The sequence below is a fragment of the Cryptomeria japonica genome, chromosome 6, assembly GCF_030272615.1.
Source record: "Cryptomeria japonica chromosome 6, Sugi_1.0, whole genome shotgun sequence".
Lineage (NCBI taxonomy): Eukaryota > Viridiplantae > Streptophyta > Pinopsida > Cupressales > Cupressaceae > Cryptomeria > Cryptomeria japonica.
The window spans coordinates 661,884,581-661,956,669 of NC_081410.1; the positions used below are offsets into that span (position 1 = coordinate 661,884,581).

The following is a 72,089-nucleotide window of genomic DNA, read 5'->3' on the forward strand; positions in this document are numbered from 1 at the left end:
AGATAGGATAGTGGAAACTAAGACTTTGTGCTTAGTTTTTATTTTCTCATCCCAAGGGAAGTGATGGAAAACTTTGGGCTTTCATGGAAACTTCACTTCCTTTTGTTTAAGCATTCTTGTTGTTTCTTTAAACCATTGTTCTAATTTTCAAAACTGCTATTTCTTTTCTAGGAAGGGAAAAGAATATAATCTTTTCTGAAAAAAGAGAAAAGGTTGTTGTCCCATCCAAATTAGATTAAGTGTTTAGTTAATAATAGTAGAAAAGGGGGAGCCTTCCCTAAATTAGGAGAGTTTTACACTCAGACATTATGGTTGAAACCACAATTTTGTACATCTTCCTAGGTGTACAAAATTTTCAACCAACACCCAGCATGGCTAAAAGAAAGATTAGCAAAGGAAGTCATAGTGGTAGAAGAAGTGTTGACAACTTCTTGAATAGAGCTCAAGAGACATTTAAAAAGAAGGCCACCAAGTTGTCCAAAATTACAAAGGATAATATGGGATCTCGAGTGATACAAATTGCCACTCCAAGAGTAGACAAGCCTGAAGATAAGATCACAACAAAAGAGTATGACTTGGAGACTATTGACTTAGGTCCTCCCACCATTGAGCAAGCAATGGAAGATTTTAATGACATGGTGAAGATAGTTCATGATATGTTGAAGCTCAAAAGAACTAATAAGGCAAAATGATCCTTCAAACATGCCACCTCTGTTGCTTCCTCTAGACTCAGTTGATATTTTAGAAGAAATGAGGATTTCAACTCATGTGATAAGGAATTGGATAAATAAGTCTTTCAAAAGGGCAAATGCATTCATGAAAAACTAGTGTGGATATCTGATAAGGCTTTAGGCGTTCTTGACAAAACTCACATCCTCATGGCAGCCTATCATGTTTTCACTTTCACTAAAGATTACACCATGCCAAGATTGCAAGCATTGATGAGATTACCCAAGCAGACTTTGGTGAATGGAGTGTTGAATGAAGGAGAATCATACAACTTCTAGCATTGGTATAACAGATAACTTGCTCCAAATAAGGAAAATCATGTTTGAAGATATCAGCAGTGGCTGCACTCAAGTAGAAAATGCAACAAGTGTGATACATGACAAAATTGTGGCAGTAGCTGAAATCATACTTGGAAAATAGATGAATGAAGGAATAAATATAGATGTTGATCAGCTGCTTGAGAGATTAAAGTTCATTTTCTTTGGGATAGCAGGTCCACCTTTAGAGAGACAATTAGAGGAGATATAGTCATTCATGACACTTGTTGGAAAAACTAAGGATTTTGGGCCAGAATGGGAGAAGATCTTTGTTACTGCCGTAGAAGAAGTGAGCTTCATGGAGGATCAATTGAAAGTCATGCCTAATGCTCCAATGAGCGAGGTTGAAAGCACAGTGTCTAGATTCGTTGAATTTGCATCAAAAGAAAAGGATAAGGAGAACAAACTTCTAGAAGAAAGTTTTATGATCACATGTGGCATCTTTTTTCTCATTGGAAGATTTTTCCTTGAAGTTTTGTGCCAAATGGATGCCATACTCCCATTGGCTGATTTTTAATAATTTGCAATAAGTTAGGTATTTGTTGTAACAAACCCTAATTAGGGTTTAGGTGGCAAGATCTTGGCCCTTGATTTTGATTTAATTTGGGCCACTCATTGTATTTGAGAGCACTATATAAGCTCCACTCATTTCATTTGTAAGGGATCGATTAGAAGAGTTTTGAAGAATTGTTGCTTTGATGTTGCCAAGAATAATAAAATCATTGAAGTGTTGGTGACTTATTGTGTTTTGGAGCATTTGCTTGTTTCTTCATCTTTTTAAGAGAACTTAAAACTTAAAAAAAAAAAAAAAAAAGATAGAGTAGGATTTTCTTAAGTATTTAGATGAATGAAAGACTTGTGTGCATGATTGATGGCGAAGCTCCTTTTGTTCATACTACTAATATTTCATTGATTGTGCAGTATCTTGTGTAGTCAATTGAACTCTTTTTAGCCAATCTTGTGTAGTCAATTGAACTCGTTTAGCCAATCTTAACTTCAATTACTAGTTCTTCATTGATATGCATTAAATTGATGGTGTCTATGTTTGTAGTGGTGATTTGAAAATCATTAGCTATCCTTAGAAGATTGCACTAGCTTTATGAAGATGTTCTTCACATGTTTAAGCAAAGTTTAGTTGAGCCTCACTTGAAGTTGTCCATCATTCTTGCATTGCTAGTGTTAGTCTAGCGCTTCTAAACCCTTACCCCCTTTTTACATTTTTTTTATCAAGCGATCATTAGTAGTAGTAGAAAAGAACTTCATTGCAATATCATTCGTAAGAATAGCATTCTTTGTGATTAAGAATTTTCATCTCTAAAAGAACAATTACGTATGTCCTCTTGGAGGAGAAGCCAACACATCAACCATTGAAGCTATCCAACATGTCAAGACCTAACATTGTTAACCTTGGAGTCAAATGATCCTTGCATTCAGCATTTGAGAAGTCTTTGTTCAAGAGAGGATAGAGTATTCAATAATTTATTCTGTGTTCAAGGTGTCATAAAACACACGTCAACGGGACCATAATAAGAGCATTAAACTCTCAATACCTAACATCCACCTTAACAGAAGCATCAAGAAGTCCCATCATGCCTCAAGTATGAATTAAATGATCAATAGATTTTGGGAAGATATTCACAATCATATCCGTCATTGGATACTACTATATGGAGATGATATATTCCTAGATTTTCTCTCATAAAATAAGCATGGATCTTCATATGCTTGGATCCACAATGCTCCATTGGATTCTCATCAACATTTTGGAGAAAACTGTCTTGATGGTTTAGTTGTAAATATTTAGAGAAAACTGACTTAACGGTATAATCATAAATATTTTGGAGAAAATATTTATAGAAGACCATCATTACAGACATTTGGGGCAATCCAAACTCAAGAAAATTTGCGATCCAACATGCTTCCTTAGCTGCTTCAAGTTCTTCACAAAACTCTACTTCCATGGCAGACATGGTGAGACAATATTGTTTATTTAGAGATCCAGGAGACAAGACCTATATCGGGACTGAACACGTATCCATATGTAGATCTCATTGTGTTCTTGTGTTATGATATTTGCCATAATCTGAACCATGGAACCTAATCAAACAAATATTTTCTCCACATGCAGAACTGATGCCCAAATGAAAAGTGATGTTTCAGTACCATAGAATCCTCTTCATAGCATTCTAATGATGCTTACGAATTTCATTCTTAAATCTGGAAGAAATATCAATTGTATGTACAATGCCTAGATAAATTTGAGGCAAGCAGAAGAGTTTTCTTATGAGCTTCTAGTTTAAAGAAGAATCTACCAAAAGTGGTGTGCAGTTCTCTAACTTGACACTTAATTGATATAGAGTAGCATAAGGCTTGCATTCTTCCATCCCAGAATTCTTCAGCAGTTTCTTGACATTTCTACTGTAAAACTAGAATCTTTTACTCCATCTGCATTATGTATAAACCATTGAAAATAAGAAAGATAAGATATATTATACCCAAAAAATTTATAATCACCTACTTTATATCTTGGAAGAGAGAACCAATACAACAAAAAATTCTGAGTACTCACATGCTTAGTATCAAAAAGAGAGAACCGCTACTGCTTGTGACTATCAAGTTATCAATGTAAAGAGCAATGATCAAGCTACTATATAGGTGTTGGTATCTACCATGCATCTCCCAAATCCACATTGAATAAAAAAGTGATCAATTACAATGTAGTATCTTAGACAAGATAGTTTCATCATCCCATTCCTCTAGCATTTTGTGAATTTCTTTGAGCTCTTTGGTAATAGCCCCTAAGGAATCTAGAAGAGAGCGGTGAAGGAAGGCAATTAGATGAACTTGTTGATTGGTGTTTAGGGCCATAGGAATACTAAGGAATCTTGTAAGTGTGTGTTTGCATTGTAGGGAGAGAGACTATGGCTAGAGGAGATTAGTAGGGATGCTTAGGTTGTTCAAATGTGCAGGGTTGACCACAAACCTGGTAAAGGTAGGAGTGAGATGGAATAGTTATTCTTCTTTAAAGTCCAAATCAACATAACTTAATATGTGTGCAGATAGAGATGGCCTTGAGGGGTTTCTGAGAGAAGGGGACCTATGCTTAGAATTTGAAATCAAAGTAGCTTTCCTAAGATGAGTGAGATTTAGTTCTTGGAGCTGATCATTGCCTTGTTTATAATTTCTGTAGGGAAAAGTCTTTGTTGAAACCTATGTCTTCCTCCTCCAAGTTGCTTGGCTACTTATGCTGCTTCCCAATGAGAGTTCCCTTCATGGTAGATACTTTGATTTTGAACTGGATTGCAGATTTTATGTTTTTTCTACTCCTTATATACACTTAGGGATTAATATCAGTTGTGGGATGAGGAGGCACTCTGTAACTATAAATAAGTCTCTTTCTTTCCCTGTGAGGGATTCCCAGAGTTTCGACAGTAGATAAATTCAATTTCCAGAGGGCAGAAATGATAGCAACATCTTTATTAATCTGCCACAAAATATCAGAAATGCGGCACTTGGAACTGAATGTTGCAGAAATAATGTCTTTATGCAAAAGAAAGGCCTAATTTGGAGAATTACTTCTATTTAAGTAGTTTTAAAAAATCATATTTGTAATTAGAGCAGTAATTCTATTTCTGAGAGCAAGAGTGTATGACACACAGAAGTCAGGGAGAGGTCCAAGGATAAGGAGAACTTAAGAGTTATCAAGTGGAGAATGGTGTGAGAGCTTGGAGACCAGTCCAGACAGCTATGGAAAAAAAAATTACGTGATTCATGTGCATAAAATTTGGGGAATAGAATTATCCATGGAAAAGGTATTGATTTCTTGGCCACAATTGATGGATACACATACTGATATGATTAAAGATATGCAGTGATTGACTACTGAAGCGAGTAATTTGGCTGATATTATTCAAAGAATTTCTGAGAGATTTGCAAAAGAGGCTGAAGTAGAGGAAAATGTTGAAATGTAGCATGACCCGCCACTAAACCAGACTAAAGAGAAGAAAAAGAGAAAGAAATTGCATCTTCTAAAGCTACCTACCTTTCAAATTAGAAGGTAAGATAAAAATGAAATGTTATGGGGGTGAAATAGATGCTAAATATTGAATTCATGGCTTAAATATTTAGAAATTTATTTTGATATTTATGGTATGATAATAAACAAAAGATCTTTTTGCAATTTTGAAAATTAGTAGTCATGCATTTTGAAAATTAGTTGTCATGCATTAATGTGGCAGCATAAATTTAACTTTTCAAAGGTAATAAGTTTCCACACGTCACCAAGAAGAGTGACTTCAATGACTTGTTGAAAGTCAATTTTCTCACACAAAAATAAATGGGAGAGTAAGGTGAAATGCATGAAGGTATATGAGAACCAAGGCTAAAGTGTACAAGTACACAACTGCATTTATGAGGTAAGATCTCATGGTGAGTGCTGCAGTAAGTGACCCTGATTTTCTTATTAAATACTCAAAAGGTTTGAACACATACTTGAGGAGGAAATATACCTTCTGGAGATCAAGGAAATAAAGGAACTCAACATGCAACATAAAGGAAACATATTATGGATTTGCCTAAAGGGTTAAGTTAAACCAGCAAGAGAGCTATCTCACAAAGAGTCCAACAAATTGATCCTTGTAGGCACCCATTAAGGATGAAGTTGGGTTGAACTGTAGGAAAGTTTGGTAGAATAGATAGATCCCATTCCTTGGCCTCAAGTCAAAGGAGGTCAATCAATCGTGCAATGAATGCCAATGGATTATTTTGTTCTCCACATAAAAGAACATAATGGAATCGCATTAACATTGGTTAAGTAACCTTTAAACACATAAAATGGAAAAAAACAACAAGAATGATTGACATATGATTCTTTTATTTGCAAATGTTTCTTTTTTACCTAAAACATTTCACGTTGCTTTCCTAATTGTTCATATTGTGACACGTCTCAAGATATATGGAATTGGACTCACCAACATTTTCTAACAAACCAAATGTCTCTCATGAACGATGGGATATTGGTAGTTGGTTGAATCTTAGACAACATTTCCTTGATTAATTATTGAGGCCTTTGCTGGGAAATAAAAACAGGTTTACATAAACAATAAAGGAACCAAGCTGAAAATAAAAGCATGTTTACAAAAGGGGCCAAAACAGCACCCAAAAAGTATAAAAACCCCAAAAAACATGCATATCAACCAAAAAAATTGATTAAACTGCCAAAAACAACTATCGATAGGCAAACGACCTAAGTTAGGTTCACTCTACTCAATTTCTCCCTAGCCACCAACACTACTAGTTGTATCAAGTATCAACACATTACACTTAAAAGTCCATAACAACCACCTTATTGATACCACCTTTCCTAGCCTTCAAAACTAAGCCCAAACATATTTCTTCTAGAGTAGGAAACTTGAAACTATGAAACACTTCCAGCCTTCTATTACCTCATTGCAACTAACCTTCCACCCAAGAGTGCAATGTGAAAGTGCTAGACACCTCCAAGCATCTCTTAGAATGAGTAATCAACAAATTATTGACAACTACATTCAAATCCAAGTTAATTTCTTGATCTCTTTTAACTTCTTATACAACTCTTCTTTGCACAACAGATTCAAGTATCCCATTAGAGTCAAATATTTCAAACTTTCAACCTTACCAGCCAACAAAAAAGTCGCTTCATTAGACACCACAAGTCTAACAAATGAAAGGGAAGAAAAATGCACGAAATTCATAAACAAAGCTCCACAAAGGGCACCACCATTGATAGTTGTGATAAGAAATCCTTCCTAATGGAGGTTTTAGAGTCTATTGAACTAAATTCACCATAACCAATTGGACCCAAAACATCCTTAATGAAGTCAAGAGTTGCTTGCCTCATGACAATTATAATTGGAAGAAAGGTGCTTATTAGAAACCCTCCCCCTTAAATATGGGCCCATAGGATTTTGTGAATGGTTTCTTTGAGTCATGCCAAGAAAACAACCACCAGATCAATGAAAGCTACAACCTACCCAGCCAAGGAATCCAAAACCAACACTTGCGAGTTCCAAAAGGAAAGTAGAGAAATGAAAGCCACACAACACCAAAAGCGAGTGCAGCATGCTATAAAAATAGTCTTTCAAGCATAGACTTCAAGTACATATGTGCTAAGGAATATACACAATAATCATTAAATGATACCCTCCAAGGCTTCAAAGCAAGCTCCCTCAAATGTCACTAATCATAATTAAGAATCAAAATCTTGTATATCCATCTAGGGAGGAGAGAACATGCAAAAACCAGTCAGCATTTGGCCAAAAAAGCACAACTTTAGGCAATCAAGGGAGCTTAAAATTTAGTAACTTGTCCACCCCTTTCCTCAACCTCACTTGATGCTTAAAAAGGGTGAAAATGGCTTTTTGATTTATACCCAAATTGGCTTCAAAACAACTACCATATTGATTTCCCTATATCAATGTTCAAAGCACAACTTTTCAAAGGATTTACTCAATGAATTTGCCTCCAAAACACAATTATTTCTCCATTTTGGGCATTGAGTTGACTGCAACCCTTAAAATAACATTCATTGAGTCACCTTCCACAACTAACCTTTTCAATCCAAGAGAAGAATCCAACACAATGCACAATATTGCAGCTTCCCATATTGCCTTGTAATATGTTTGAATGCTTAGAAACAAGCAACATTCACTCACAAAATGATTTTTTGAATCTCAAATCAACACACTCACCCAAGCTTACCCTAAGAGGCTCCATCAAAGTTAAGTTTGAGAAAATCCAATGAATATTTCATCCAAACCAATTTCTCCTAAGCTAATTGTTTCTTTTTTAACCCTTTAATAGGATGATTCTTTGAGAATGTTTTAAAGTCTATAGTGCAAATCAAAATTGAGCATATTCAAGCAACTAGATGAGTTATTTCAAGTAAATTCATATTATTACTGTTTATTAATGAGAAAAGAGGAATACTCATTGGATTACGGTCTAGTGGTTAAGGCATGAAAGCCTTTGCATGGTGTATAAGGGGGAAGAATCAATTTGTCCTTTTAGTGAAATTAAAAAATGTGTATTGGTTGAATCAATTAGCCATTTTTTTGAGTGAATAATGATAAGAAACACCACTATTTTAATTTTATAGCATGTTAATGTTTTCATAAAAATTGGCCATGGTGAATTTCATATTTGCCAATTTTCCTTGAAAATAAACAACACTGAACCATATCTCTTTATAGGGCAATAGTTTTGTTTTCAAGATGTGTGTTCAAACTACCTTTATATATGAACATTAATTTAGGATTACACTTAAATTTCCTTTCGAATAAAGGAAAATTTGTTTGTTAAATTGCTTGTTTTTCAATGCTCATAGAACATATAAGGAAAATTTAGGATTACACTTAAATTTCCTTTTGAATAAAGGAAAATTTGTTTGTTAAATTGCTTGTTTTTAAATGCTCATAGAACATATATATCTTGATATTAACACCATCTTTACAGTACTCCAATTTGTAAATTAGGAATAGTTGAAATGAAAAGATAGGGGAAGTCAACCAACCTTGTCTTGTCCTCTACAAATGAATACTTTTAGATGTTGTCTAATTTTAATTTTATGTAGTCACCAAGGGCACAACCATTAGGTTTTGATATTGGTCATTTTGGTGAGAAACACCTCATCTTTACAGTACTCCAATTTGTAAATTAGGAATAGTTGAAATGAAAAGATAGGGGAAGTCAACCAACCTTGTCTTGTCCTCTACAAATGAATACTTTTAGATGTTGTCTAATTTTAATTTTATGTAGTCACCAAGGGCACAACCATTAGGTTTTGATATTGGTCATTTTGGTGAGAAACACCTCATCTTATTGCTAGACCAGGACAGGACAAATTTCTCACTATAGTTTCTTAATGCCTTTGTTTATATATAAATAGCATTTGTTAGGTTTATTGAGCTTATAAATGTTGGTTTTGAAGCCACATTGCATATTTCCATTTAAGATATTCCCCATAGGAACTTAGAAGGGAACTTGTTTCCATTTACCTTATATGTTTTTCTTTGATTGATAATTTCCCTTTTGATAAGGAGCTATTAATTCTAGGATGTCACACTTCTCAAGCACACATAATTCTACTTGTTGAAGCTTGAACCTAGGTTATTTGCACGGGGGTACTCCCTCTCAACTACTACTACCCATTGCTTAAACTTTTTCCCCTCAAGTTTAACCTCACAACCATGCTAAGGAGTTAATTGAGGTACATCCAAAATATCTATCTAGAAGAATCTACTTTCTTATACAATAGATCACATCCTAATGATAATTCACATTACTTTCTTAAACTTTAAGTAAAGTAGGATATGCATGCCCCATATTATCATAGCAAATTCAAAGTGATGGCCCTCCTATTAAGAGTATGGGGTAATCTCGTATGATACAAGGTTCCTTTGAATATAGATAGGATGCCTAGCATTGTGTACCTTAAAATGGCTTTCCCTTCCTTTCATTATGCTTGCTTGCTCATCCTCCCCTCTTTTACTATATGGCTTAAATTCTTGTTTAAATATCCCTTTTCATACAATCTTATATAAATATGACTTTCGCCTTAAGTTAGATACACTTAAAAAATGTGTATTTGAATTGCTTGTTCCACAACTTAAAAATCTTCATATCTATGTCCAATAATTCATTGATTGGAAAGCTTGGTCGGTGATAACATATATAGTCCAATATATGGTGATCCTTATGCCAATGGAGGTGATGCCACAATGGAATTGGACCTCCCCTAACATACTAGTTGATTGGTCATGGATGATTATGTTTGTTTGTCCTACCCTCTCCTCTTTTGTGATTTAAAAACCTCATTCCTACAATCTTCTAAAAAACACCTTTCCCTTGAGGTCAAATATGCCTAGAAAAATGTGTTAGAATTAGTGTTATAAGACTTGGACTTTCCTTGGACTAAGGCAAGCTAATTGTTGACTTGAACTTGGACTTAGTACCAAAATTTGGTAAAGACTCGACAAACTAAAAAAACATTTTTTTTAGAGATTTTAAAGGGTTTAAAATTTGTTTCATGCACCCTTTAATAAATTTACCTTAAAGACACGATAACATCATCAAATGGAAGCTACTTTGATCACATACACAAGTATACATCAATTACATAAATATAAATGTAAATTTTAGCTAAAGGAAATAACACATTTAGATATAAAAATATTGTCAAATGTATATAAAAAACATGCAATATGAAATCAATGGCATCAAAACAAATATCAAAACTAAAAATATAAGTTTATGGCTTAGAGGAACCTACATTACTCATCCCAATTCCCAACATCACAGCAAGTCATGCTCTGACATCTAAGATAGGTCTTGGATGATGATGTAGCCATGATATTTTCTTCTATCTTAGTGACTACTATGTATATTCAAGTGAGGAACTTAATATTAATGCTTTCTTGAACCCTTCAAGATTGCATGTTTTGTTGTCAAGCTTATTAACAAAGAGGAATACTTAAGTAAAAAAGATAAATGGTTATGTTTTTGTTTGACCTTAGCTAAGATACTAATAGAAGGGATAGTTCTATGAGTTGTATGTGCAGGGAATGATTGATACATTTTTGCATTATGAAAATGGCATTTCTTGCCAACTATGACTTAACTTATATTCAATAGTAAAATGATTGTAGCATGCAAACTTTGCCTATGTCAGTCCTTGTATACTAAACAATTTTTACAATGCATGAAACAAGATAATTCAATCCTTGTATATTAAACAATTTGTCCAGTGTACAAAACATGATAATCCTTGATTCTGGCTTCAACTATGAAGATGTAGAGATTTGCAACAGGGGATATATATTTTGTAGATTTCATGATCATGTTTCATCATTGACCTATTGCTTGCTTAGACTTATAGTTTGATAGGGGTTTGGGGGAAACACCCTGATGGGGTTGAGCAACAACAACCCTCGCAAGTGTTTGAGGGTAGCACCCCTTGCGAGGGTCTGGAAGTAGTGCCCCTAGCAAGGTTGAGGTGCAACACCCCTCATAGGTGTTTGGGGGTAGCACCCCTTGCGGGAGTCTGGGGGTAGTGCCTTCAATGTGTTCAAGGTGAAACGCCCCTCGCAAGCTCTTGAGGCAGTACCCTTTCTAATACAAGGCAAGGTTGAGGTTTGGAGCTCCTACCACCAAGCCCAAATCAAGACCTTCGAAACCACATAAAACTTCATGGAACACACCATTTTCATAGTTTTTGGATATCCTAAATGGGCATTGTCATAAACCAAATAAGTATTGAAAGGTTGTAATTTAAAAAAAAAATTAAGTAAAATGTTAGGTTAATGCTCTATATTTTTTTTTTTTTAAAAACTTCTATTTCCCCAATCCTGGCTGAGTCTGGCCTATAAGACTCGTTGGGTCTAGCAAGTCTAGAAGACCTAATGAGTCTCCAAAATATGCATGGGACTCAAGGATTGAGTCCCTAGGACTCATTTGGCATAGCTCAACTTGGGACTTGTTGAGCCTAGGCTAGTCCTGTAACTTGGTTAGAATTGCTTCTATGACTAAACAATCTTCATATCTACATCCAAAAATTAATCTCTTATTGGGTTAAAAGACCAATTGTCTTAGAATTCCCCCTACATTTAAAAAATTGTAATATTTAGACATTGAAAAATGAAATCCCTATTGAGTTGAAGTCTCAATCCATGATATTGTTTAGAGTCAAATATACCATGATCCTATGTTGATAAAGTTGATCCTAGGATGGAAGGGGTCCTCCCACTAATGAAATGGTTGGTTAGTTGTAGATGAGTATGGTTGCTTTGCCTCTTTTGTGGATTAAGAAAATTAAAAAATGATTCTACTTCATACAAGTTTCTAAAAAAGTGCCCTTTCCTCAAGTTGGATATGTCTAAAAATGTGTATTGAAATTGCTTTTATAATTATAAAATCCTCATATCTACATCCAAAAATTAATCCCAAACTAGTTCAAAGACTTGATCTATGGCAACATAAATATTCCAATGTAGTAATCCTTATGTCAATAAGGATACCAAAATGGAAGTGGTCCTTCTACTAAGGAAATGGTTGATGGTTATGATTGAGTATGTATACTTGCTTGGTCTCCCCTCTCCTATTATATGACTTATAGAAAGAATGCCTAAAATTGTCTTTCCTTTGAATTGGATATGACTATAAAATGTATGCTGAAAATTCTTCTACAGCTAAAAAATTCTCATGTGTGTGTAAACTAATCCCACATTGATTAGGCTTTGTCCATAAAGTCTAATATACTATTACTCTCACACCAATGGGGGTGATGCCACAATGGAGGTAGCATTCCTACCAACGTAGTTGTTGCTTGGCTATGGATGAGTATGTTTTCTTGCTCACCCAACCCTGTTTCCCCTTTTCCTCTTTTATGGCTTACAAATAAAATAGAAATCCCCATGAAACAAGTTTGTATAAATTATATTTTTTATTCAAGTTGGATATGCTTAAAAATGTACATATTGGAATCCAAAAAATGTCACCCTCTCATATGGCTTAAAATTTTAAAAAAATTCCTTCCATACAAGCTTATAAAAAATGTCTTTCCTCTTCAATCATTTACACTTAAAATGTGCGTCCTGGAACCTGAAAGATACTTGTTATACAAGCTATGGGAAGTTAGATATGTCAAAAAAATATGTATCTTGAAATCCAAAAGCTCCCCTTATACAAGTTTCTAATTTCTTTTGGGCTTCATAACTGCTTTCCACAAAATGCCTTCTTGTCGGCACCCATTTGATACAACTTAGCTTATCTACTCCAAGATACTTGTTTTCTAGGAAATGAAAAACCCTTCTATACTTTCTTTGTTTTTCGTCTACAAAATGCTTTGTAATGGATCCATTATTTCTTCCAACTATTATGGCTTGGACACTTTACTTGACACAATATCTTTTTGAATAATGGAGCCAAGTTTTTGGCAAAGTTCTCCTAGGTATGGCATGCTTTTAGATTGATTTTTTTATTTTTACTTGGAAAGATATAAATTCTACTATTTTGCTTATTTTGTTGTCAACACTAACTTTGCTAGTCACTCCAAATCACTAGTGATTTTAATTTGCTCATGTAGATTTAAGTTCAAGCCAATAAAGTAGTATTGGAGGTCCAATATATTCAAACCTTGGCCATTGAGGGAATGCCCATTGCATTGTGGCCAGGGTTCTTTCTTCTTTGTCATCTCATACCATATCCCTCTAACATGATCCATGGTGCAACTACTTCGAGTCCTCACTCTGCTATCCACACAACTGTTGGGGAGTGTCCACCCCTTTGCTACCATTATTCACTAGGCAACATTCTTGTTAGACCCCACCTCTACCTTTGTTGCCTAGGCACTAGGGTGAGTAGTCTCATCTTCATTTTATCCTCATGCATCCTTTCATTGGTGTGGGTTGGCCCTTGCAAACTAGGGGAAACTCCCTTGTTGTCGCTTGCTATATTTTTGTTGACGTTTCTACAAAACCAACCATATGATGATTCTACAGAAGAAGAAATGTTGTTCATACCAATCAGGACCCTGTGGATGATGGTAATGATCTATTAGGTGGAGGGTGGGATAACCGCGGTGGATAAGATCCCTCCTCTGGCATTGGAGTCACCCTTTCTACATTATTGTAAGGGTTTCTTTTATGTTTGTTGAATTGATGACTTGCCATTTGCTTCCTATGTGGATCTATGTTCTCATTGTTTTTTGTGGTTTTTTTCTTTTTGGTTTCATTTGCTTCTATTGTTTCTCAACTTTTCTACTTTAAGAGCATGATTCCATACCATGTATTTGAAAGATTATGATTATATGTTTTAACTAATACTTTTAATAAACAATCTATTTTATAAAAAAACATAAAAAATAATAAATAAAAAATAAATTCCTCCCAAATCAGATATACCCAAAAATGTGCTCTTAAAATAAAAATAAAATCTTTCTATAATATATATATATTTTAAATGTCTCTCCCCAAATGAAACACACATAAAATCTGTAGATCTTAAAATTTCGTTAACTACTTAAAAATCCTCAAATCACATCTTAACTAGGGCCCTTGAATTCTTTACTTCTCATGGAGCCGTTCAAGTTCCTCAATCTCCTCTATCATGTACGATGCTGATTTTCCTCTTCCAATATAAGAAAATAAAATAGAAAAAGTAACGTTCAAATTTGTTCCACACAATTTCTCTCACGCTTAAAATAATGCTGGAGGAGCGTACAAATGCACAAATCTCCATAGAAAATGGGTCCTAATACCTATGATTTCCCGTCGCTAAATTTGGAGAGCCTAAGGAACTTCAATTTCCAATCCACTTATAATTAGAAAAGCAATATGGAGATAGGCAGGGGCTTGCTGTCCTTCAAAACTAATTAAACCATATTTTGAACATTTGGTTGGACAGAAGAAACTCTATTCCCCAGAAAGCATTGGTACGCATCTTTTTCTATTAGTTCTGTCGTTTTTCCGTTTTTATCAAAAAAGAAAAGACCTCTTGAAGTTTTTGACACTTGGTCTTCCGGTGCTAATTATTAAGTTTCTTGGAGGGTTTTCAGGTTGCTGGTTTGCCGTCTGTTTACAGAGATTTTTACAGTAAATTCGCAGACTTTGTTGCTGGAAAACTGAAGTGGCAAAACCAGATTTTAACAAGATGGGACGCCCTCCACCTCAGGGCGGATCTCAATATTTCCGTTTTACACAGAATGAGGTACTTGCCATTTCTTGACAATCCTATCGAATTTCAATATTTCTGTTAGTTGATTTTTCCTTTTTTTGGGGGATCACTGTCTCTATTATTGAATCTCCATTTCTGGGTATATTGTGAGAATGAACACAAGTGGATTAGGAGTTCGGGTTAATGCTCTAAGTTTTAATTTGTGGTTTTCAATATATGTAACAGATACATGTATGCTTTTTTATTTTCTAAAAATTTCAATAAAATTGCAACTTGTTTTTTCAATAAAATTGCATCTTTTGTTTAATGTTGAAGAAAGTTTTTAAGTCACTTAAATCAAGACACAAATTTGGTACATGTGATCTCCCTCGTGGAAGATCATAAGAGGATTGTTTTCAATAGACTGTTTATATTGCTTAAATTTTGCATTCCTAAGCCTTTACCAAATGATCAAGATTAGTAATAAATTTAAACGTTGCCATTATACCTACAGTGAAGTGCATGAAGGATTAAAGTGTAGCATCAAATGAGCAACAGGGCTACAAGGAAAATTTTGACCTAAGGAAGCTATGGTCAATATCTTGGGCCTTTATCCCTAAAGGCATAGAGTTGAAACATCTTTCCTGAAATAAGTAATTTAAAATTTTTCCTCTAACATACATTAGCCAAATTCAGATATTTTGAACACTCTTATTACAAAACCTGGGTTGCATATTGCTTTTCACAGGGAATGAAGAACAAACAGTGTCATTGTATAATATATTTCTTGGCAAACATCATCCAGCTATCCTCTAAAAGAGACTATCTTGATTGATAAGATGAGATGTAAATTAATTAGCAAATTCAGCTTGCAACCATGCCCAAAATACCCAATTCCCTTTTTTAGAAAACAAGCCATATATGCAATAGCCGAATTCAGATTTTGAACCCTCCTATTACAAAACTTGGGTTCCATCTTGCCATTCATAGTGAATGAAGAATAAACAGTGTCATTGTATGATATATTTGTTTGCAACTTTTTTCAATCATCCAGCTATCTTCTAAAAGTGACTATCTTGCTTGACAAGATGAGATATAAATTTATAAGCAAATTTAGCTTGTAACCATGTCCAAAATACCCAATTCCTTTGGAAGCTAGATCTCTTTAGAAAACAAGCCATATTGATTCCTTCTCCATTTGTTGTTCAAGAGATGATAGATCCAATGTTTTTTAATCTAGATAGTAATCTACTCATTCACATTCCATGAGATCTGATCAGACATACATGCTTAACTTCCTTTCTACGGCTGGAGGATCATCAATCTCAGATGTTATAAGGGTTTCTAAAGATGTTCTTAAAACTCCCAGGGTCATCCAACCAGACCTTCTCCCATGGATATTGTCAAACTTTGTGTTGGCTCTTTTAAAGTGATTAAGAGGGGGATGATCCTTAACTTCTTAATTCAGATTAGAAATGGCTTTTGCATCCAATCGGGGCCTTCATCAACCCTAATATTCCATGGCAATGAGTCTTTCTTTCTCATGATTATTTGTAATCCTTGTAATAGGTACCATTATTGTCTTGACATGTTTATGTTTTTCCTTTTTTGGACTCACTTCCTTGTCAGCCAGACTCTTATATTAGTGTGATTTTAGTTTATTTTTAACTTTTAGCCTCATGGAACTTCTTGTTACTTATTGATATTATTTGTACAGGCTGTACTTTCGTGTCCCGTGGACTTAATTTGGTCATTTGTGGACATTGATACAATTTCTTTCCACTAATCATCCAGGATTCCCCAAGAAAATGTCATTGCCAGGTAGGAGGAGCAGTGAAAAGGAAATTGAGTAGCCTGTAACCTTCATCTAAAGTCAAAACCCTTTAGCTGTTGAGTACTTCCAGAAAATATAATCAGTTGTCTCCTCTTAACAAAATGCAAAAAGCATCTGCAATGCAGCAATACTCACCTGATTCAACTGTGCTTTGATAGCTAAACCTGATAAATTACTAGCCAAGGTGCTTGAAGGAGGTTCCTTAATTCAATATAGCTTGATGACTTTGTTGCCATCGTACCCCTGGTGTGCTTGACTTGCCACCACTTGTTTAACTGGAGGAAAATAGCATCAGAGATAATTAGCACACTTTAGAGCAGAAACAAATTGCTTACTTCATTCCAAACTCTTGGATCATACATCAACCAGAACTTTACTGCAAGATATCAAATTACTTTGGAGTTTCAGTGCAACATAGATCCTAGCTAGAAAAAATAAAGTGAAAGAATTACTAGGACAGGCAAGTCAAGAATTCTTAATGACTGATTTGCAAGCTTATTGCAAACTGCATCCAGATAAGGCATGCCAAGATGTAATAAGCACCCTCAATTTGTTTTTTTGAAAATATGTTAGCTTCAACTGTAAATGAAGTGCATAACAACTTTTACTTTCTGATCACCTAGACCTCGGAAAGGGCAAGGTGAGAGCATACAATGTTCCAGATTACAAACAACTGAAAGGAAAGCATCAAGGGGCAATCCAACTAATACCACTTACTCAGAGGGATGCATATGCATTACTAGAAATTAAAATTGAGTCTTTGTAATGCCCCCTATTTATAGGCTGTCAATTCCCAAAGGGAAACATACATTACTACCTACCATGTTACAGTAGTTACGAATTAATTGTTGGTGTTGGAAATAAGCCACACCCGGACCGATGATGGACTGGTCCAAGAGGGGCCAGTAGCTCAGTGGTAGAGCACTCCAGCAGCATTGGAAGGTCCTAGGTTCGAGTCCTAGCTGGTCCATGTCTCAACATGGTATCAGAGCCAGGTCCAGGCTAGGAGCCCCAAGCACACGAGAGGTGTGGCTTAAGGGGGGGTGTTGGTGTTGGAAATAAGCCACACCCGGACCGATGATGGACTGGTCCAAGAGGGGCCAGTAGCTCAGTGGTAGAGCCCTCCAGCAGCGTTGGAAGGTCCTAGGTTCGAGTCCTAGCTGGTCCATGTCTCAACATTAATGACTAGGATTGCTCATAGTACAGTTAGGCATTGTCCTTATTCAGGCCTAATCTTAATTCCCTTCTAATTTCTAATCCAGGATGGTAGACTTGCTTGTCTAGGGCGTGATGATACCATCTCCCTAATGCAACCCAGATTACCGGAACCTCAGTCCATTAACCCTTGGGGCCTGCAGCCCAGATTTCGGATCATAAGTTCTTTCACCCTTGGGGCTCCGCCTCTCCCTAACAGCATCACAGCACTCCTCAGGAAAAAGGAATCAGAACTGTTTAAGGCATAGGTCTGTAAATAGACCAATATCTTGTTGTACTATGTCAATGTTTTAATACTTAAAGATTTCAGACATATCTGATATTTATCTTATTATTATTATCTAACAGTCCTGAAACACTAATTCAACAACTTAGATGCTTATTGTAATTATAAAAGGAACAAGAGTATTATTGTTCAGATCAGAACAACACATCAGTCTCTGTCCAAGGCAGAAAGTCTCAGTTGTTTGTACTCCAATGGAATCTCCAGTCGGTTTCAGATTCAAGCCTGATTCTTAGTTGATATCTTTGCATACTATGAGCATATATATATATTCATACATAAATGAAATTAGACATAATTGATACATATTGCAGTCTATATTAATATTACTACTAAATTCTGCATAAGGACATTATCAGGCTTCATATATTAAGCATATCCCCATGCATACCACCAAGAACAAGATGTTACAGCCTGTAACTTAACAACAGTTCTGATCTGATCTGATCTGATCGATGGTGATGTCATTGGATGCTTTGATTCCTTTCCTTTATATCTCTCAATGTGAGGGAGAGGTCACACCTCTTCATCATGTATGCCCTTTGGCAAGAGACACGCCCTTTCACCATTAGCACCCTTTGAAAGAGTGCAACTCTTCATTATTTCTGCCCTTTGAAAGGGACACAACCTTTCACAATCAGATCTGCACTTCTTATTTAAATCAGATCTGCACTTCTGATTCTCCAAATTATCGCTCCTCAAATGAGGTTCTCTTCTCCCTTTTATATCTCATGTTTGAGGGAGTCACAACTTTTCATTTCATGTCTTTTGACCATTCATTAATTGAATTAAATTTTAATTTTATTTAATTATATTCTTTTATATTTTAATTTAATCTTTAATATTTTAATTTTATTATTATTATTTATTATTAAATCCTTTTTCAAAGTGGGGACATTACAGTCTTCCACTTGTCCAATGGTGAGCAAAGGGCACATCTGCTTATTCAGTGAGAAAGCTTATACAACAATGTAAGGTAAAGCAAGCTCGTTCCACTTTTCAGCGGTGGGGGATTACAACAAACCACTTATTTAGTGGGGTATGTATCGGCAATATCAAAACAACTCACTGGCGGTATTACCATTCAGTGTTACAAAATGAAGTGCATAGAAAAAAGAGCTTTTGGTGGTATAACCATCCAAAACCATCCAAAACATTGCAATGTTAGTCCATAAGCAATATTATCGCTGATTAATTGCTGATAAATGAAAACATTGCTGATAGAAGTGCTGATATGAGAAATAAGTTGCTGAATCACAGCCCATAGGTACCCCAGATCATGAATAAACCTCTCAGCTTGTAAATAACAACAATATACCTCAATGTTTGATGGATATTTACTGGTGCCGGTCTGTAATACATTGGAAATGGTGCTGCAGTAGGTCTGGACAGCAAATAAGTGCTCATAATTCTACACCACTTCACACCAAACACACCTAACACAATTACAAATTGAAATAGTTCCCCAAAACAGCATTAAATTCCATCATAGCTTGTTAGAACTTAAAGGTGTGATATTGGAAATTAATATCAGACTGGTACAAGTCTACTATGGGCTCTCGTACAACAAGTACAGCCCCTTATCATTCTCAAAAACCCTCGTATAAAGGCCAAATCCCATCACCAAAACACTTGATAAGGCTACATAAGATCGGCATTGCCAAACTCCAAGGATTAAACTCTAAAAACCCAACGCTTAACTCAAGAAGACTTATGCCTTAGCTTGTAGGTGTAGGGCTTGGACCTGAATGGTATATCCAACAATCTTCTAGTATTTATGCCTTCTTCAATGGGAATGACTGGAAAGAATATGTTAGTAATAATCTCGATTTAGCAACAGGAAATGTAGTGAGTTTGCCCTTAATACCTGCAGCAGTTGGTACAAGAAAACAAGCTGGAAGGTACAGCTTGGATAGTATGAAAGGTATGGCCAGTTGGGGAAATCTTCAATCACCCCTTATCTTTACAAAATAAACTTTGCCAAACTTGATTAGATCAACAACTTAGAAGACATCAAATGTATCAATGACTAGAACCCAAAAAAATTCAAGCGTCATTTTGAACAATGGTGATTTTTGAATGAAATCACACTAGTCTAGCTAGGGATTATCCTTCAAACTTGAAACTAAAAATCTTGAGAGGGTTTTTGTCTTTTGGAGAGTGCGGAAGAACACAAGTTCAATCCGGTAGCATAACAATATCATTCATCAGCATATGCAAAAATAAGCCACAGTATTTTCTTATGCAGCTTTTGGAGAGAAAGTATTTAATTTAAAACTATAAAATAGCTCACTTTCTCACCAAAATGACCTTTTAAAAGATTAATCATCAGTTTAATAATATAATATTAGAAACTTAAGTGAATAATTAAAATATTTCACCTAAGTTGTGGAAAGCATTCCAACGACATTAGAATCCAACTCTGACCACACCATGATGAAACTGAAGAAGTGGGATGATGTTAAGAGCTAATTAGATGACTTACTAAAAATAGACGCTCTCTCCAAGAAGTCTGGAGAACACTTTAAATGTCAGAAGGCACTCCAAGAAGTGTCATGACACTCCACACTGACCATTGAACTCATTGCCATTAATAATTTTTTTGAAATGTCAAACCTGCATCCTCCAAAAACTTTGGAGTCCCCTTTCCCTTATCAATTAGCCTACTAAACTGAAGAGATAGGCTGTCACCGAGTTGAATAGGCTTGAGAAGGGGACATTACAATTCTCTCTCCCTAGAATTGCTTGTCCTCAAGCAATTGCAAGTCTAGATGCTGCAAATCTGCTCACTCTCTGAAGTAGCATCTTCCAAGGTAAGTTTTTCCATTTAACCAAATATTCTTTGATGGTCCTCTTCCTAAATTATGCTCCCGAAAATCAGTCATTGCTTCTGGAACCAAAACAATTTTCCCTTCATTCAAAGGTAGCAACTCAAAAGAGGGAATAACATGTCCAAGTGCCTTCTTGAGGTGTACACATGGAAGACATTATGCACCTTGCTATTCTCAGGTAGCTCTAACTCATAAGCCACTTCTTCAATCCTCTTGGAGATCCTAAGTGGGCTTCTCTAATCCACTCTTCTTGAGAGTAGATTGCCTGTAGGGCTGCAACCTCAAGTAAACTATATTTACAACTTCAAATGCACACTCTATATGGTAGCCGATTTGTATACAACTTTTGCTGATTTTGTTTATATCTTGACTCTGTTACAACAAATCCTTACCTTGGGGCACTCCACTATCACCAAACAATAAGCCAACGAATTTAGGAGCTTCATACCCATAAATAGAGACATCTTAACAAACATGTGATAAGTAGAGTTATAATAGTACTCATCCAAATGAAGCTATCTTACACAAGCTTTTTGCTGCTTTGAAATATGATTTTTGAGATAACCTTATACCCACTTTTTAGCAATCTATGTTTTCCCATCAGTTTGTGGGTGATAACTAGTGTTAGGAGTGAATTTAGTCTCACTCAATCTGCATGCAATCTGAACACTTCTCTAAAGAACAAATCAATCACATTGCAGAAATAACAAAGTGCACAAATTTGGTCAATCTGTCAACAACAACAAAGATACAATCTTTTCCTTGCACTTTGGGAAGACCAGTAATGAAGTCCATTGAGATACTTACTCATTTTTGATTGGGAGTGGGCAAGGGCTACATCAAATATAGCAGAAAATTGTTCTCATTTTTGTTCGTTGTCATTTTTTAACATATTTAAGGACTTCATCCTTAAGACCTTTCCATGAAAATCTTTTTTGAATGTGCTTGTAAGTCTTGAAGAATCCTTGGTGACTAGCCAAGGGGGCATAATGGAAAGCTCTCAAAATCTTTAGTTTGAGCCTTGATTCAAGTACTAGGAGGATTCTTTGTTTGTAGAAGATAAGTTCACTCACCACTTTGTACCTTTCATCTTTCAAAGCACCCTCCAAAATACTAGTGGTAAATGGGTTTTTGGCATGCTCTGCAAGAATTTGCCCTTTCCCATCAGCAATGATATCCATCATGGAACTCAAATGTGACCTTCTTGACAAAGCATCAGCCACAATGTTCTTCTTTCCTTTGACATATTCAATGTCAAAATCATAAACTTTTAGCCTACTAACCCATTTTTGTTGTCTGTCATTAAGATCTTTCTTATTAAGGAAATACTTGAGGCTATTATGATCAGTTTTAACAATAAACTTACCACCAACCAACATTGTCTGAACTTGGCCAAAGCATGCATATAGCAAGCATTTCCTTATCATGAGTCGAATAGCTTTTTTCTCCCGTTCTCAACTTCCTTCTTTCAAAGGCAATTGGGTATTCAATGTTTCCCCCTTGCTTATGTGTCACTTTCTCCTTTTTTTAAAATTTTGAAATGGCTTCCAAAGGAAAATGAGGGTCGGGGGGGACATTACCTGCAACATAGCTTCATTCCATATTGCTTGTTTGTCAATATTCATTTAATCGATCCAAGAGGGCTATGCGAATTAATCTTTTCTGCTAAATAAGAATAGCATATAAACATATTGCCTTCAAGCACAAGCTTCAGGGTAATGTTAGTTTTTTAAAAATTAAAAAATTATCACAGCAATTATAAATGACATGGAAGTTCTATTTGAGGATATTATGTCATAATTTCTGCATTTTTTCTGTATAAAACAAGGATCTGGCATGTGATAATACAAATTTGTATTGCAGGAGAGGCTAAGGGTAATGTTGGACTGATAATACAATTAACCATCATAACATTACAGTCAAGAGAGGGGTGTGCATATGTTTAAGTTTTAAGTGTTTTTTTGAGGAGTAGAGAGTGGGTTTGGAAAAGTAACTTTCATATACCATTATTTTTTAATCTTACTTTGGACTTCTTGTGACATGCATTCCGTTGAACTGAATTAACTTGCACCAACTGCAAATAGTTATTGGACCAAAATGATATTTTGTCATTCAATTAAATATTGGACTGATTATAGTTTTTATGATAATTTATTGGGATTTAATTGGATAGTTTTTGAGTCAATCTGTATCAACCTAAATTATCTTAAAGATTGGCTCAAAAAGTGACAAAAACTATGCAGTTGAATCCTTATAAACTATCATATAGTTTGATATAGTGCAAAACATCTATTAAAGTAATTTTGTAATGTTTCTATAATGGATCTCTCCTTCTCATAGTTAGTTCTTATTTAGAATGTTTTCTTTTGTGTTTCTATTCTCAATCGTTTCCGTCATGGAAAGATCCTCTTGTAATCTCTATTTGAGTAGCCTTCATCTCCATTATAAAATACCGAATAACAAAATATCATTTCATGGTATCAAAGCTCGGGTCATAGGATCGACTTTCTCGGTCGCGCTACAGGGGATTGTTGGAAGGTCTGTGCCCTTCATCCCCTTGGTTGTTTAGTGCTGCCCTCGAGGATTCACGACATGGCTTAACTGCCTACCATTGTCTGCTTATCTCTGGTGTTTGTATTGAGCGTTAATAGGTCGATCTTTTGTCGCAACGGCAAACCTTGGATAACAAATGGTATCAAAGCTTAGGTTATTTTTTGGCAACACAAAAAATCATGGAAGGGTTTTTCTCTCTTTTTCCACAAAAATCAGAGAGTTTTTATTCTTGTTTACTACTCATGATGGCCGCGACTAAAGTTTTTGAATAGACCAGGGGATTTTGTATGATTTTCTCCTCAAAAATCGTAGATGGGTTTTTGATTTTTTTCCTAAAATAATCGTGATGGTTTTTTTGCACAAGTTTTGAGAAGCTAATCTCAATGTCTCTGGATAAAGGGAGGGATGGCTTTGTTACCCAACATCACGTTGGAAGGATTGTGGTAGAAGGATTATGGTAAACTTAGTCATATCCAGAAGTTCTGCAGAGCTAGGGAGGGTCTCAACAGCAGGCTCATATTGCAGAATGCAGAGCGTTTTAAGGAGAATGGGGCAGCCTTCTATGCATTCATCGCCAAATGACTTGCAGATTATGTTAAGTTTTCTGTAGGGTAATTAGTAGAATGACCATTAAGGGAGGGTATTAAAGTAATTTTGGAATGTTGAGGATCTTTCCTTTTCGTAGTTAGTTCTTATTTAGAATGTATTTTTTTGTGTTTCTATTCTCGATTGTTTCTGTTATGGAAAGATCCTCTTGTAATCTCTATTTGAGGAGCCTCTGTCTCCTTTGTAAAATACCGAATAATAAATTATTATTTCAACATCCACCTAAATATTGGATTGCTGTCAAGTTATGGTTTGTATTATTCAATTTTTCATGTATTAACTTTTAAAGAACTTGGCCTTTTTCTTTTGCTTGTGGATTTCTATATCGTACTGTGTTCTACTTATTAATAATTATGTTATCATTCTTTTTGTGTCATTTTTTGAGATAGACTGAACAGATGGAAAAAGTCTTAGAAGAACTCAAGGGTGCATCTCCTAAGGATGTGGTGGAATCCCTTGTCAAAAAGTTCAAGTAAGTTTTGTTTTGGTTTGAAGAGATGCTTTAAGATCTTTAATTATATATGCACTCTAGAATAAGAATCAAAGTCTTTGAATTCAATCCCATTAGAAACAAATTATTATCAAGTTTTTGGGTCGAAATGCTTTGGAGGTTGCACAGGTCATAAATTCTTTCTTGTGAATGTTCGTAAAGAATTGATCTTAATGAATTCATAGAACTAAGTAGGCTTGTCTATGCTCCTAGAGGGATTATTTTGTAATTGCATCATCTTATTGAATGAATCATACTCATTGCTTTGCATGAAATACAGTGCTACACCAGAGCGAGCTGGAAAAGTTCTTGTACAAACAAAGCAGGTTGTTATGTGGCACTCTTTCCAGTTTGAGGTTTATTTTGATATATCTTGCATCGTTGTATGTTTAAACCTTATGTTGCGATACATAACACATATAATATTCACTGATGATTCAATTAAAAATGTGATTCAGATACTGCGCTGGTTCAGCAACAAGCGCCAGCGGTGTAAAGGCAAATGTACAATGGTATCAACTACATCAAATACAGAACCCTTGCCTCTTAATGACCATCCTGCAAAGAGTGCCATTGCAAACTCCGATGAAGTTCCTTCAGGTGAATTTCTAGGCTATTTTATTTGGCATATTCTTCCCTGTTTATGCATGCATTGCTTTCTTAGTGCTATATTGCAGAAGAATATTTATTAGTCAATATACAGAAATTAAATTTCTATGTAAGGAGAAGTCCTCACGTTGTGCACATGAATCAATGGCATTTAAATATGTATCATGATTTTTTGGTTATGATTAGTGCTACTAGGTATACATTTTCGATGAGCAAACAATTATTGAACCATGACTATCTATATGATAGCTTGGCAGCTCAAGTATGGCTCAAGGATCATTTAGTTTACAAAGAGCTCAAGATGTGTTTGCCAACCTTGACAATTGGGTTTGTAAATCCGACTTCAAAACCATCACATTCTGGTCTTTCAAGCTGATAATGAAGGAGGCCATGACCCTTTTCAATAAAATCTTTGGGCTACCACCATGGAACATGCGACTTTCACCATGGAAAAAGACCAAGTGCCCAACTGGGGTGAATTGACAGTCACCATTGTTAAGCTTAAGTTCCAGGCAACACAAGAAGGCAAAGATTTCTTAAGGCCTCTTATTTGATTGATGTCATCTATTTGTAGTTGTCTTTAAATGATTGAATAGATCTATGTATGTCAATTTATGTGAATGTAAATGAATTTAAATTTGAGTATGCACACATTTGTGGTTGCTTACAACTATGAAATATCTTTAGGTGGCATCTACGTCTTCACGTTTTGCACCTATAATACATTGCATTGTGTTATGTTGAATATAATAAATGGTTTTTGAAATAAACTAAGATATGTAGAAAATTATAAGCCCAATGTGAGTCATAACAAAATCATCTCTTTTCTTCATCTCTCTATCTCATCTTTTTACCCTTTTTTTTAAAAAATGCTCTAAGTTAGTCTGGTTTAGAAATAATATGCATAATTTCTAACATTCAAGACAGCAAGAGATTTTAATTAACAAATTAACTTAGTTCCAAAATTTAGGTTCCTTGTGAGTGATTACTACAGCTAAATCTAGTTGCACTATTTTTTTAGATTATTTAATGGAGATTCTATAAGGGGCCCTGCCCCTTGAATTATGAGGGTTTGTTCATGGGTATATCACTTCAATTAATGCTCTCTTTGTGAGGGTCACCACCTCAGTTACGTTTTAAACTACATATATGCATGTACCTTTCAAGGTTAACACCTGGTGGATAGATTTTTGTACTCTAGTTATGTTTGTTGCCTGTTTCTAGAGCTTATTTTTATTTATTTATTTTGGGGGAAGGGGGCTGGCTCATGCTATTACAAGTGGATGTACTTGTCAAATCTTACTGACCTACTTCTAGTCAATGGTGCACATTTGCAAGTTTTTCCTTCTTACCTGCTGTTCTGGTCATGTGTGACCTCCAATGATCTCTTAGTCTTTGGCTTTATTTGGCCCTGCAGCCTTTGATGATTGCCAAGAGCATGCTCACATACCCACCACTAATTTTCTTGTGTTAAAGCTTTATAGCTAATGTTATTTAATAATTAGAAGCTTTATTCCAAGAAAACTTACATACAATTTAAAGGTGCTTCTTCCTTTTATGCATGCTTAGATGTAAACTTAAAAGCCTTAAACATCTTTTGGTAGTACTTGCTGTCGAGTAATTAAGCATTAAGGTAAATTGTGTTAGCGTCGGCAGTTAACTCGTCGGTTGTCGACAGTGGGCTGGGTCCTCCCTACACCTCTGTCTTGAAGGCCCATCCGTGAAGGTATCTCCTCCTTGCCACTAGTGGGCAAAACCAGCTCTGCAGGATGCTCCACCAACTCGACTACCTCTACCTGCGTAGGATGCTCCCCCAAATCAACTACCTCAGCCTATGTAGGATGGCGAGGTGTAGCAGGTGGTGGCCCTACCGGAACTATGGGTGTGGCGGCATACCGATCCAACCATGTGTCTGTGTCCTCCCCTACTTCCCCACTGTCCTTTGCCTGCCCCATGCCTTCCGTCCCTATTTCCTGTTCTGTGACAAGTGAGCGCACTGGAATACAAGGAGTGGTGGTCACTGCAGGTGTTTGCTTATAGGACAAGGATGCCTCTGCATTGTAGCAAACTTTGGTGAGATAGATGGAGCAGGTTGTGCGGGATGGCTATTACCGACTTCGGGAGGCTCAGATCTAGGCAGATAGAGCTGCGGAGTTGGCCGCTCTCATCCTGTTGTTGGAGACGGAGTTGGCCCAACAGCAGGCCCAAGCTTGCCGTGCGGAGGAGGTTCTGGACACGGTGAAGAGAGAATTGAGCTCGGTGAGAGTTGCACTGGCGGCTGAGTCAGAGATGAGGACCACAGCAGAGACCCGCATTAGTAGCCTTGCGACAGAGTTGGAGGCGAAGCAAAAGGAGCTCATGGAGGCTATATTCAAGGTCAAGCGGTCACGGGAGCACCTGTTGGTGGCCGAGGGGGACCTTGCTTATCGCACTGATCAGGTGATGCGGTTGTGGGCGCAGTTGGCTTTGACATTAGCAGCCCCTTTTTCTTCAGGGACGCCCTCTTGCCCTCCCCAGTCATTTGTTGTTTTGGGTTTCAGTTTTGCTTGTACATCATTCCCATGTTGGTTGTATGTCGTCCGGAGACGACATTTCTTTTTGGGGGGGATGATGTTGTTGGGTAATTAAGCATTAAGGTAAATTGTGTTAGCGTCGGTTGTCGACAGTTGGCACCGGGTAAATGACCAGACTCCTTTATATTGTATCTGTTTCTAGTCTTTGGGATATCATTGGAGTCGAACATATTGCTATGAATCAATAGAACACTTGTGAGTTCCATATATTCTGTGTACTTTTGTCATTTATGCAATGTCTTAACCTGACACCCTATGGGGAAAACACCACATCACTCGATTTTACTTGTCACGTTAGTAGTCTGTACAGTATGGATGCCATGCCAGCAGGGGAGGCAAAGTTTTTCCAATAGCTAGACGATCGTCAATTTTAAGATCGTGAAATGTTGACGTCAACCTACATCAGCAAATTTTGAAATTTTTTGAACCTCTCTCATTTGGCTTTTTGATTTCGCAGTCAAACTTTAGAGGGCCATAACTTGTTCGTTTTTGCTCCTTTTTTGGTGCATTTTTTTTTTATTTGGGCTATTTTTCGTGCTTTTCGTAGTGGTGGAGGAATTTTCTGATTTTTTCACAATTTGCATTTTTTGATGACTGTACCTCTCTAATCCTCAATTTTGCAACTTTAGAGGCTTCGTTTGGGGTCATATGACCTCCTTTTTTGGTGCCGTTTTTTTTGAAAGTGCATAATTTTTCGTCTACTTTTATAATCTGCCATTAGTTTGCAATGATTTTGAGTAGAAATTGTACTTTCAGTATTTGGTCATTTTTGGCGTATTTTGTACTTGTATTTTGCTTGGATCTCAGTTTAGATTACTTGCAGTATTTGGTGGAGTCTCTTATAGCCTATTTGAGGCAGTTGTAAGTTGAAATCAGAAATTCCACTTTGCCTTGTTTTGCAAGTGGCCCATTGTACACGCACTAAGTATAAAGCGCCATATCATCATTTTGGGGGGGGGGGTTCTTGATTGAGTAATTTGGGGGGGTGTCTTGTGTGATTGTTCCTCTCTCTATCTTGTGCTTTTTCATTTTGGTGCTATGGGTTCTCCTAAATTTTCATTTTTAACTCCTCATAATTATGCTTCATGGAAGATTAAGGCATGGAGTAAACTAATGGAAAAAGGGCTCATTCATTATGAAAATGGAACAATTACAGCACCACTTGATCCTAAGGCTAATCCTAATGCTCAAGTTGAATGGCTCACTAAAAATTCTATGGCACTTGGAACATTAAGAAAGTATGTATCAGATGACCTCATTTTTCACATTGAGAAGTGTACAACAATCAAAGAGGCTTGGGATATTTATGATAAATTGTATGGTCAAGTTGATGAGAAGTGTACAACAATCAAAGAGGCTCGGGACCTTGTTTATCGCACTGATTAGGTGATGCGGTTGCGGGCACAGTTGGCTTCGACATCAGCAGCCCCTTTTTCTTTAGGGATGCCCTCTTGCCCTCCCCAGTGATTTGTTGTTTTGGGTTTCAGTTTTGCTTGTACATCATTGCCATTTTAGTTGTATGTCGTCCGGAGATGTAATGTCCCCTTCTCAGGCATAATGTTTCAGTTGACCGATGGCCTATTTCGGAGACCCGTAGGCTACTCAATGGGTGAAATTAGGGTTTCCAGTTTTGGAGGTTGTTGTTGCTCGTGAATTAGAGTTTGGATCGCGGATTCTTTCTGGGTTTTTAGAGGGCTTTGCAGTGGTATGTCCGGCTTTGTGTTCTGAGCACTTTTTGGAATTTACTATATTTAGTAAATTCTATTTTTGGCAGTGGTCCTGATTTTTTCAGCACAGTTGGTTCTCTTCTTCAGTTGGTTCAATTGGCTTCGTCACTTTTGGCCTTGGGATGTTTTTGGAGAGATAAGTTCATTTTATTTAAATAATGTTATGTTTTAATGTTATATTTTAAAGTTGACCCCTTGGCCTAGCTTCATCACTTCAAGTTGTTTTAAAAGGTGGTCTTCAAGGGTGGATGCATCATGGAAGGGATTTAATATTTCTTAAGGTCTAATATCTTGCTTATGAAAAGGGGTGCCAACTTTATGAAGAGAAGTGAATTAAAATAAGGTTAATTAAAGCTTTTAAAAGTGGCGCCATCTCTTGGAGGAAAAGGGCGCACTTTCTAGAAGCCTCTTGAGATTCCTTGTTAAGCTTATAAATGGAGGCCTCTTCCCTTCATTTGGGCATCTTATGTCTATTATAATGTTACTTTGCCGGAATGGTATTGGGGTTGCTTCGAGGAATGAATGCCTCCTAGCCTTGGCATTGCTTCTTGCTTGAAAGATAGCAACTAGTGGTGATTTAGTGTAGTTGTGAGAGTTTGTAGTGAGGATTGTATTGTAGCTTGAGTTGTGTTGGAAGTTCAGTTATTTGCATTTCGTTTCATTTTCAGGAGTTGCGGTTAGCAAGGCAGATTTGTAGTTTCACTTGTATATTTCAAAACAAAAACATATTCATTCTGGGTATTGCATATTTCCTCTTGTTTTGGATGGGCACTCCTTTGTGCAAATTTGCAGATTCTAATATGAAGTGTTTTATTTTATAGAGAAGAATCGCCATTCTTGCCTGGCATCACTGCTGGGAATTGCCTTGGGGTTCGTGTTAAATAATCTGTTGGGCTAATGTCTGATTTCTTGGTATTGGTTTGGTCGCCTCCTTCATAGGAAGCCTTTGCTTTTGGTTTTGGGTCATTCGGACTAGTATTGAGAGAGTAATGAGCATTTTAGTGATTCCATGGTGTTGCTGATTAAGCATTTCAAGTGCAGGTCTGTCATAAATCAGAATATTAAGATTGATCCTTGAGAAAAATTTCTTGGACTTATCATTTTTGTTAAGCCTGGAAGAGTCTTCTAAATTGTTGCAGCATTGTATAGTCTTAATCTTATGATCTTGGCAAGCATTCACTATCAAATTGTAAGCTGAACAGTAGTACTGGCAGCATTTCTTCTCATTTTCATTTCACGCTTGTTATTTACATTTAATTCCATTTCTAAGTTCTTAGCATCTCCGCCATATGGTAGCTCCATTCCCACCCTGGGTTTGAAAGCACATGCTTGGTGTCGAGTTTTCCTTTCAGCAGTTGTAATTGTAAAGATCCCCTGACCATATGTTAGTCCATCTTGGGCACATTCTTGGTTAGAGTTGCTTTCAGCATGCACTAAGATCCTCTGACCATATGTTAGTCCATTTTGGGCACATTCTTGGTTAGAGTCACATTCAGAATGCTTTAAGACCCTCTGACCATATGCTCACGCCTTGCCCAACCCGGGATCTTGGTGTACATTCTTGGTTAGATTTGTATTCCGCATCGTTTTGGTTTAAGTGCTAACCCTAATGGATGTGTGTTGCTTTACTTTTTGTAATTGAAAAATTAAAAAAATTGGTCTGGGATATTTCAGGAGCCGACATTTCTTTTTGGGGGGGATGATGTTGTCGAGTAATTAAGCATTAAGGTAAATTGTGTTAGCGTCGGTTGTTGACAGTTGGCACTGGGTAAATGACCAGACTCCTTTATATTGTATCTGTTTCTAGTCTTTGGGATATCATTGGAGTCGAACATATTGCTATGAATCAATAGAACACTTGTGAGTTCCATATATTCTGTGTACTTTTGTCATTTATGCAATGTCTTAACCTGACACCCTACGGGGAAAACACCACATCACCCGGTTGTACTTGTCATGTCAGTAGTCTGTACAGTATGGATGCCATGCCAGCAGGGGAGGCAAAGTTTTTCCAATAGCTAGACAATCGTCAATTTTAAGATCGTGAAATGTTGACGTCAACCTACATTAGCAAATTTTGAAATTTTTTGAACTTCTCTCATTTGGCTTTTTGATTTCACAGTCAAACTTTAGAGGGCCATAACTTGTTCGTTTTTGCTCCTTTTTTGGTGCATTTTTTTTTTATTTGGGCTATTTTTCGTGCTCTTTGTAGTGGTGGAGGAATTTTCTGATTTTTTCACAATTTGCATTTTTTGATGACTGTACCTCTCTAATCCTCAATTTTGCAACTTTAGAGGCTTCGTTTGGGGTCATATGACCTCCTTTTCAGGTGCCGTTTTTTTTTTTAAGTGCATAATTTTTCGTCTACTTTTATAATCTACCATTAGTTTGTAGTGATTTTGAGTAGAAATTGTACTTTCAGTATTTGGTCATTTTTGGCCTATTTTGTACTTGTATTTTGCTTGGATCTCAGTTTAGATCACTTGCAGTATTTGGTGGAGTCTCTTATAGCCTATTTGAGGCAGTTGTAAGTTGAAATCAGAAATTCTACTTTGCCTTGTTTTGCAAGTGGCCCATTGTACACGCACTAAGTATAAAGTGCCATATCATCATTTTGGTGCTATGGGTTCTCCTAAATTTTCATTTTTAACTCCTCATAATTATGCTTCATGGAAGATTAAGGCATGGAGTAAACTAATGGAAAAATGACTCATTCATTATGTAAATGGAACAATTACAACACCACTTGATCCTAAGGCTGATCCTAATGCTCAAGTTGAATGGCTCACTAAAAATTCTATGGCACTTGGAACATTAAGAAAGTATGTATCAGATGACCTCATTTTTCACATTGAGAAGTGTACAACAATCAAAGAGGCTTGGGATATTTATGATAAATTGTATGGTCAAGTTGATGAGATTTTGATAGTGAACTCACAACATTGGATCCCAAGGATTTTGATACAATACAAGATTATGTCATAAAAGCAAATGAGCTAAGAGCAAAGCTAAAGGATTGTGGCATTGACAAAAATGATGCTCAATTGGTTTACAACTTGTTGGACAAGCTTCCATCAGAGTATGCAGCCTTTGTATCTAGTTTTCACACCCATAGGTTAGCTCAAGGTTCCTCATACACTTCTCCCTCTTTTGATGCATTCACGGAGATGTTGATACTTGAGCAATCTAAGTTGACTAAGATGGGGATTCTCAAATCTTCAAAGTCACAAGCATTGGTGGCTAACAAAGAGAATCAAAGCAATCAAGGAAAAGGCAAGAACCAAAAGCAACCTAAGTCTACTCCACAACAAGATGGAGCACAATCCTCCTCTCCACAACAAGGTGATTCTACATCCTCACCTAAGAGGAAATCAAATAAGGACAATCTTTTTGTGCATATTGCAAGAAGTCAGGACATGATGAACATCGTTGTTACAAGAAGGATATTGATGAGTTGAAGCATCTTCTTGAGAAGAACAAAATCAACCTACCTTCTAGAATGTCTACATCGGCTTCTTCTTCCAAAGAAAAGGATAAAGGAAAGGATCACTCTTTTGGGATAGATAAAGGAAAGGGACAAGCTCTTTGTGCTACTACAAGTCATGATTCAGGGAGATGGCTTCTAGATTCAAGGACTTCTCATCATATGGCATCTTCGCAGTCTATGTTCTCTTCATTTGAGCCTTGCACCATGCCACAGATTTTGATGGGCAATCATACATACATGGATGTGATTAGGAAAGGATCTATTGCCATTGGGGATAACTCCTTCATTGATGTGTTGTGTGTACCCCATTTGACAAACAATCTTCTTTCCATCTATCAAATCACACATGGGGCAACGAGGAAAACTGTGGAGTTCACACCTGATTCAGTTATCATTAGAGACTTGGAGAGTAGAGCTATCATTGCGACTGGGGTGGTTGATCATGCATCTCGATTGTACTCCTTTTCACATTTTGGTCCTATTGATGAGGTTGATTCTTCACATGATGATTCAGATTTTGAGGAGAACTTTGGGTACTTGAACTTGGGGATTCTCACATGTGACCCCGTTCTTGAGCCTTGCATTACATCTCCTCCTCTTGATATCACATCACCTATTGCACCTGAGATGCAGCTAGTGCGACAGTTTTGCCTTCTTGTGATTCAGTGCAGCAGGATATTACTTGTCTTCCAGCTTTAGTTGATTGGGATGACTTTTTGACAAACATTGCAGGTTTCTTTGTGGACTCCTACATTGCAGATTTGGGAGACATCATTGATGATAGTCATCTTCTCTTTGATGAAGATGATCCTTCTTTCTATTGTTGCGAGGGAACACTCTGACCCTCTTGTGCATTCTCTCCATGATCATTCTTTCGAGGTTGACATGATTGTGGATTCTTATGTACAATAGTTGGAGGAGGTCTCTTTATCCTTAGAGGAGACATGCCAGTCTTTGGCTATTGTTCTACATTCATCTCCACTAGATCTTGGAGTGCCTTTTTCAGCAGTGTGGAGCAGTTCACCACCTTTGGAGGGGGTCACTTTCAGCATCGACATGGGGACACTTGAGCAGTTTTCAGAGATTCCATTCATCATGAGTTTTTTCCCTACATCTTCCCTTCATGATTGGGGAGACTTCATGGATACACCTTTGGTTTTGTTTCTTCCCAAGGGGAGGAATGTTGTTCGACGTTCGTGGAGCAGTTTCTTCATTCATCTTCGAGCTTCTACCATTGGTGCAGATTCTACATTGAGAGGGGTCTACCTAGTCTCTCGTCTTCTCTCATATGGGGGGGACTTTTTCCTCACATGGGGTTTTGTCCTTCTCATACTTCTTTGAGAGTTTCCATTGTATATAGTTTTCATCTCTCTTTTGGGGGAGGGTTTTTTCCTATCGCGTTTTTCTCCCTTTCCCCGCTTTATGAGAGATTGCATTGGTTTGTGTGCATTTGCATTTGTACATGGGTAGCTATCATGGCCTTGTGGCCGGGACCCAGCTTGCATTGCTTAGTTGCATTGTAGACTTAAGTGCATTCCCTTAAGTTGCACTTAAGGGGGGGTGTTGGTGTAATTATTTATTCATGTTGGATATAATTATACTTGAATTTACTTAGGTACATGCATATCATAGTAGTTTGCATTTGAGACACTTAGGGAGATGTGCTACATTGGAAGTGTGTATGTAGGAGAATTTCCACCTTTTATGGTGTGATCTTGTTGTTACTTATCATATCCACTTATTGTGGAGTGATAATTCCACCTTTGGTGGGTGATCCACCTCATGTGGAATATTTTACTCTCTCCTACCTACCCTTGCATCTCATTGAGCCACATGTCATCATTGTGTGCTCTCTTGTCTTCTAGCCTTGCCTTTATAAGCAGGCTCATCTACATTGTATGTAATGGTTGATGATCCAGTTGATCAGTATTTTCATCTTGATAGAATACAGTTTATTCCTATCAATATTTTGTCTCTTTATTTTGTACTTTTCATTGAGCTCTTGATCTTGGCAAAATCTCACAATTTTGATTGAATGGCTTTCGTAGAATAATGAAATCATGCATATCATATATTAACCCCTTAAAAATAACAGAGTACATTCATAGTCATTAGTAGAGGTTCCAGGAGTACTCAACTTCCCATTAAGATTGCACAGCCTAGTCTGCTCTGTCCTTGACATTCCCCTATGAGTGCTCTCAGATGCTGTAGTGATCCTTTCATGGTGATAATTGTTGATGCTGTAGGATCTTCTGGGTAGATCCTTGCCATAGACATGTAACACTGTTGATTCTTTTTCAGAATCTTCCATTACAAAATTCTGTATAATTGCACCATTTTTTAATATATATGGTAGAGTTTAAGAAATTCAGCTCTAGCCCATCTTGTTTTGTTTAAGCTAGTTGTGTTAGTTGCTTTTTATGACCTGGGGTCGGCTTAGCCCAATATATCTCTATTGTAACTTGTACTTTTTTCCAGTCTTGTTGACATTTTTTGTCATTTGGGGACATAAATACAATTTCTTTCTTTCTTTCTATAATGAATGGCAAACATTATTTTCGAAACATAATACAATGATATGCCACATTTCTAATGAATATCATGATGTTGTAGAACACTTCTTTCATATATATTAGAATTAACTATTCCACTTATTCTTAATGATTTTGCAAAATTATACAATATTCTTCAGTTGATTTGAAGTTCTGCAAATCATTTTTGATTTTCTTTCTATTGAATATATGAATATTATTTCTATAATCATCTATTCTTCAATATGTACAGGAAGGCAACCACTAGATAGTTCAGAGCTGGAATTTGAAGCGAAATCTTCGAAGGATGGAGCATGGTCAGTTGGCTGAGTTGTTTATTAAATTATTTCTGATATTTCTTAATAATATTTACAAATAATATTTTTTCTTATATCTATTTCATTTGAGTGTACATCTTTTGATGGTCATTGTACAATGCCATTTTTTAAGTTTTCAAGATCTGAAAGATATATATAAGCAGTAGCACTAAATGTTATCCATTCTATATATATTTAATTTGAGTTAATTTCTTTTGATTGCCATTGTACAATCTCATATTTATTAATTTTCAATATCTGAACGATACATTTGGCACTAGATATTATTATTTATATATTTATTTCATTTATTTATCTTTTTCTTTTCGGCAATTCTACAAATATGATTTTTTAAATTTCCAAGATCTAAAAGATATTTAGCACTAGATGTTATCCTTTGCTTATGTTCAGAATTCAATTCTTTGTATTTCCCTAGAAAGATGATTAATACTACAGTCATTTAGTAGTACCCTAAAATAATTGCCATCCTGCAAGCTAGACAATCTCATCAGTTCACCATTGCCGATTTGCTAGCATGGACTTGTGAATGCCAATTACATGTATGTCATGTAGGGACTTTCATAGCACTGTGAAGATTGATGGTCTCTGCTGAATGCCAGCTTACCATGATTCAAAATATTTGCATCTACATTGATAGTCTCTACCATTTGACATATTCAATAGCCTACACAGCCTTTTTGCTTGTACATGGTCATTTGTATGCATATGATTTTTAATATGCCTGCTGTTATATGTGAAGGAGCCATATATTTCGTTTCTCTTTTACATGCCAAATTGCATGACAGCGCTTGCATGCTGTTTAGAACTCATTCTCCATGCTCAAACCTCATTCATTCATCATATACAAAGATTAGTGTGTTCTAAGCCTAAGCCTCACTTTAATCTTATTGTTTATTTAATATGATAAAAAATGTCTAGAATTGATTTGGAAATTGATTCCTTCACCTGACTACTATGGAGATAGGACTGCCACAAGCTGTGTTTGATTTGCATGCAGCTTAGATTACATCAAGAAATAAAAATTATATCAGCTAAACAATATCACAGGAGTGAGATAAGGTAACATTTGAGCTCGAGTCATGAGATACAAAAAAACAATTTCTTATTGAAATCAAACAAATTTGACGTTAACAATCATAGCCTAATTTTTTTCTTGAAAGGTTTGAACTCCTCTACGCATGTTGGAAGCTATCCTAATCAAAAGCTATCTTGCATCTTGCTCTCCGAAGCAAACCGATGTTGAAACAATCTTACTGTATTATTTTTCTCTATCCATGGTCATCGAATTGTGTCCTTAAAATGGACATCACCAGGAGAGGGTGAGAATGAAAACTTATATGAATTGAGCCTTTGATAGTGCCCAACATAAATTGGTAGGAGTTCTCAAAAAGGCATGGCTGAGTACTTTCCCTCTAGCAAAAAAAATTAAATGCTTAAGAAATCTGATATATGAAGCATATTGAGCTGTGATTTGACTGCAAAACAAAGAAGACCTTGATTCCCAACAGATTTGCTTTTGCCATCATACTTTAAAATCACTCGCCACTGCATGTTCAACAGAGCAGCAATAACAGAAGTGTGACAAATTTGATCTTTAAGGACTTAATCTATGAAGTTACAATTTAAAAAGATAGCCTGGGATGATTCTACAAAGTTCATGCTCACATTTTTTGCTCAATTAAATCATGCCGTGTGTTATATTGCAAACTCATGGTTCCAAACATCCAACAAAAATGACCCTTTTCTTGCAAGCAAATGAAGGTAAAAAGCCAAGCATAGATCTTGATCTTAGATCCCAAGCATACTTAGAATCTTTCTATTTCCAGGTAGATCTCTGGTTCTCTGTCTAGTTGTGCACATGATGAAATAGACAAGTGTTTACCGTTTATATGGATTTTTCTCTGACAAATTTTGGCACCTCACTGATACAGGTACGATGTTGCTACCTTTCTTACACATAGAATATTGGAGTCAGGTGAACCTGTAAGTCATTTTCTACTCTTATTTCTTATGAGTTAATATAGTATCTAGATGCTTGTTTTCAGTTGAAATAAGCATACATTCTTTGCAATTTTTGGAGTTGTGAAATGATTTCTATAACGCAAAAAAATTTATATAGATATTCACCGAGATTACTTCACTTATTGTACAATCCAATTAGTAAATATAATGCTCACAGAGAGATATCTGTAAAGGGAAAGTATACAGATTTGCTAGAAATCAAGTTAAATTTAGCTATAGTAAAATAATACTATTCTTGCCTGCTACTGGAGCTAGGTTCATTTTTCATCTAGTTTACTTCAGTTCTTCTATTCACATTGTGTTCCTTTTGGATCCCCTTGAGTTGCAACCATTTCCTCTTCAATATTTTGAAAGGTATATGCTTTATTGGGTCTGCTTGGGACTTGTTCAAACTAGGCATAGAAAGCCAAGCTATATACAAATTAGTATCCTCTTTTTAGATTTGCATGATTTTGTAACTAATTTTGCAGATCTAATATTTTGTTGAGATTCCATTGAGGTTCATAATATTTAGCAATGATCCTCCACTGATTGGTTTTACAGATTTAGATTGGTTAGGTTGTGTTGATGACAGAAAGCCTACTTCTGGATATGTCTTTAGTCTTGGCACGGTTGCAGTCACATGGACTAGTAAGAAGCAATAGGCAATAGCTAAGAAGTAGAGTATCGAAGAACTGTTAAAGCAGCATGTGAAGTAGTTTGGCTTCAAAGGATGCTTTCTAACATGCAAATGTCTAAAGCAAGGCCTTCACCCTTGTTCTGTGACAGCCAAGGGATGCTAAAGCTTGCCAACAATCCAGTCTTTCATGAGCGAACAAAGCATGTAGAGCTTCATTGTCACTTCTGTAATGTCCCCTACTAGGTTTAGGCCTTTTTTAACCATAATTAATCTATTTCAATATGCTTAGGACTTAAACCACATTGATTAGGAGACAAAACCCTCTTAACATGAGTCCAATCAATGATAACAATCTTTTTCCTGATATTGGATTGATAATTCAATCTGATTTATAGTCTCAGATTTATTTGTTCTGATCAAAGCGCTATTTCTATATATGTATATATATAGTTATATAGATATATATTTATTTTTATATATTCATATATTATTAATATATATATTACTGCAGAGCAGTCACCCGTATTGCAGTAACTTATAATTATTATGTAATTATTAATATTCATAATATTATTAAATTATACATAGCACATCAGTAGCCTTCTATATTATACATACCACTAAGGACAAGGATGTTACAACCTGTAACTTAATAACAGTTCAGTTCTGATCAAACATATTAATATATTCTCAGATATTATTCTCTGATAACAGTTCAGTTCTATTCTCAGATATTATTAATATATATATTACTGCAGAGCAGTCACCCGTATTGCAGTAACTTATAATTATTATGTCATTATTAATATTCATAATATTATTAAATTATACATAGCACATCAGTAGCCTTCTATATTATACATACCACTAAGGACAAGGATGTTACAATCTGTAACTTAATAACAGTTCAGTTCTGATCTGATCGATGGCACAGACCATATATAATAATTTCCAATCTATTTGATGTTGCCAATATTATCTCTCTTTCTTTCCTTTTGTATATGCAACTAACAATGCCAATGGCAATCAGACAATGTAGAGCAGATTTCCCTAGAATAATTAAAAAAGATGAATCCCCCTACAAGTGAGACTGGTCGCCTCCTTATATCTTGCAAAACACAACAATAGGTTGCATCCCAAAAGACATATCCAATGTCTATTCATGATCGCTTCTTTTCATTATATGCTAATCGCACCACATAACATATAATTGGTGATGCAGGAGCATCCCCGGTTCATTGCAATCTTGCATCAACCCAAAACATTTTCCTTTAGGTTTGTTTTCTGTTTGCAGTTTCAGTTTTCCTTTCTGTGTGTCCTGGTTTTGGTTCACCGGATCCTGTGGAGTTGGATTCTACTTGAAGACTTGACCATCTTTCTTGCTTCCAGACTGCATCGCATTTGGATCATTTTCCGGCAAGATATCGCTACCGGTTTCCTTGACAGTTTCTTGTTACCGGTTGCCTGAGACCTAACCTGGTGATCTACTAGAACCTATTCCGAAGCTTGCGGAGCCTTGGGCGTTGATTCCGATGTTCCTTGGCGTGTGGCCGACCTTTTCCCGCGATCTACGTTTCATCCTTTGGATTTTTTGGAGGAATCTTTTGGCGGAGGCCGACCTTGTTTATTTTGCACATTAGGTCTTGTTCTTCAAGTTTTGATCCCTTTTTGGGCCGACTGGATCCTTTGGATCGATAAATATATTTGTAATTACGCATTAGAATGTAATCAATGAGAATCAATCAGAGAACCAAGTAGCTAGACTGTGCATAGAAGATAGGTCATAAGGTTCAAGATCTCGGTTGTGACCTATTCTACCAGGCCTGTGTGCCGGTATGTTGTAACCCGGTTGTTACCGGTTGGATGTAATCGAATTTCATGTAATAAATCAATCTGTTCTGCATCGCCTCCATAATATCTTTGTGTTTCTGTTGTGTTTACTCTTGCTGACCGGTCCGGATTGATCTCTTCAGGTCCCTCCTCACCGGTGACTGCATCAATTGGTTAGTTATCTCATGAATACCGATTAGTCTTTTTCTCCTAATCGTTGTCTTCTAAAGTCATAATAATAGATCGCTGCTATTAATCTTTTAATTCTTGCCCTCTTCACAACTCCATCGATACTGATATAGATTATTATAATCAATATTTATTATTCTTGCTAAATATCACTCTGTTGTTGAGGGGACAATCTTTGACACCAGCAGTCAGTATTAGATTTAATAATTAACTTTATTTATTGATTAGGATGAATGCTATATATTGTTTTATTGAATATTTGTTTTCTGAATTTATTTATTATTATATTTGTTTTGTTATGATAATGAATGTTTATTTATTAATTTATTATTGATCAATTACAGTTTCACACTGTTATTGATCAAACATTTAAATATAACTATTTTATTAATATGTAATATTCCAGTTATAATATTAATTTATTTTATTTAAATATTTCAAAAATATTAATTAATAAATATAACAATATTTAATAAATAAATAAATATTTAATGATCCCAAGTAATAATTGTTATATTAATTAATAATAATTACTTCATTTAGGCTATATATAATGATCAAGGAGGGAACATGACAACTTCATATGGCAGCTTGTTGAAGATGGATCTGTGATGTTGCATTATGTTCCAACTGAGGATCAGACCACATACATTCTAATCAAGTCTCAGAGCCCGGAAAAGTTCGTAAAATTTAGGGGGCAACTTGTTGTCGTTAGTAGAATGACCAATAAGGGAGAAGAGTATTAAAGCAATATTGTAATATTGCTAAAATGGTCATTTCATTTAGTGCGTATTTAGAATGTTTATTTTTTATCTTTCGTTTCTGTTTTAGAAACTCTGATTGTAATCCTTTTATATGGAGTATTCCTCTCCTTATTTACTCAATCAATTATCATTACATTAACTCTACCTGTTATGAGAAATGGTTTCTCTTTTACCAATCCATTAGATTTTTATTTGGATGATATATTCTTTGAAGTTCCCTATTTGAAAATTTCTTAGTGATAAAATGTTTTTTTTTTCTTTTATCCTTCTGTGATGCAAACATGTTTATTGTTGCTGTGATGAGGTCTTACTAAGTTTTGGAAGGTTTTAGAGTTTGTTATGATAGTGCGGTCTCTATGGTTGAACATTATTTTGATATTGATAATAATTTGGGAGGTTTTAGAGTTTCGTCTCTATGATTAAACATTCAATTGATATCAATAATAATTTGGAATGCGGTGTTAGTAGCATTTTACTATCCACTCACATTATACAACGAGACTAGAGGTTTACTCACATATCATTTAGTGAAATCTTTTATTGTTAACTTAGCAATAACTTTATCAACTTCATATAGAACTTATCAAAGAATCGTTTACTAGCAAAGCTTACATGCGACATTGCCTTCTGCTATTTTAGACAAACTTTTCACTTAGACAATTCATGGGCTAGACTCTCCATTTTCGACAACTCATTGGCTAACTCTCTATTTTATTTGCTTTCTATATCTCTATGTTATGGAAATGCCTTTAAATTTAAAAAATAAGTAGTTTTGTCTCTTTCTTCATTTTTTTACCCCCTTTTTTTTTAAATCTATCTTTTTTGATTTTTTTCTGTTTAATCCTTTTTTTTTCAAAATATCTTGTACTTTTAGTTTGCCAAACTTCTCCCCAAAAGATTTTTGCTGCTGCCACAAACCTTCACCACTCATAGCACTTTGTATTTTCACTGAGGTATGACTTGTGGCCTGTTGGTGATCATTTTCATCTTTATGATTGGATTGGAGGAAATCAGATGATCAAAGTCTTCATTGGTAATTCTCTAATAGTAAGTTTTATTCTACAATTCATCCTCTCATTTGGCATTTATAAGGTAATAAAGTTAAGAATCTTCTTTGACCGTATAACTCAGAATATGAAGACATGAAATGTGTCCAGAAATGACTGATAACAATTTCCTCCTGCATTTCCAGTTCCTTGAGAATTTCTATGGAATTTACATGTTCTTGTATTGTTCCTTGAACAGGAAACTCATTTCTATGATGAAATATTTTTTTGGGCTATGTAGGAATGCAGTGTGTTTTCTACTTATTTGAATGTGATTCCAGACCTGGTTACCTGTTTGTCAAGAGTTGGCAATTGGGCAACATAAGAATGCAGTATGTTTTCTACTTATTTCAACACCTCCATATGAAATTTACCCACGCGAACATGAAAGGAAATTCCATTGATGAATAAGGTAATCTGCTAGCAGTGAAAATGATGAACTGATGGGAAAAAGTAATTATATTAATGTCCACAACGGACCAAAGTAGGTCAGCGGGATTCAAAAGCAGTTAGTAACAAGAACAAACATATTATAAGTAAATATTAGATGGTGCTTAAATGAAAAAGAACAAAAATATTATAAGTAAATATTATCCAAGTTGGGAAACAAAGTCATATATTACAAGAAGCTGGAAGTAAAAGCTGACTTTAATCTGTATAAGAATGTAGAGTAGTACAAGGAGCACGGACAACCTCATCAATCACCATGTGAGGTCCAATGGTGGGCCAAAAAGAGATCATATGCATAAACAGTAAATTAAGCGTAGGTTAACTGCTGATTAGGACAACTCACCATGTGTGACAAATCTATCGATTCATTTAATGTTGTTTATTACCTTGTTCCACAAGAATGTGTCCCCCTTGAAAAAGAAAGAGTTTCCGAGATAGGTGTTGTTGAAAGGAAATAAAAGAGCAAGGAAAGGAAAATTAATCCAAGAAAGTTTATGATGAAGTAATAGTTACCATGAGAAAAGCAAAGACCTTGGAGCATCACCCAAATGTAAAGGAGGAGGCACAAGAACTTTTGAAAGGGGAAAAGCAAAGAAAAACCCCTTGTGATATTATGAATGAGGCAATGCCTAAAAATGAGAGAGAGAGAGAGAGCAAGAAGCTCTTTACAATATTGTCATTAAGAAGAAATGAGAGAGGAGGCATCTCTTAAATAGAGATGAGGAGAGGAGTTACAAAGTAACTCCAAATCTATGAATGCCACCATTCATAAAATGTGTGTGCCATGTGTTCACATCCTCTTATGGAGGAAATCTAATATTCCTTAATAAAGGAAAATAAAAGAAATGACTTGTCCTCACACATGTACTAGAGGACAAATTACATGTAGGAATTCCAAAGGAATATCCTAAATTAAATAAAAATAAACCTAAGCTAAGTAAAGATTAAATATTCTAACACCCCCCCTTAAGCTTTACTTGGGGAGCTTACATCAAACCCTTCAATGGGTTGTAATCCAAGATTTTTACAATGAAATTGGAATTTTTCTTTACAAAGTGGCTTGGTCAAAATATCTGCAACTTGGTCTTCCCCCTTGCAATAGAGGAGTGAAACTTGCTTGTCTTCAATTTGTTCTCTAATAAAGTGGTGTTGGAGAGCAATGTGTTTTGTCCTTGCATGGAAAACTGGATTTTTAGCCAAGGCAATGGCACTTTGGTTGTCACAATACAATGGAGTTGGTTCATGTTGAGGTAGACCCAAATCTTCAAGTAATCTTCTAAGCCACAAGACTTCTTTGGAAGCATTAGTGCATCCTTTGTACTCAGCTTCAGTGGATCCAAGAGAGGTAGATTGTTGCTTTTTACTATTCCAAGAAATTGCTCCTGAACCAACAAAGAAACAATAACCACAAGTAGATTTCCCATCATTGGGATCTCCACCTAGATCGGAATCAGTAAAACCTTTTAAAGTAAAATCAGAATTTGCATCATAAAACAAACCTACATTAATTGTTCCTTTAATATATCTTAAAATTCTTTTAGCAACTTTAAAGTGTGTTTGTTGAGGTTTAGACATGAATCTTGAAACCAAACCAACACTATAAGCAATATCGGGCCTAGTAAGAGTTAAATAATTTAAACTTCCAACTAATTGTCTATACAAAGTAGCATCAACAAGAGGACTTTGCATATCAAGCATTAACTTAGTGCCTAATTCAATAGGAATTGAAACATGATGAGCATCATTCATTTTAAACTTATCTATGAGATCTTGAGCATGTTTACTTTGAGATAGGAAAATTCCTTTAGAGGTTTGCCAAATTTGCATTCCTAAGAAATAATGTAAAAGACCTAAATCAGTCATTTGAAATTTTTGATTAAGTTGAAACTTAATATCAGAAATCAAAGTATTGGAACTTGAAGTAAGAATCAAATCATCTACATACAAGATAATAATTATAATATCATCTTCACTATGTTTAATATACAAGTTAGGATCATTTTTACTTCTAATAAAGCCTTGAGAAAGAAAGAATTCATTAATCTTTGAATACCACTCCCTAGGAGATTGCTTTAATCCATAAATTGATTTCTTTAATTTACAAACTAAGTGTGCATTACCTTCTTTAATAAAACCAGGAGGTTGAGACATATAAATTTCCTCATGTAAATCACCATTAAGAAAAGCACTTTTAACATCCATTTGGTGAATAGGCCAATTCATTCTAGAAGCTAATGCAAGCACAAGTTTAATTGTAGGCATTTTAGCAACAGGAGCAAAAGTTTCATTATAATCTAAGCCTTCAATTTGAGAAAAACCTCTAGCAACTAATCTAGCTTTAAATTTAGTAACTTGATTATTAGCATTCAATTTAGTTTTATAAAGCCACTTGCAAGAAACAAGATTTTTGCCATGAGGCAAGGGAACTAAATCCCAAGTTTTGTTAGAAATTAGAGTATCATATTCTTCCTTCATTGCTTTTTGCCAATGTGGTTGATTTTTAGCTTGATCAAATGTTTTAGGATCATTAGAATTCATAATAGTAGTCATTAAAGCATAATTACAATAATTAACTCTCCTAGCTTGAAGTTTATCCATTCTAGCTAAGTATTCATCACTATCTTGAATTAAAGATTTAAACCATTTAGGTATTCTTTTAGAAGTAATGGATTCATCACTAGAAGAAGAGTCATGAGGAGTAGAGTTATTATTATCATCATCACTATCACTAGAAGGAATAGAAAGAGATGCATTAGGAGTAGGGTTAAGAGAAGGAGGTTGGTCCTCCACAAGCACAACTTTGGTTTGACCAAGTTCATCATCCTTCACTTTAGAACAATCATGAATGCCTTTTTCTGCAATACAAACATCTCTTGCAACTTTTACCTTGTTAGTAATAGGATTGTAAACTCTATAACCTTTAGTATTTTCATCATAACCAACAAAAATAAAAGGAGAAGATTTAGCATCTAATTTTTTTCTTTTCTCCTCAGGTTTGTGAACATAAGCTATGGAACCAAAAATTCTTAAATTCTGCAAATTAGGCTTTCTACCAGACCAAGCTTCTTCAGGAGTTTTATCCTTTAAGGCTTTGGTAGGTGTTCGATTAATTAAATATGTTGCACAAGCCATAGCTTCAGCCCAAAACTTGTAATCCATATTTTTAGCATGCAATAAACATCTAGCCATTTCAACAATTGTCCTATGCTTCCGTTCTGCCACACCATTTTGTTGTGGTGTATAAGGAACGGTAAGCTCATGTTTAATTCCAAAAGATTTTAAATAAGCATTAAATGCATTATTGACATATTCTCTTCCATTGTCAGTACGAAGAATCTTAATTTTAGAACCAGATTGCCTTTCTACAAACATATGAAATTCAGTAAAAACATCAAGCACTTGATCCTTACTATGAATGAAATATATCCATGTTCTTCTGGAAAAATCATCAACAAAGGTAAGTGCATACCTTGAACCTTGGATGGAGGGATTCTCCATGGGACCCAAGAGATCACTATGAACGAGGTGCAATTTAGTGTATGCCCTCCAAGATTGACCATGAGGAAAGGGTTCCCTATGCATCTTACCACTCATGCAACCATTGCAAACAATTTGAGAAGTAACAATAGTAGGCAATCCATCAACCATATTTGCTTTTTGCATTAGTGAAATATAATCAGAATTGAGATGGCCAAGTCTTTCATGCCATATAGTAAAATCAACAGTAGTAAGCAAAGAATACTTTGGAGGAGCAAATTCATAGAACTTGAATAAGTTATCACTATCCATTTTAGCAGTAGCAATAACATGATTAGTGTTTGGATCAATGATATAACATATGCCCCTATAAAAGTTAATCTTATAATCTTGACAAAGTTTAGGAACTGAAATCAAATTTGATTTTAATTCAGGAACATAAAGAACATCATGTAATTTCCCATTAGGAACATTCACATCACCAATAGCTTCAACTTTACAACTATGATTATTAGCTAATTGAATAGGAATATTAGAAGTATCGGGATGCAAAGATTCAAAACATTCTTTATGAGAAGTAACATGTTGAGATGCACCAGAATCAATAATCCACTCAAGTGGTTGAGAAACATTATAAGTACATGTAAATGCATGACGAGATGAATTACCATTATTATTATTACCCTTCTTATAATGAGGTTTATGTTGATTATTTTGATTATTTTGATTCATGGGCTTTTTACCATTTTGTTTCTTAAAACAATTATTAGTAATATGTCCATCTTTCCCACAATATGTGCAATGGGGTCTTGTTTGAGAATTATTCCTTTGATTATTGTGATTATTATTATGATTATTATTATGAGAATTATTATGATAGGATTTAGAATGAGATTGATAATTAGAAGATTTGTGATTGTTATGATGATTATTATTATGATTATGATTATGTTTATTATTATTGGATCTAAAAATATTATTATGATTTTGATTTTTAGACATAAAAGCATGTTCACTACTTTTAAGAGTACCAAATTGAATTAATTTAGCTTCCTCTTGACGCAATAAATTACGAAAAATATCATATGTTAATTGAGTAGCTAAGCTAGGAATAGCAAGTTGAGCATGAATATTCGTAATAAATTGTTGAAATTGACGAGGAAGACATTTTTTAAGAATAAGATGAATTAAACGTAAATCAGCAAGAGTAACTCCTAAACCAGTTAATTGACTATTAACAGAATCAAATTTTAATAAGAATTCATCCATAGTTTTAAAATCCGTATACCTTAGATCTTCAAGTTGATCTTGAAGTTGAATTTTTCGGGATTCATTTGAGCTATCATAAGTAGTTTTTAAAATTTTCCAAGCTTCATGCGCTTTTGTACAATTTCCAATTAAAACATACAAATCAGGAACCATTGAAATACCAATTAAACCAAGTGCTTCCTCATTTTGAGCCTTCCATCTATCTATGTCGGCTTGAGGAGCAGATGTAGCGGGTTCAAAAGTTTTATCAGTCGCAACATCCAAAAGATGCTTGAAACGAAAAATAAAAGAAATATGTGTTTTCCATGAATGATAATTAGAACTATTTAATTTAATTTCCGGAATTAATGTAGACATGATAGCAAGATAATGATTAAAAATAAAAATTGCCCTTTCTATTAAAAAAAACACCTGATTAAAGAACGAAAATTAACTTCCTTGATTGAATCAAATTTCAATAAAATTAAAAAATGTTTTTGTAAAAATATTAAAAAATATTATTTTAAAATAACAAATTTAAATTTAGATACTTAATTTTAATTGAACAAACTTTATATTAAAATTTTTTTAAAATCTTTATTTTCAAATAACTTTAAAATTTAAAAAAAATAAAGTAAATAAATTATATTTGCTTTAAAAAATTCTATGAATACAACTTAAGATTTAAAAAAAAATTAATTTTAATTATATGAAAAACTCGATAACTAATTTTTTGCGTTATTAATCTTTATATATAGATTTTTTTTTTTTTAAAAGAAATAACACAAGATTGATAAAATTTAATATCAAACTAAGCTTGATTTAAATAAAATAAGGTTTAAAAACCTTTTAAACTTGTCAGATGACAGATGACTGCAGAGACGTTTTTTTTTTTTAACTTGATATCTAAAATTATTGCGATACTCTGCAGAGGCGTTTTTAACAGGTTGAAGGGTTTGGAATAGCTATCGGATTGGGAAGGGGGAATGCTGCTTAATGTGTGCGTTTCTTGATTTTTATCCCCAGTTTTCTTGGTCTACAGCCCACCGTGGTAAATTTGCAGTCTACTTCAAACTTCTATCTAGCAGATCAAATGTTCGTATCTCGATTTATATAGGAACTCTCCTGTTCGCATGGGCACAACTGTTAACCTCGAGGGAAGAGTGATATGAGATCGAAATGGAACTTTAATATGATACTTGCGACAAGAAAATCAAGGACGAATGCAGCTTTGCCCTTTCGTTTTGGATTCACTTTGACTCTAACAGTGTCCTAGCGGGGCAATCTCTATCCAGCTCTTTTGTTTTCTGGTTATTTTTTTGCGTGTTACCGAGGTCTGCAGAGAGGGCAAATTTTGGTTGGGCAGAATGAAGGTTACAGTGAAAACTTTGAAGGGCAACCACTTCGATATTGAAGTGCAACCCACTGATGCGGTTGTAGATGTTAAAAGACAAATAGAGCTTGTAGATGTAAGGAAATAAAAGTTCTTATCCAACTGATCAGCAGTTACTGATGTCTGTTTATGTTGCAGGTTACAGAGACAAAGACAAAGATACAAGTTTAACAGATTTGTTGATCAAATAGCAATGCCACAGTAACTGGTTTTGGGCTCCCTTTACACCTAGGGATATTTGCAATACAGACTAAGGGATGGGTAACAAGAATGTATACAGAATATCTAATGCTTGAATGTATACAGAATATCTAATGTTTGATAGTTCAGGTGTAACAAGAATGAATACAGAATATACAGATTAGAGAGTCTGATCAAAAAAATATATTTTTACAGAAGACTCTGTTTTATGTGCTTATAATACCAACAGAACTGATGCTACAACATTTAACGGATTACCAGAAGTTCGAATAAATATATTTTCTTTTGTAATCTTCTTCTTCTTGTTTTTAAAGTATTGCAGAGGACAAATAAATAATCCTGAGGTTTGATATTGCAGAAGACCGTTGGGAGAATGGACAAGACTTCCTTTAAAGTGTTTTTTTTTTTAATCTTCTTTATTGTTTGAAGAATTTGAGACTAAGAAACCCAACTGACTTAGATATATAGATATTAAAGTTGAAGGAACTATGAAAAACAAAACAGATACTAACATACAAGAAGAACAAATTTAAGTTTAAATAAAGATTATCCTTTTTATTTATCAATAACACCTGCAAATAAAGATGTTAGGACTGAATGGCAGATTCAAACAAATTGAATCAGAATAGTTGTAAGCTAGAAAAAGAGTTAAAATCTGCAAGTGAATCAGAAATGAAATTTAATAATAAATTAGTTTTGGCGGCAAGCCGACCAAATAAATTAAGAAGACTAAGTTTGGCGGTAAACCTTCCAAACTAAATGAATATGAAATCTAAAGTATGCAGGAAAAGAAGTTAGCACCAGAGTTTTGGCGGCAAGCCTTCCAAAACTTTAAAAATAATTAAACTTAAACTAGAGAGAAGGAACTTTGGCGGCAAGCCTTCCAAAGCCCTTTTTTTTTTTAATAAAAACTAACTAGAATAGGAGATTAAACCTGCAGGCAAACTTGTTAACAAGTTTGAAAAAAAAGGTTAAAATTTGAAACCAAAACCTGCACAATAGAAAATATTAGTAACAGAACTTCTCCTCTCAAGAATGCCTCCAACAAGGTGAACTCCACTGAATGGTAACCTTCATCAATGTTAACTTAAAACAAGGATTAGAAACCTGCTCTGATACCATGAAAGGAAATAAAAGAGCAAGGAAAGGAAAATTAATCCAAGAAAGTTTATGATGAAGTAATAGTTACCATGAGAAAAGCAAAGACCTTGGAGCATCACCCAAATGTAAAGAAGGAGGCACAAGAACTTTTGAAAGGGGAAAAACAAAGAAAAACCCCTTGTGATATTATGAATGAGGCAATGCCTAAAAATGAGAGAGAGAGAGAGAGCAAGAAGCTCTTTACAATATTGTCATTAAGAAGAAATGAGAGAGGAGGCATCTCTTAAATAGAGATGAGGAGAGGAGTTACAAAGTAACTCCAAATCTATGAATGCCACCATTCATAAAATGTGTGTGCCATGTGTTCACATCCTCTTATGGAGGAAATCTAATATTCCTTAATAAAGGAAAATAAAAGAAATGACTTGTCCTCACACATGTACTAGTGGACAAATTACATGTAGGAATTCCAAAGGAATATCCTAAATTAAATAAAAATAAACCTAAGCTAAGTAAAGATTAAATATTCTAACAGTTGTCCCTAATTTTGTATTCATAAAATTAGGGAACCCCTTCGAATTTGTGTGCTTTTGTGTCTTTAGTGTTTTTATATGTATTGTGTGCTTTTGTTTATGTGTTGCTAAAACCCGATTTAAGAGGTTTTAAAGGGAAGTATGTTTTAATTAAATCATGAAGTCGAGTTTTTAAAACCCGACTACGTATTTCCTTTCGCTAAGTTTGTGTTCCTTAGCTGAAGTCGGATTCTAGAAACCCGACTACGTGTTTCTCCAAGGGCAGCGACTTCTTTTGTGGCATTCAATCAAGAATCTGATTCATAAGGGGATGGTGCCATGAATGCATACCAATGTGGGGGGGTTTTGCTTCTCCATTTGCTGTTTTAGCTCCTTGTTTTTGGCGCTTTTCCCTTGTATTCCGCCATGGTTTCCGCCATTTGTTGCATTCAACATTGAATGTTTAGCTTTCAACGCCTTATGGGAGTCTTCTACCTTGCCGATTTTTGTGACTTCAGGTTGAATGCCAAGTCTTTTTTTCTGGAACAAGGAATGTGATGTGGTGGCTTCATTATCTATTTATAGAGCATTCCGGGTCTTCTCTTGTTCATTTGTTTTTGTCTTGGACATTTGATCAAACAAGGTACGTATTTTCAGCTTTGCTTTGTTTCCTTTAGTTGTTTTTATTTGCTTTTAGTTTCTTTGTGTTCTTGTTTGATCAAGTTTGTAAATAATCTTGCTCTTGCTTTGATTTCGGGTTTCTAAAAGATCTTCCCAAGTTGTTTGGTTCTTTGAATGCAACTTGCAAATTTACATGTTTTTCCCTCTTGCAAATTTTTCATATTTACTTTTATTCGGGATTTTGAAACTTGATTACAAGCAACAGTGATAACATTGACCTTCCCCTTGGTAAAAAGAGTAAATATTCTTTTTACAAAGTTACAATGTTGAGTGTTCAACTCATTCACTTAATTTTGGGTTTTATAAATCTGATTGCAAGTAAGAGTTTTTCCTCTTTCCAAGTTGCCAAGCTGAAAATATCCCTTCCCATACCTGTACATGGTCATCCAAGTTTGCCATCATTGGTCAAAATCATTCTTTCCATCATTTCCCTCGTGTCAAAATTCCTATTCATACCATTGTATTCGTTCGTCACACCTTTATTCATTTTTCCCATTCTAAGTCTACTTGCAATCGGAATTTTAAAACCCAATTGCAGTTATGTCTTCACAAGAGTTTTTCCCATTTTCATACTTGCAGTATACCTTTCAAGATCCGAACTTGGTCAAAAGCCATGCCTTTAAAGCCTCTTGTTTATTCATCACTCCTTCGAGAGCTTTAGGACCAGGGTTTGAATTTTTCCCATTTGAAGAAGATAATATGGCTTCTTTTATAGATCGTGATGTTGCTTTGACACTTCTGGATTTTCATCATAGCGTTACAAATTCCTATTCAATGACCGATTTGCCGGCAAGATGAAGTACAAGTACAACAAATACCAAAATGAGATTTCTCCTTCTCAAGTTTCTTCTTCATTGGAGGAGATTAAGGATACAAAAATTGGACATGTGGATATGTTAGATTTCCTTAAAAGGGTCGAAAAACCTAAGGATCACAATATGCAGCGTTTGTTGGACAGTCATATTCATCTTGCTTCCTCTTTCCCGGTGGCTGCCCTAGAGTCGGAATTTGTTCTTGCTTGTGCCACTCATTTTGATTGAGAAGCCATAACTATCAGAGATGATTATGGAGAAGTTGTTATCCGCCTAGACGTTGAAACCATTGAGAAGATTTTCAAAGTACCTACAACTCCTGTTTATGTGGAAATCTCAAAAAAAAGTGCGACAGAGTACTTTGTACTAAGGGAGAAGGAATGCAAGCGTCATATTAATAAATGGATTCATGAACCCCAGACTTGTCTCACTCGGTGGGCTAAGTCGTTTCGCTGTGACTTCAAGGGAGAGATTGGTGACACACTTACTCTCTTAAGCAGGATCATGGGTTTGGAGCATTCCAATAGCTTCGAACCATGGATGTATCAATTCATTGTCCTCATTAGGCAATCCCAACACATCTTTTGGGGTGAGATTGTTAGTGATGCTTTGTGTGAATTGCTTGCCAAAGTTCCTACCACTTTGTCCTTCTACATGAATTCATACCTGGTATATATAGCAGCATCACTCCGACATTTCCCTGGTCTTTCTACCAAGGGTGATTGCTTGCTTGTGCCTGTGTGGGAATATTATGATCAACTGCCTTTGAGACCCAACAGGGTTCATTACAGAAGAGTCCAAGACGCTTTCTTTGGTCACTACATGTGTTTATTTGATAAAACACCGAAGAATAGAAGAGTGTCAGATGCTACATGGGAAAGAGTGAATGAATACGGCTGTTTATTCCTTCAGTTCCCAACTTTTACCTATATGAGAGTTGGATGCTACAACGGGCAGCCATATATGCTTCCAAGATATCCAACCGACAAGATCATCCTTATGGAGTTGGGAAGACAAATCATGACAGTTCATTCACAACAATCAATTCGACGTAAAGTTGGAATGGGGATATCATCAAGTAACCCATTACAGATTGGTCGATATTCCCTCATGACGTCTACAAAAGCTAAAGCCATGGAGATTGAGATGCAAGAAATCAAGCTCAAAAGATTCAAAGCAAGGAAAGATTTTGATTACCAGAGCATGAAAGAAAGGATTAAAAGATCTTTCACACATGTGCATCGCATAGAGGACATCTGGGTTGGTCTTCGCATAGAAGAGGAAATTCGTAGGATGGATTATTGTAGGTTTACACTTGAGCAAATTGTTGACTTGAACTTGACAAACTTTCCTGAAGGAATGGTTGATAATGGGAACATACTTGATTCCGAGTATGTTGAAAAGAGAGTTCATGAAGAACCACTTCCATCAATTCAATGGTCACAAAAAGAATGTACCTCCATTCTGGATAGATTCCAACCTGTTTTGGCTGACACCAATGCTTGGCTCAAAAGTAATAATGATAGACTTATCAAAATCAAGATTGGCAAAGATGATGATTCTACAAGGCCTATTGGACGTATATCTGAAATCAAAGTTGATAACATGGAAGGTGCATCATCTTCTGCTACACGAATTAAGTTAAGAGTCAGTAGAGCAATGGTGATTCCCCTTGAAGAAGTAATAGTGAAAGGAAAAGAGAAACCTCAACTTCATATTCAAGCTATTGATTCTGAAGATCCAAAAAAAGATTAGGAACAAGATGATGCTCCTAAATCCACAACTTCGGAGTCACCTCATGAAGTTCCTTCTTAGACTTCTTTGGATGTGCCCATGTCTCCTTTTGACACTGATGTGGATTCTTTTTCCACCGTTCACATTGCTCTTGTCCCATTAAGTGTGTCTACTCAGAATGTTATTCCAATTTCAGCATCAAAACCATCTCTTGATCATCCTCATAAAGACTTGTCAAACATTTTTTATGAGAATCCTGCATATGTTTCTTTGCCCAACTTGTCATTGGCAGAAATTGATACTACCGCTACAAATTTTGAGAAGTTCATGATGGAATCCTCACATCCTTTGCTTGCTGAGCAGGCAATGATTGTTGTTCAAACGGAAACTTCTCCGAGGTTAACAACTTTAGTCCATATGGAGCCTGTTTCTTTACCACCTCCAGCTATTTCTGAGACAAATTCGATGGATTTACCTCCATGGTTAAGCTCCTTCACTCCTAAGAGAAAGAAGCAGGAAATTTCTCCTGACATCTTTGATTTTCAGCAGCTTAAAAAGTCTAAACCCAAGGTTGCTAAAAGAGCTAAAACGGTTTCAAGAGTGATAGTAGACAACGACAAAATGAAAGTTGCAGAAATTGTTGAACCAATTGTGGACAAGCCACATGAAGAAATGCAAGCTTCAGATTACAGAATCACGAAGGTGGAACCTAGTAAGCAAACACATGCAGTTGTCATGCATGATGCTCAACACTCAGTAACTTCATTGGTGCAACGATATGATGAACTTCTAGCGAAGAAAGACAAGCTGAAAGAGGAAAATTTGCAGCTTATCTCAGTGATCCAAAAGATCACTAAATCTTCAAAGGAAGGACCCAATCCTTCAACTTCTTTTGTTTCAGAAGAATCAGTCAGGGAAATTGAACGAGCTTCTCAAAAAGTGCGAGCAATTGATTCTTGGGTAGATCAGATTTCTGATCAATGTGCCCAAGTGTTGAAAGAAACATTCCAAGTAATGGTCAAACTGGAAATAACCAAGGTAAAATTGAACCAGACTTTTGAGGCTTTCAAACAAAATCTAAAAAAGAATGAGAGCAACTTAAGAGTTTGGCATAGGTTGCCACAAGAAAAGATGGATGTTCTACAAGAAAATGGCATTATTCCTACCAGAATCATGTATATAGAATTTGGATAACTTCTAGAGAATAAATCCTTTGTTCTAAAAGAACTCATTCAAGAAATTGATGACGCCTCAAAATTGCGCATGGAAATGGTGCAAGATGTTGTTTCTCGTTTTGAGAAACTCTCTTGTAAGATTGTAAGTCAAGATGAGGAGCTGTTGTCTGAAGAAGTTCTTTCTGATTTGAGAAGAAAGATTCACCAGGAATGAGAAGTTGAACGGTTTTCAGTTACATCAATTCAAGATTTGGTGAAATATCAAACCTTTCTGGAAGAAATTCAAGCTGTTCTGGAGAAGCATAGACTTTCAATTCTCAGTTGCTGTGATGTTGTTATCAAAACAATTGTTGTTGCGAAGAATACCCATGAGCCGAATTCTGATGAGCTGTAAGGAATCATCCAGAAATTTGAAGAATACATGGCCAAACATGCTGCTGCATAAGTGTCTTTGACACTTGATTTTTATTTCAGAATTGTTAAATTGTAGTTTTCTTTTCGTCAAGTTTACATGTAAAAATAATTTTGTAATTGCAAGTAGATTCGTCACTTGCGCTTTTGTAATTACAAGTCAATTTAGAATAGGACTTGTAACTTTGAATAAGTCTTAGTTAGTTGTTGAATAGGTCCAAGTTAGTTGGAATCCTCCCTTCTTTTTCTCAAGGCTCTTCTCCTATAAATACTTGAGGAGGCCTATTGTATTATCTATCTTTTTGGCAAGCAAGAAAACTCTCTAGAATTTTAGACTTTGAGTTGAAGCCATACTTTGTGTCCTTTGTGTTCTTGTGTCATATTGGAGCATTTCTTTGTACTTATTTGAGGTTGTGGAAGATTGTTAAGAAGAGCTTTACCAAAGATATCTGTAGACTTTGTGCTGCAAATACTAAAGGTGGAGTCAATTTAGTTTGTTGTTAAAATCTGAGAAAAGTTACAAGACTTTGTGCTTGTAGTGATTCCCATACCACGTAGTTAAAATTACATCATAATAGTAGACTTTGTGTTGCTATTTACTGTACGTTGTTATTATTGCTGAACGTTGTTGTTGTTGCACCGTACTTTCGGACTTTGTGTTGTTATATGCTATAGATTGTCCTTATTACATTATTTTGAGAAGGGTAGATAGGAATTTAGAAATTCAAGACTTTGTGCTTGATTGTTGTTTTCCCATCCCAGAGGAAGTGACGGAAGTCTTTGTGCTTTCGGGAAACTTCATTTCTTCTCTCTTGGTTTCATTTAAATTTGTTGCTGTTATTACTTCATACTTGTTACTTCTTTTCTGTGAAGAGGAAATAGCATAATCTTTTTTGAAAAAAAGAGAAAAGGTTGTTGTCCCATCCATTTTAGATTAAATTAGTATTAAAAAAGGGGGAGCCTTCCCTAAATTAGGAGAGTATCATACTCACACACTGTGTCTGAAACCACAATTTTGTGCATTTCCCAGGTGTACAAAATTTTCAACCAACAATTGGGACGTTCCCGAGATGTGGGGACATTTGGGGAACGACCCTCCACCACCACCAAGTTTCCTTCGTCGTGTGCGAGACGTTTCCTCACCATGGGGGCGTTTCTTAGAAGTTTCTTGCATCAAAAATGCCAAGGGGATTTGGGGATATCCCCGAGACTCCCAGACGTCCCTTGACACCCCGGGAGATGTAATTAGGACTCCCATGGCAAAAAGTAATGTTTCTTAGTATTTTTTTTAAAGAAAAAAGGTCACTTTGAAGGCCTAACCCTAACCCTAAGTCAAGCCAACGTAGATTGATGATGATGCTACACAAACAAGGCTGGTTGGTATTGGTATAGATGAGCTTGAGCATGTGGGGTCCAGCAGTTTGAGTGATGAGGAGATTGACGAGGAGCTTGGGGATGATTAGACTCTAGAGTCTAGATTATTAGCCATTGACTCATGAATCATGAGTCATTAGTATTACAGATTACTATCTAGATTCTAGTGTTTTTTTTTTTTTTTGAAGTTTGAAGTTTGAACATTGTTGATAACTTGAGTGTAATTCTGAATATGATAATGAAATCATATATTTTTAAAATTCTTGTTCCAATGTCAATATTTTATTATTTTGATTCTCACTATTAAAATTTAAAAACTGCTTTTAGTTCAATGCATTCATTGCAATGTGTTTAAACTTTAAACTTTACATATTCCTTAAGCTTATATAATTATACATCTATATCTTTTTAAAACTAATTTTTCAAGTACTATATGTATTATATATTTCAGCGCTGCTCGCCCGCTGCCCCCCCACCGTCCTCCTGCCGTTCCTAAACTTAGGCCCCAAGTACTCCAGTCCCCAAGATGCATCGCTGGGTCCCCCATCCCTGTGTCAGGAAACTCAGAAACTCAGTGGAACATTGGTTTATTATCATCTTGTTAATCGGTTTATCTATAGGCATGCACGGACTCAAAAAATTTAAATTTTTAATCTATTCAACAATGATCAACATTATGGCTACTGCCTATTCATGTGTTTCTCCATTTCATTACCATCTACTGTAGTTTTCTAATGTAATTATTGACTTTGACACGTGATTATATAAAGCAGGCACCATGTCAACTACTTGACAAGGTTATTTTGCTACCCAGCAATTGGTGGAATGAATATTTACGAGAAACAAGATGACTCAGTCCGATGTTACATATTTAACAGACTGCAATGGGTTTCTCATTGTAAACAGCCATTTCTGCCCTTGTTTTAATGCTTTGTTTTCGTTTTTTTTATTATCTTTAGAAGTATATACAGCATTTAATATTAAATATTATAAATATAACTATTTGATTTTATTAATTATTATTTTCTGTAAAAATCTATTTATAAATTTTAAAATATACATCCATTTCTTATATACAATCCTTGTAAACCTCATTTTCCATTGCATTGTCGTTGTCATCATGTTTCATGTTTCTCATTTCTGGTAACATGCATCTTTTTTCATTTCAGGAAGTCCGTGTGAGATTTGCTGGTTTTGGGGCAGAGGAAGACGAATGGGTCAATGTGAGAAAGGCTGTCCGCCAGCGATCTATTCCATGTGAAGCATCTGACTGTGTTTCTATTAGGCCAGGAGACACTGTACTTTGTTTTCGGGTATCTCTTTATTCCAGTTCATCCATTCTTCTGCTTCACTTTGTTCTGACTTAAATATCTATGTACTTTTATATTATAGGATTGTTAATAATTATCTTTCTATACTCTCAGGAAGGAATAGAGCAAGCAATCTACTTTGATGCTTGTGTCATTGATGTCCAGAGAAAGCGGCATGATGTGAGGGGTTGTCGTTGCAGATTTTTAATTCGGTATGACCATGATAAAATAGAGGTACATAGCAATTGTGTATTGGAAAGAATGCAAGACTTAAAAAGTATGATTATTTATGTTTTTACTGCAAAAACGTTTTTAAATGTTGAATTTCTATTTCAATTTGCAGGAAAGGGTGCCCTTGCGAAGAGTTTATCGGCGACCAGAAGTTTGAGTTAAACTGTTGCAATGCAAAAGTCGAAGTCAATTATTGTATGCTTTTGAGAAAATACATTTGGAGTAAGTTGGTGATATTATGTGTTCTGTATCGTCTACCATATAATTGTGAAAGTGGGGTTTTTTCTAGAAACTTGCATGAAGTATCATCCAGGATTTGTCAATATCCAGGCACATTATTGTGCACTTGTACGAACAAAAATATAAATGAGTTTCATGGACAATTTCAGGTTTTAAAATGTTTAACACCCCTCTTTTAATGCATTCTCAAGAAGCCAATGATTAGATCTTCTTTTCAAAAAGCAAGCAAGCTATGTGTTATTGTCTTCTGTCAGCAGTTAACTGAAAGGATATTTTCATTTTATTCTACTGACACCTCTATTTTTGTCAAATTATGAAGCAACCACAAAGTGGTTGTCATCCCCTTAAATGTGCTTCGCGAATCTGATAGTGAGGTATGGTAACTGCAGTATAACTTCTTCAGATTGAAGAAACTAGAATACATTTAGTGGGATCATTTGAAAGTAAATTTATATTAATAGTCTTAAAAATTACTTATGATGATGATTTTATCTATTTGTTCATAGAATTCTCAAACATGGCCCTTACCAAATTAAATCAATGCCCCCAAACTAGTCACCCTCATTTTATATAAGGTTTTGTTCTTCCCACTTCTCTTGGTATTCTGGGTTCTTACCAAATTCTCCTCCACTTAGACTTGGTGATCATAAATTCTCGTGCCCACTTCATCTCTGGTGATTAATTTGTCTGGCTGATCAGATATTATGTCAAAACTCACCTTAAGGTTATGGGCATGTCTTGTAAAGTGGGATTCATGGATAAATACATTCAAAGTTTATTCATTTATGAAGGAAAAATTTGTGCACTTTTCAGCCAGCATGTACCCCCAGAATCACCTATGGACCTTCTAATGGCATGAAACATACACAAAATTCATAATCAGCAATGGATGCTGACTTCTAACGTGTTTTAAATTACCCTACGGGAAGCCTTCATAGCAGTATAAATATGCTTGATCTTGGATATGGCTGCAATTTTAATAGCTATATTTCCAATTCTCGATGACATCATATTGCTTTCGGTATCATTCCCACTCTGATTTCTATAGGAATTTGTAACTTCTTCCTGATGATATCTGTTTCTTGACTCTGGCTTTCTGTTGTCAGAGACTCTCTGAGTCTTGCACTGCAATTTTGTATATACATACATCCATCCATACATCCATACATACATACATACATATACCCTTTTTTGTATATACATACATATACCTTTAGCCAAAAAATTGAATAATATTTTAAATCACAGCCTCTCTCCACTAAGCAAATGTTATATAGTTTAAAAAGAATAAAAAGTTACCTTGAAGTTTCACATAGTCTTTGCATCTAGACGAGAACTAATCATAATAGAGAGCATCACTTGACATACAGCAAGCTTCAACTAATCATTATCAATAAGAATGGAACTTCACAACATCTAGCCGACCAATACTTTACTAATTAATCGCATGTTAGTGATATGTTGAACTAAGAATGCCTATTTCCTAGGAAGAAACAATGTGAAATAATGAGTAATACTTGCAGGTATTGGAGACGGAGTCATAATGTCGAACAATAATGACACAGTAGCAGGGTTTCTAAAACTATGTCTCTTTACATACAGTAGTACCTTCAAGATTGATGTACGTTTAAAGGGGAGTGAATGATGGAATTATTTTTTTCTACATGGAAGACATTTTCATAAAGAAAAGCATTGGCTTCCAAAGGAGCCTTAGTTAATTGTTTTTTGTAACTTGGCCCTCTCTGGGATTACATTTGATAAATGTCTAAAATCAAATTCTTCTAGTAAAATAATTCCACTCAACAGTATCACAAGGTGTGAGGCAAGATTGTGGTGAGTACATCCTTTCAAGTTAGTTAATTGATTTTCTATAACTTGTTCCTTTGTGGGATTTCGGTTGACAAAGTTAAAATCAAACTCATATCAGAATAGTCCATTCAACATTACCATAAGGTGTGAGGAAAAGATTGCGGTTACTAATTACTTTCAAGTTCATTAAATGATTTCCTATAACTTGATCCTTTCTGTGATTTCATTGATAAAGTAATATAAAATTCTCATAGGAGAGTAATCAACTCTAACATTATTACCACAAGGCGCGAAGCAAATATTATGGTTAGTGGTTCCTTTAAAGTTAATGCTCAACATTTTTGGGTAATTTATACTCAAACTTGTAAAACCATTTCTAAAGTTTGAATCCACTTAAACATCTAAACATTCACATAATCAAATATGTCATTTGAAATAATGGAAATACCCCATATCTACAAACCCACAACTTTTATAAACATGAAATTGCAAAACCTATTAAGTCGTCCAAGAGCATTTAGGTTATATAATAACCAACTCCACAACTTGCAAGTAATCATTGTTTATAATCTTTCAATGGTTTCATGTAACCATGGGTTGAAATCATGAACCGAACATAAGAATTGCAAAGTTTAGTTCAAATAGTAGGTGTTTTCACATGTAACCAGGTGGCTAACAACACACAACCAACATGCATACCCTTTCACTACACATGAGCATATGGAAAAAGAAGATAACCCCTATGTAAGAGATGAGTTACATGTTGCCAAGCTAGAGCTTTAGATCACCATTATGCAAGAAGTAAAAATATGACTAACTCCAAGAGGAACATCCATGAGCTTCAAAATCCCATGATAGATCTCATTGATAATATCCATTTGAAAGTAAAATTTTATGGCTTTCATTCGCACAAATTTGTTAAAAAATGTTAACACATATCCATTGCAATCCACAAGCCTTCAACAATTCCCAATTTCTTCTAATAGTTTTCCACAAGCTTGCTAGGTGAATAAATCAAAACGAAGGAATACCTAGAACCAAATTCACCTTAAGTTTTGATACCAAATGTTGGGAAATTGTTGAGAAAAATTGCTGAAATTTTATCAATCTCTAACCCAATAATAATAATAATGTGATTCAAGACTTAGTCCATTGCAATATGAAAAATCTTATGATTGTATGCAAATTTGAAAGTTAAGTTGCCTTAATATGGCAAACCATAGAGATATCCATCTTTGTTATGGGTGTAGAGTGGAAAAAGTGAACTACTATGAAGGACAATAATTGCTCAAGAATTCAACTTCCTACAATACACTCAGTTGGAACCAAAGGCAATCACAACCTTAAGGTCTATCCTATTAGTTATGAGATTCGAGCAAATGTTAAGTGTTTTTGTTGATACCATGAGTATGGAACATAATTAAATTGTGAGGACTTTCGAAATGGTAAGTGTAGATTGTAGAGGTCTTTCAGACAATTTAACTAGCTCTTTGCCAAGGACATTAGCATGATGCATAAACGTTTGCATGATGCATTGTCGTTCTTTATGGACAAAAAACAAAACTATTTACAGTAAGGTAATAATGTGGTCTACACAGGTTTAAAGGTCTAAAAATGCCAATGTATGAAAGGACAATTAATGACAATAAATGTATATTACTTTAAATCAAATGAAATAACATAAACGAGAAGGAAGATAACCAAAATGACAAGAGCTCCCACACAACAATCTCTCTTCAAAACATGCACACACAAGACCAAAGAAAATGTTGGGGATCGTTGTATAGGAGCTTGTCGTAGTCAAACCCCCACTTTAGTGTTTCTACCTCCAAAAGAAAGAAATGCAAGAACAATATGTTATCAAAGAAAGACTATATAACGGCTAAGAGAACTAAAAATGCACTAGTTACTGCCCCTTCAACAAAGAAAGACAATCTTGATTGTATGGACAAAGTTTCCCTCATGCCAATGTCACAAGGAAGAACCAAACGATCTTCAAATCTTTTATTAATGGCTTCAATATAATATCCAAAGCTTTAATATGTTGTTACAAGGAACTAGAACCAGAGTATGGAGAAAAGAATGGTGAACACGTGTAAGAGAGCAAAGTAGTTTTTGAAAGATGGATTGGTTCATTCCAAAAAATGAGAGTTCAAATTGAGTATAGGAAGCCGAGATTCATTATTGACGTCAGTGCAGGTTGACAGAGGCGTTACATTGCCAAAAGGTGGGGAGTGTAATGGTCCAATGTTTAGAGCAGTCATAGATTTTGGTGGGATGCTAGCATGTCGCGTGAACGTCTACACGTGGTTTATTCGTCTGAGGCAAATATGACTTTACAGTCAGGAAATGAGACACATTTATCAAGTAAGAACATTTTAATTAAATTAAGAATTATATTGTGTAATGGTCATTCATTACTCTAAAGGAGAGGTTTATGTCATGTGAAATTACAAGGTATACAATTTATGACATTACATTTTGCCTCCACTTTAACAAGCATATGTGTTCCTTTGAATTGTGCAAGTTAAAGTAGAGAGAAAGGTTTGAGAGGAATTCACCCAGGGTATGAAGGGGATGTAAAGTCTTCTATCCGTGCAAAATTGCCCCCAAGATACCCAAGTCTATCCTGCATAAAACTAAACTATAGATTCACCACAAACATGTTAGCTACAGACAAACATAGGTGAAAAAGTGAAAAATAGATGTCAAAATTGCTTATACATATAAAAGATGTTGATAAGTATGGAGAGCAAGCTATGTTTTTGATTAAAATGGCTAGCAAGCTATGTTATGCTAAAGACCATATAACAATATAATCGGTCTGTGATTGTTGCGAACTGTGTTGCAAGTCAATCACAAAAAATAAACAAAGACATAAAAACAAAGTCTAGTAATGTGCTCCCATGGTAGATGACATTTATGGAATAAGAAAACTAAATTTTTAGATATATCTATGGAATATAAAACTGAAAGTGTAATAATGTGATAATAACAACCCCCATTAGACTAGTTTGTGCTGAACAAAGGAACACATGTCATTCTAAGGAGAAGAGATGTTGTGTCATGAAATACATAGCATGATCTATTCATGGAATGCTATCATGCAAAAGATAAAACATAAAACCAACAACAACAAAAATATAGAGTAGAACATCGAGGAATCCAAATATTTAGGGTCATTATGATTCATATCATGTAAGTATTTTTATATAGATTGTTTATAAATTGTCATCATATCCCCAATACGTTGGAACACAAGAACAAAGGAAAAAAGAACACATGAAATCAAATAAAAATTCAAGTTAACATGGAAGAGGCCTAAATGCCTCGAAAGTTTGCATCGTTCCCGAAGTTGACAATGAATTAATAGACAACAGAGAGAAGAATGATGAGATGAATAGAAGAATTGACAACAATTTGTTTCCCCCATATCTAAGTATCAATAAGGGTACTCGGGTCCTCCAAGAGAGAACACAAACAAATACAAGTATGGGGAAACACAAACAATCATGTGAATTCTAATCTAAAGACATGAAGAGCATTGCTCTAGTCAGTTATCTTCAACAAGTTTTCATCTTCCAAATCTTGATCATAGGGGGAAGCAAGCCGAGTGCGTAGAGGGACAATGATTAAGGTGGTACCAAGCATCTCGCTTGCAGTAAGAGCCAAGGATGAAGTTGGATCAACATTTTCATCCATTAGTTCTTGCATGTCGAGTGTCAACAATCTCGTGAAGATGGTTGACAATGCCAAAATATCCTCTGAAGAGTCAAACATATACTTCTTAGGAGAGAATTGTGATGACTCAGTTGGAGGTCATTGAGGAATAAGAGGGTCATTGGCGACCTACAAAATAGAGGTAGTGACAAACTCTAGAGAAGGAGGAGCCTTCTTGACCATAAGAATAAAAGAACATAGGCTAGTAGGTGGAAGAGAAGGTAGAGCAAATTTCTTGCAGCAAAACTCGGGAACAAGGCCTTGCTCAAACTTGTGCTTAGACGATTGATGCAAAAAATTCACATCAATCGTGGCAGGTTGAAGGACCGCGGGAAAGATAGAATGAAGAGTGCGATGAGAGGCAGAAGGAGTAGCAAGGGTCACACTAAACAAAACTTTCATGTGAAGTATGTTTATGGGTTGTGCAAAGGGTGAAATATTAGATAGAGAAGTTATAAGCGACGGTTCCAAGGACGAAGCAATGGACAGTTACACCCTTTGGGGTGACGTTCATTGGGAACACCCAAAGGAACCAGAAGCAAGAGGGAAGTAGTAGGAGAGTGTCATGTCCCTTTATCAAAATTTTCTAGAAGTAGCAACTTACTAAAATTAGTAAGTTAGCAGTCCCAAAATAGAAAATCAAGATCAATTGATAGTTTGGGGGAAATAATAATAAATTTAGTGATTTAGTTGAGATTATAATATTATTTAAACACCAAATCTGTTTATATTTAATTATTTTCCCTACTTGGGAGTAGGATCTTGAAATAGCCAATTTTCAGTATTCAGTGGCTATGACAAGCCACAACAAGTGGCACAATTAATTGGGAATGGAAGAAATTAGTGGACACTTGGGATCAAAGGTTACATGCACTTCATGCATGGGAATCACTATCTTTGGTCACAGGTTGTGGGTACCAAACTTGGAAATTGAAATGGCTAATAAACTAGTGGAGAAGTGAACTTTTGGATGAGATGTTCATGATTTCCAAGGTGATCTAGATATGGGTGTTAGAGGATTACCAGGTGTTTTGAGTATGGGAATCAAGGAATGCCATAGTATAATCTCATTCAAAGATTATCATTGTGCTGAATAGTTTGGTTTCTTAACGTTTGCAGTTTGTTTGTAGCGTGTTCTTGAGTTTTGAATAAAACATTGGTTTCTAATGACATTTGAGATTATGTTATAAAATCAATCATTTTATCATTTGAAACCCTTGTTGCAAGTTTGGGAAGTTTTCCTAAAATTTTGTGAGCTTGCAGTACATTTTAGGCTTCATTTTTGCTTGTTGTTTTGGGTTAGTTTGTAACAGAATTTTCTTGTTGTTTGTATCATCCTTAAGGTCGTAGGTTTGCTTCAAATAATATGCATTTTGTTGTTATTCATCGTATTTAACTCACTTGAGGAGTTATTTGAAATTTCTAGTGCATTAGTGCAATTAGTAGTGAGTTCAAGCTTCAGGCTTTGGCTTCCATTTTGTAAACAGCTTTTGGATTTGTATGATTGTTGTTAGCAGAAATTTAAGACAACAAATTAATTTTTTTTCCTAATGATAATCTGAAATAAACATTTCATATCAGTTTCCTAGAAGTTTGAGTGAAATTTGTGCAATCAAGTGCATATTTATTGTGATGGATTTGTTATATGTTTGTATTTGAAAGAAATCATCAAAGTGGTTTAAGGGTTTACTAAAAATGTTATTTTTTTATCAAATCTTCTGTTATCCCTACATTTTTAATAAATTATCAAATTAGTTCACTTTGGGAAGTTACAGTGGTATCAAAGATAATATTTTGCCAGATTTTGCCATTTATTTCAGTTTAACATTTATGAAGATAAAGTCGAGGACAACAACTTGCAAGAAAAGATGGAATAGGGAGATGGACAGATTGTCCTTTCAAAAGTTTCAGTAAAAGAGCTTGATGATTCCAAAAATAAAAACAAAATGATTACTTGGGACAACCCTAAACTGGAAAATGATGGTGCAACCGCAGACAGAGAGTCTAGTAAGGACTTTCCAACTATGCAGCTTAGAGTTCAACACAACATAAATAACACAAGAAAGTGCACAACAAACATGAAGCTTTATTGATCTCACCATTTGCAACATTACATTACATACCTTCATATGTGGATTGTCTAGAGCTCGTAGGCCTACAACATGGCATTACATGATATTACAATGGGTTCACTAGCCTGAACACAGTCCAAGGATTGGCAGATTGGAAAATGATTAGTCCAAGGATCTATCCATGAAGAACAACTTAACTACGGAGGATTGATTACAAAATAATCTTAAATATATTTCTCTAACTCTAGCAAAGGTTCTGTTGGTTGAAAATTTTGTACACTTGGGGGATGTACAAAATTGTGGTTTCAGCCATTGTGTGTGAGTATGATACTCTTCTAATTTAGGGAAGGCTCCCCCTATCTACAAAGTAAACTAATCTAATATGGGTGGGGCAACAATCTTTCTTCTTCTTTCAAGAAAAACTATACTCTTTTCTCTTCACAAAAATGTAATAGCAATTGGAAATAAATAACAACAAATACAAAAATGAGACTTTTTTGTAGGATTTTTGGAACATAAAGGGAAGCAAAATTTCCATGAAGGCACAAAGACCTCCGTCACTTCCCCGAGATAGGAAAACAAAAAGAAAGATCAAAATCTTCAACTATCTATTCTCTTATCAACCTTTTTAGATGATTTTCTGCTAACAAAGCACAATATGTAGCAGCTCAAAGTCTAACTACATGATGCACTTCACCTTACATGCATAAGTCTTAAAAATAGAAGCAACACAAAGTCTACAAGCTATCTTCCCACTTGAGCTTTCCACACTAGCTTCAAATATGATAAGCAGCTCAAAGTTTGCAAGACCAAATCTAAAAACCAAACATATAAATCTAAAATACAATTAGCAACTCAAAGTCTGCAAGATTGAATTTAAATCTCTCTTGAATAGTAGAACAAAAATCACAATCAACTCCAGAAAATGTAGTCACATAACAAATTGAATTGGCACAAAGTCTCAACACAACTTGCTTCTTTTATTGAAAGCAATATGATTTACATCTAAGCTCAAACTCTTAGAGTGCACATACAAACTGGCAGAATTTTGTTGCATTGCCAAAATATATCAATTACAATAGATCCCCTCAAGTATTTATAGGAGAGGATCCTTGAGAAAAAGGTGGAACTAACTTGAAAAATTCTCTCAACCACCAAGACTTATTCAACAACTAACTATGACTTATTCCAACTACAGTCCTAATTGAACTCAACTTGTAGTTGCTTTACATGTAATTACAAAAGTGCAAGTGATGAGTTAACTTGCAATTACGAAGTTATTTTTTTTACATGTAACTTGTCAAAACAAAATTACAAATGCATAACTAAAACTATTCCATGTGTCTAAAGACATGACTCTAACTGCATCATCATTTGTTTGTGATGATCTTCATGTCGCTTCAAGATGCTAGCACTTGAAGTATTCTGGATCAGTGAAGACATCTTGAACTGGAATGAGAATTTGCATCCTTAATGATCTCTGTGTTCTTGGCCAACGAACTTCAACCTTATCTTCTTGCTTGGGGTAGTACTGGATTTTCAGGAGGGAAAGGATTGCCTTCCTCTTTTCATGATATGACCATCTTTGTCTTGAAAGCATTTTATGTTCTCAACCATGAATTGTTATTGTATCTCTTCTTTGTATCATCCTCCAATCTTGAAATCCATTTGCAAAATAAGGCCCATGCCTTAATCCATTGATTTGGTAGATTGTGTGTGCAAACAAGATTGACATGGGAAGGGATAAATTGATGCAAAAATGGGTTCATAGGTGAATTTCAGGTTATGGAAGCTACATTACATGTGTGGGGAAAACAAGAGCATTAACTTGCAATTGTGGAGAACAAACATCCAACTTTATATGTGTAATGGGTAACTACAAGTTTGCATTTGTAATTGGACCTTTAAAACTCATTTTCAAGTGTTTTTTGAGTGCATTTTGGACCAATTTTGGGTTTTGGATGGTTGACTGCAAGTAGACTTTAAATGGGAATAATGAATGAAGGTGTGAAATGAGTGGATGAAATGGTGGGAATAAAGCTTGTGAACAAGGAAAATATTTTGGGAAGACCGCCTTGATGAAAATGGGAAGAACTTTCAACTTGTAATCAGGTTTTAAAAACCCGATTTTGAAAAGATGAGCATTTTTCCAACTTTGAAACTTGGAGTTTCACCAAAAGATGGTTAAGATTTTCCAACCAAAGGGGAAGATCAACTATTTTCATCTTACATGCAATCCGGTTTTTAAATCCCGAATGCAAGTAAAGAGAGAATATGGGGAAAGACAATGCAATTCACAAATTGCCTTGCAAACTTTGAACAAAGAGGAAAATCTGTCACAAAACCGATTTTAGGCAAAACCAACATATATATAAATTTACAAATTGACCAAGGAAAACCAAACAAACAAGAAATAAAAACAAAAAAAGAAAGGAAAGAAACATACCTTGATCAACCAAAACGTCCTCCAAAATACAAGAAGCAATCCTTGAAATGGAAGATTGAAACTTTCTTAAATAGACATCAAACCACACTCCAAACCCTAGCCACGTTTTTGAAAAACTGCCACATGGATCAAAATGCCCATTCAAAGCATGAAGAATTGGTCAAGGTAAGTATTCAACCTCCATGCCTAGGCAAGACAAATCAAAACGACTTGGGAGAGTAAAGATTCGTGGCACTTGAATGAGGTAAATCGTGGCATTCAAGAAACATGTGTTTTCTACCAAAGTGCCATAAAACTAGCAACAACGTCTTCCAAATGGCATGAAAGGAGTTGAAAGATGCATGAAAATAGCAAGGAATCCAAACACCTTCCTCCTCCTAAGATTTCTCCACAAAAATCGGTGGAAACTGTCAACAAAATCCTTCAACAATGCTGGTCGGGTTCTTGGGAAAGAACAACAAGTTTAAAATGCATGCAATAAGGAAAATCGGGTTTCTTAAACCTTTTTACATGTTTAAAATGTTCACTTTTCTCTCATAAGGCAAAATCGGGTTTGTGAGAGAAAACAACAAGTTTAAAATACTTGTAATAGGGAAATAAAACTCCCTTTACAAGTTTTTAAACAAAAGACTAGTAAAGGGAAAATAAAATTCCTTTTACAAGTCATAAAAACAACTTAAAAATAAAACTTGTAATAGGGAAATAAAATCCCTATTACAACTTAAAGTGACTTTATAAAACTTGTAATGGAGGAGAAAAACCCCTACCATAACTTAAAATCACTTAAGTGGAACTTTTTAAATGAATTACAAGTTTTATTTAAACTTTATAATCACTTGTAATTTGCCCAAAAAGTTCCTACAATGACTTAAAAGCCAAAAAACAACAAGGGGGAAATAAAAAGTAAGTTACAAGTTCAATTTTCATACAGTGCACTTGTAATTAACTAAAAATTTCCTTACAACACTAAAACAAAGGGAAAATTAAAACTTGCAACTTAAGGAAAATTTCCCACCTGTAGTCAAGAAGAAAAAATCTGAAATTGAAGGAAATACAGAGCAAACAAACTCAAAATGCGATGAAATTTGAAACGTTGTTTGAGGATGGACTGAGGATTAAGCCAATCTAGGGGTAAGGCAAAATTATGCCGCGAGAAGCGTGCCTTAGAGTAAATTTTTTATTTTTTGACAAAAGTTTTATGTAATGGTCCATCATTTTTGAAAACAAAAATAAGGACAATAGGTTCATGTTAGCCTTAAGGGTCCATAAACCACAATATGATGAAACATGAAGGTTTTCCTTAACCGTAAGATGATGCTTCACAGAGGAAGATAACATGTTGTGGATCACGAGAAAGGTTCCCCTTGGACCCAAAATGTATTGAATAATGTTTTGTTTAGCCCTACATGTTCCAGAAATGGTTCACAAACTTAGGACATCGCCATTTAGGTCTTGAATGCACTGACAGTGAACTTGGCTATCACTTCAGAGAGCGATAACTTTATGATGACAAATGTAAATCACAAGATTTTTGGATATGATGTAGATGACTTTGTGTTGAATGTAAATCTATATCCACAAGGTGTGAAAAGACAATGCAATGAAATGTGAAGGAAAATCTTGAGACAACTACAAAATGAATGCAAGAAAAGAACTATTTTTGGTTGATGCAAGATTGCTCTTACAACCAGGGATGCTCCTGCACCAAATGAAAAGGTTGAGATTATCTTATCTCAACAATATCTCTCATGGAAAAGAGGGACATGCATATTGATTTTAGCACAAGAGTAGCTGTTAGGCCCAATATGGAAAGCTAATGTACTGAGAGGGGAGGGGTGAATCAGTACTTCAAATCCTTTTATCAACAATATCTTTACTATTATGCATAAACCAAAAACTACTGTAACATAACATAAAGCTAAAACAAATGAGTAACAATCATACATGATTCATTCCATAACACATAAATTTTGGTTACGCAGAAACTCTTGGTTAGAGAGAAAAATTGCGGTGGGGATGGCACCCACAACTTCACTACTGCAATAATAAAGAGTGCTCGGTTAGAGCTACATATTTAGCTATTTCAGATAGCTTACCCTGTTAGGAGTAACAAGACCTGTTAGATCTACCTTGCTAAAGGATTTTACAACACTATATATATGCTGCACCTGGTTAGAGGATTTACAATTTATAGACTTGATTACAGTCTTTTACCCTGTTAAAGGTTTCTCTTACAACTTCAAAATATTACAATAAGACTTTACAAATATCTGCAACTTTACATCTGAAATGCTATAGCAGATTCTATGTGCTCAAAATAAGATTACCTTGCCTATAGCATACCTCGGTAACTCATAAAGTAACTCGGTAAACCCTTCTATTTACTCTGTTCCTCGACTGTTCTTGGATAACCTTCTCAGTGACCTCTGTGTCTCTGTAACAGTCATAATACTCTGTGACTTCTCATGTATCACATAAGTCTTGCTTCATACACATATGCACACACATTTCTCACATTCACATATATTTCTAACCCTAAATTCATGTTGTATAAATAGACTTCTTATGTTGGTGATCTGATTCATTGCTTTGATCTTACAAACATGATTTCTCAAAGAAATAACCATGCAAAATATTTCATTGGTTAGATGACCTCAAAATTATACAAAATCTGTATGTGCAATTTCCAATGTGATAACGGTTCTGTGTGCCTCGATCTTGTAACACGTTTTCATATGTGTGTCCAGGTTCAATGAATCTGGTAACACGTTTCACTCGGTGTATATCAACTCGGTGTATTATCTTTACTGCTCGATAGACACGAAATAACACTTGGTAGACAGCTCAGTGTATACTGGGCTTTGTGACTGTTTTCCTTTTGTAACCGACTAGGCTGTTCATACCGACTAAATATTTCGGTAGTGGTAACCGACTAGAGTATATAGAATGAATTTGCATATAAAACTAATGGCAATTTGATAAGTAGTAACAATCTCTCCTTTTGAAATTAGTTGAGATGTTTGACAAAACTGCTTTCAAAGTCATTACTCAAAAATCTGTATACTTTACAAAATTTGACTAAACATGCAGTATATACATTAGTCATTGAAATAGTATAATCAAATATACTCCCCTTATCAATATGCTATACAAAACTCTGTAATTACTGTTCTTTCCTCTGTTCATTGCTCGGTTCACTGCTCTTGGATACTCAACATCAAAATTTAGTTACCATTGGGAGGTGGCAACTGATCAAAAATGGATTTGTACTTTGTCTTGGCTTCTGTGAGAGCGACAGAGAGTGCATCCTTTACACTGTCCATTAAAGAATTTTGTGCATTAATATCAGCCAATAATGAAATTAAGCCATCTAAAGTGCTTCCCTCTTGTGTAGTAGAGAGATAAGTGGCTCG

The 72,089-nt window shown here is 35.2% G+C and overlaps 1 protein-coding gene and 1 non-coding gene across 4 annotated transcripts; both read left to right on the forward strand.

Annotated features, from left to right (window-relative positions):
* The first annotated feature begins 14,149 nt into the window (after window positions 1–14,149).
* On the forward strand, window positions 14,150–58,794 carry LOC131070721 (protein SAWADEE HOMEODOMAIN HOMOLOG 2). Of its 3 annotated transcripts, XM_058006329.2 has the most exons (10): window positions 14,150–14,511; window positions 14,635–14,786; window positions 24,444–24,526; window positions 24,825–24,870; window positions 25,003–25,144; window positions 35,725–35,788; window positions 37,741–37,792; window positions 58,018–58,161; window positions 58,273–58,392; window positions 58,502–58,794. In XM_058006329.2, the coding sequence occupies exons 2-10, from the start codon at window positions 14,730–14,732 to the stop codon at window positions 58,544–58,546; spliced, it is 753 nt and encodes a 250-aa protein (XP_057862312.1). In that variant the 5' UTR covers window positions 14,150–14,511; window positions 14,635–14,729; the 3' UTR covers window positions 58,547–58,794. The 3 variants fall into 3 exon arrangements, with proteins under 3 accessions (XP_057862312.1, XP_057862314.1, XP_057862313.1); XM_058006331.2 differs by lacking the exon at window positions 14,150–14,511 and having other exon boundaries at window positions 14,556–14,786; window positions 24,440–24,526; XM_058006330.2 differs by lacking the exon at window positions 14,150–14,511 and having other exon boundaries at window positions 14,556–14,786.
* TRNAA-AGC (transfer RNA alanine (anticodon AGC)) lies at window positions 17,466–17,536 on the forward strand. Its single transcript has one exon. It is a non-coding gene; the product is annotated as a tRNA-Ala (tRNA).
* Window positions 58,795–72,089: the final 13,295 nt, after the last annotated feature.

Coding starts and splice junctions, on each gene's coding strand:
- LOC131070721 (XM_058006329.2), top strand. CDS start 14,730: ATGGGACGCCCTCCACCTCAGGGCGGATCTCAATATTTCCGTTTTACA. Junction 14,787..24,443: donor TCCGTTTTACACAGAATGAG/GTACTTGCCATT, acceptor TTTTTGAGATAG/ACTGAACAGATGGAAAAAGT. Junction 37,793..58,017: donor TATTGGAGTCAGGTGAACCT/GTAAGTCATTTT, acceptor TTTTCATTTCAG/GAAGTCCGTGTGAGATTTGC.